Source organism: Hibiscus syriacus, unplaced genomic scaffold (genome assembly GCF_006381635.1).
Source record: "Hibiscus syriacus cultivar Baekdansim isolate YM2019G1 unplaced genomic scaffold, ASM638163v2 tig00110729_pilon, whole genome shotgun sequence".
Lineage (NCBI taxonomy): Eukaryota > Viridiplantae > Streptophyta > Magnoliopsida > Malvales > Malvaceae > Hibiscus > Hibiscus syriacus.
In genome coordinates this window covers 173106-245194 of record NW_024062843.1, presented here as the reverse complement: position 1 = coordinate 245194, position 72089 = coordinate 173106, and the positions used below count along the sequence as shown (strand labels likewise).

Here is a 72089-nt window from a genome sequence, read left to right as displayed (position 1 = left end):
GTTGAGGAATGAGGATACTGTTGGTTCTAGAATTCTAGTGACTAGGATGGGGCATTCTCCAATCTCCTTTAGGATTTTCCTCTCCACAACGGGCATGGTTCAAGATGTTATTTATCAGAGCAACTTGTTGCATGAATGGAATAACATTTGAAGGGGAAAAGAACGATGCTAATCAAAAGTTAATGAAGTATTTGAAAACGATAACGTAGACAAAAAAATCATTTGCTGAGGTACAAAAAATGAGTTTAAATATCACCCAATCAGCTGAGAATGAGAGAGATGCAAGAAGTGAAGGTAAGTTGTCCAGAAAGTGAGAATTGAGGGAGCTGTACTAATTCACCATTGTTCCAAATGTAGGGTAGCACAGCAGCAGGCAATTAAGAATTGATAGGAAACTTTTGCTGGAAACAACTTCTGAAGTTTATAACACAGGAAAGGCTTTTGTTTAGAGTGCAAAATGTAGAGGGAGGATCAAAGTTGAAGGTGAATTTCCTTATTCACATGGAAGATATGGAAACTTCAAAGTTCTGCTCTTTATATGGTGTTTATTAAGGTACGAGAAATACTCAATTATGTTCTTATCTCACGCAAATAGCAATGCAAGAACAGAGACTAATCAGAAACTGTTTCTATATACCCTTGCTCATTGATCAAATAATGTGCTCTCTATAATATATAGACATAACAGACTGACAACTATTTGGGTTTCATCGAGAATCATTTCTATTTTGATACCAAGTTCCATTTTTCCTTTCAAGAAGAATTCAAGTGATACACAACATTCCTTCACAATCAGAAGCCCAGGGAAGATGTTTCAGGTTGCCTTTGTAGGCAATATTATTTTTAGAAAGAAATTATTATTAACTTACTTTTGCAAGTATTTTTATGGTATTAGGAGATCTTTATGTAAAAGTATCTCTACACCATTATGAGTCTTTTTTTATTTAGAATCCTTACTTTAATTTCCTTAGTTTAAGTCTTTTATTCAAACAAGAAAACCTTTACAACCTCTATTTAAATAGGCTGATTGGCAGCAATAAAATTAAGTCAGAAGTTTGTTTTAATTACAGAGGTTTAAGACTCTTTTCTAACGAGTCTAAGGTTAGGAATTCCCTTAGATGAGTTCCACGCATTCATCATAGGTTACTCCCACAGTGTGAATCGTAACAAGGGAAAGGCCCTTAAGATCAAAGCATATTTACTATGAGTGAACCGGCGACTTGATCCCAGATTCGGGACCATAACAGAAAAATATTAAATATGAATTAGAATGGACCTGACTAATTTCCCACTGTTAATATTGCAACCTTTAATCAAGATCAACAACATCCAAAGCAACTATGGCAGTAAAAAAAGAATCTTATGTGAATTATATTCCTCTTACATATGTATTGAAGAAAGGTGTAAACAAACTATAAATTTAGTTAAGTTATGATAAAAGGATTAACTTTATTATTTCAATAGATTCACATCATGGACCAAGTACACATGGATATGCTCAATAAGGTAATAAATAGCAACTTTAAAAGGAAAAGCTACCTCCATTTTCTGAAGCATGTCCTTCAACTTTTCACGTCGCCTTCGTCTTGCATTGTCATCCCCATCTCCTACATCCTGTCCAGCTAACTTGTCACTCTCTGCCACCAATTCTCCATTACATCTTTCACAGTGAAAATATTCATCCTCCAAAGAAACTAATCGCAATGCATCCAAAGCATTGTATCTGAAAACATGGTAATACGACAGCTTCAATTTTTCATTGTTACTAATTTTATAGTAAAAACTATATATACTTTTCAAATGACACACGGAAAGAAAAACAAGAAGAAAAGGAGGAAAAAAGAGAGAAGAAATGGCAGAAACCTTTTCCCACAGCCAGGGCATACATACTCCTGAACGGTATTCTTGTCCTCAAGTTCATCCTTTATTTTTTTCTTCATACGATGAAGTCTATACCTAACAACATCATATATCTACAGAACGCATTGCTTCAGAGATTTTAACAAAATCAGAAGACAGAATCTGCTCAACGCATGATAAAATGGATAAAAAAAGGCACAAGAGGTCTTATCAAGGGAATCATAACGTATCAGTAAGCATATACTTTTTTCTGTTATTGGCATGTATTGGTACCAGCTTAGAATTGGAAAAGCAAAGAAGGAAATAAATAAACAAATCAAAAGTAGCAACCTGTGCATAATCTAGACAACAGTACGAGTGAGTGTGCAATTTAATCTTCTCCTCTCCCTCTTTACCACCCACTTGATTATCAACTGTCGCAGCAACTGCAGCACTATACATCTTTGCCCCTTTTGCTGTCTGTGACCAAATCGAACATCAGTATGCAAGGAAAAACTAAAGGGTCCAATAACAGTACAACCAGAAACTGTTCCAACTCTTAATGAATAAATAAAACATATACAACGTAAATAGAAACCAGACTTTTTGGCCACTTTAAGCGCCACTATGCCTCATTTCTAAGTGAAAATGGGGAACAATTGAAGGCAGCAACAAGGGAAAAGCTAGAGAACTTCAATCATTTGATATGCAAAGTCCATATTTGTAAATTAATACGGAATAAGACAGTGATGATGCAAAGCAGATACAGAATGAATACTTACCGAAAAAATCACATAGAGTGACAACTAAGAAACGTTATTCCAAAGGAAGAAAAAGGAAAAGGAACTATAGCAGACTCTGACCTCTCTCCTATGATCGCGGGTGACTAATTTTTCTTCCTCAAATAGCCGTAAAATCCGCCGAAGTTGCTTAGAATGTAGTTTCAACTCCTTTGCAAAATCTTCTTCCCTAACCCATTGTCTCCTAGAAATGAAAGCAAAAAAAATGAGAATTACAATAACAGAATAAGGAGCCTCAGAAATTGTAAGCCAGAAGCACAGCTAAAACAAACTGGCATGATTAATGCATGCAACCAGAAATTATTCTTGCCAATAAACATATTTGGCATCACAGTATAATTAAATATATCTTGCTAAAATTATTAATCCTAACCTCCTACGGAAAGACTTCTTATTGAACTGGGGAAAATAAAGCTTGCCAAAGTTGTCGTCTAGTCTAACACTTGAGTTTCACCATACTATACCTACTACAAAATACACTCCAACCCTAAACTTCAATGCTACCTTCCCACCTCTCCAACAAACAAAACCACTTCGCCTCCTTTCCTTCACAAACTATTGAAAGAAAACTATTTTCAGTTCTTCTCGAGAGATGAATAAAGAATCAGTACCGGTAAGAGCATCAAGCACTACAACAGCAATCCCTCTATTATCCCCTCGACCCATCTTATGTTGATTATCTCCTTTTGTTGTCACATCATCGTAAAATGCCCGAGCTGCAAGTTTCACCAACCTGTTTTCCCAATCCCAACATAATGTCATGTTTAGTAACACAAGTAATAACATAAGGAAAAAGTTTAATTATTACACGAGTTTTTACATGAACTTTAAAATAGTTTCTAGAAAATAAAGAGGAATTGAGTAAAAAAAACTAAATTAAAAAATTATACTTCATATATTATTTTATCTTTGTTCAAATTAAGCTATGTGATTGACTAAAAATTAACTAGTGAAGGTAGTTTATTTCTACCTCGTATTATAAAACATGAAGGAAAATGAACAATCCCACCAATAAGTAAATCAAGTTGGCAAATTTACAACCTTGGTTTTGTATATCCTCTTGCCCCTAATTTGAAGTGAAAGAAAAGGCACACCTGTTAAACGGTTCGATACTCATATTGATAAAGTGATGGGTGTTAAACAATTTCCTCGTAATCTCCCAAACTAATTCGCATCACATGATTTGTTTCCGAGAGATGAACTGCATCAAGGAATAAAACATGTTGATCTCCAGATCTAGAACGAAGGGGTTCGAAAGAAAAGATGGGTCTGGATGCAAATAAAGTAGGGCTCGAGAGAGAAGCTGATCGTGCAGGTTTTGAAGAAAACCTCAGATTGAGATTTTTTTATAGAGGTAGAGAGGGTAAAAGGAGTAAGTTTATGGTATCGAAGATTAAAAGCTGACTTGATAGCGGCAACAATTGAATGAAAAAAGACGATTCAAAGAGTTTAAAAGCTGGTTGAAGCAAGCAAGTAGGCAGAGCCAAGTTCGGATTGTGGGAGCAGACGGTTTGTGCACTGCGAGATGAAAGAGAAAACGTGTCTGCGCTGCTCACACATTTGGCTTTACAACTCAATAAATAAAGATTTTACTAAATATACTCATTTTGATAAATTATATTTTAGATTTTATGATTAAAATTTAGGATATATTACACTATTGCTCACTGAACTTTACTTTTCTCCTATTTCACTTACTATACTTTTAATTTTTTTCAATTTGTTCACTGAACTTTATACATTAAACTTTTTTAGTCACTCTACCGTTAAATTATTAACGGCGTTATGACATGGCAATATATATCAAAACGTCGTCGCTTTTTATTCCCACATAAAACCAAATATAGTTTAAAATGACGTCATTTTTTGTATTAATTTTAGGGTAAATTATACTAGTGACCACCCAACTATAGCCCATTTTCATTTTGACCAATATTTTTGAATTCTTGTCAATCATGCCATCCAACTATTTAAATGCATTTAATCAGTCCACTTGTCGTTAACATTTAACAGAAGTGCTGACGTGATAGTTAAAAAATTGGTATAATTACATATTTCGTCACTCTTACTTATATATTTTATCAATTTGGTTCTAATTTTAATAAATTAAACTAAAATTAATCTTCCAATTGGATGGTGCCATGTGTCACTATTCAATTTGATGATAATATTTATTTTATTTTTAATTTAATTTATTTATTTTAATTTAATATATTTATTTTTTACCGACTAGATGAAAAGAAAGTTAATGAACAAAGAGATGGCCATAAGAATCAAACCTGGTCCATTTGGTGAGAAGAAGAAAGACCAATCACTAGGCCAAGCTGCTTGTTTGGTTTAAAGAAGACGACATGATGAATATATCTTATATCTTAGACCAAAATTGATTGTTTGGTACGAACCCAAGCCAACATTGAAAATTAAATTTTTTTTCTTTCTAAATTCATATATTAAATTTAATTTGTATCTTGAAATTATATATATATATATATATCAAATTCATATATTTAAAATATATTTTAAATATATGAATTTAAGATAAAAATAAAATTTATTTTCAATGTTTCCAAACAATTAGTTTTGGCCTAAGGAATAAGATATATATATGTCATGTAGTCTTCTTAGAACCATATAAACAAGCTTGAGTTAGTGGTTGGTCTTTCTTCTTCTCACTGAAGGGACTCAGGTCCATTCCCATGGCCTCGTTTATTTGCTTTAATTAAATTGAGGGTAAAGTATAGTAATGGTCACTGAGCTTTTCTAAAGCTTTCATTTAGGTTCCCAACTTTTAAAACTTGTAATACAGTCCCCAACGTTTAGTCCGTTTGCAATATGTTCCAACAATATTTAGTCTATTTGCAATATGATCCCCGACCTTTTGATGTCGTTAGTATGTTTGCAATATGGTCACTGAACTTTTCAAGCACTTGCATTTAGGTCCCCTAACTCTTAAAACTTACAACACAGTTCTAAATTTCATTCTAAACCCCAAAGTCCTTTTCGATCTCGAATTTCCTTTTTCGCTTCTTTCTTCTCATTTCCAGCGTAACTTTTTAGTTGGGGATGCATGAGAAATTCTAATCTAACTTTGAATTATGTGGAGGTGTTAACTTGAATAAGGGTCCATTGAGAGAAAACCCGACCAAGGGATTATCGGGACCATCAACGATTCAAGGTGTAATGTTAGATACAGGTCATCTCAGGTGAAGCATAGATGTTCGATGAAATGCTTGTGAGAAAAAAATGGGATTAGAAATGCAGAGTTGACAAATACTACTAAGATGAAGTATCATTGTTGAAAGTCACCAACAAAGCTGGAATTATTTTGTATAAATGGCATATAATAATTTCTTCGTTTAATCCTTGTGCTTAAAGATTTTCCAACAGATGATCAAATATAACGAAATCTCAAATAGCAGATTCACCTATCAGTCTCTTTTGCAACTCGAAAGGCATCATGACAGGGTCAAGTAGCTGCTCCAAATATACTACACTGTCATGATGCCTTTCGAATTGTGTTGAAAACATTTTTGTATTTCGATATAACAAATTAGTTTAAATGAATTTTAAGATTTTACAAATGATTTTCTAAATATATTCGATTCAATTAATCGAATATCAAATTATTACTCCAAGTCTTTCAAGATCAATTTCAAACCTTACTAAATGTGTAAAATTGTGTTTTATACTTAATATATTTTTGAAACAATTTTCACAAAGTATTTTGAACCGAAATCAAGCCTAAAATCAATTTTTCAGAGTGATGCACCGATGCACCAATCCATGCATCGATGCACTATGAATTAAATTGAACATTGAATGCATTTCATGCATCGATGCACATACCATGCACTGATGCACTGAGGATTTTATGAAAACATCGATGCACTCTGGCTATTTTAAATCATCGAATGCACTTGATGCATCTATGCACTCTTAGTGCACCGATGCACTAAGGGTCCAACGGTAAAAATATTTGAATTTTACACTGATGCACCGATGCACCATGGGTATGCATCGATGCACTGACGCTCCCAACTGTTTTAATTAATTGTTTTCACACTTAAACGACTCTATTGACTCCATTAATCATCCCCAACGTTCAGAAGTGATTAAAGGTGCATTTAAGCAAGCTTAGAAGCCATTGATCAATAACAAGAAACATTAAGCAACTAGAATCAAGAGAGAATCAAAGAGAAAGCATCAAACCTCAAGTTTGAGCATTTCAAGCCTATTTTTCATTCAATATTCATTTTTCTTTCAAGAACACTTATTGTGCTCAATTGTATTTATTCTTGAGTGTTATTCCTTTCTTCTAGAATTGTGTAAACATATTTGCCTTGTGAGGTTTTTCTTGTGAGTTTGCAAATTTGTAATCTTCTCTTTGAGAAAAGAGTGTTCTCAAGAATTGGGGTATATTCTTGAAGGAGTTGTAAGGTTATCTCTTTGGCCTCAAAAGAAAGAACAAATTAGTGAATTTGTTGGAAAATCCTTAGTGTGGATAGCTAAGGTAGTGGACGTAGACTTTGGTTGATAAAGTCGGACCACTATAAATCGCTGTGCAATTACTTTCAATTTTCTGGAAAATTTTAATTGCCAATTCACCCCCCTCTTGGTCGATTCCGTCAATCGATTAACTCAACAATTGGTATCAGAGCCTCACTCATTTTAAGGTTTAATCACCTCTTGAGTCAATTCGGGAAGAGTTAAATTGATAAAGATGACGTCTACTTCCGATTCATTCTCCATTGAAGAATCCAGACCTATTGACGTGCCTCCACACTTCAATGGAACAAATTATGTCATTGGAAGAGGTGTATGATGATATTACTAAAAGCGTTTGATATGGAAGCTTGGATGATAATCAAGAAAGTATATTCCTCTCCTACTAAGAAGGCAAAGAAGTGGAGTATTCAAGAACGGAAGAAAGCTCAACAAAACTCAAAGTCTATACACATGTTGTGTTGTTCAATTGATCCTAATGTATATAAAGGAGTTTCTTCTTGTTCAAGTTCCAAGGAAATGTGGGATAAGCTTGAGGAGATCTATAGAGACAAGGAAGAAGAAGAACCAATAAAAGTGATGTCTCTATTAGCTCTCACAGAGCCAAAGGTATCTTCTAACTCAAATATATCAAATTCAAAATCTTTTAATGAGTTACAAGATGCTTATGATAAATTATTTTTGGAGTTTGAGACCATGAACTCCAAATACAATAAATTGATTTCTAAATTTATTACTAAAAATGATTTTCTTTTGAAAGCTAAAACAGACTTGGAAAATCAAAATAAAATGTTGAGAAATGAGTTAGAGCTTTCAAAAATAAAATCTGAAAACTTTGAAAAAGAAATTTTCAAATTAAACAAACTTCTTCTAGAAATGAAAATGGATTTTGAAAATCAAAATGAAATCTTGAAGAATGATTTAGAACTCTCAAAAATGAAATTTGAAAGTATTGAAAAAGAAAATTTCAATTTGAAAGATAAGCTTGAATATTTAACAAGAGAAAAAGAGATCATTCTAAATAATTCATCTAGTTCAATAATGACAATATGTTCACATTTTCATTATCATGGTCATAAGGAACATACTTGTCCTTTAAAGAAAAGAAAACGATTTAAAATTAGACAAGTATGGGTTCCAAAAGGAACAAGAGGCATTGAAACTAATTTTCAAGGATCCAAAGCAATTTGGATACCAAAATCTACTTAAATGTCTCTTGTAGGTGTGTGAGAGCAGTGGTGATAAAGATGATGATATTCAAGATGCTCTAGCCACGCATAGAAAGGGAATGGGTAACCTCTAAACTTAATGTTTTTTTATTATTTGGTTGCTCATTTAGTTTATGCATGCACGAGTTTTTAAAATGTTGAATTATGTTTTATCTCATGTATGTTCAAAAATATTGTATGATGAACATGGTAATTTTTTGTAATGTTTTATAAACTCTAGTTCATCATATTAATTTTTGGTCAAAAGTTTTTTTTAAATGTAATTGATATCTCTTTAACAATTGATATCGATTTTTCAAGAACTTTGGTTTTGCAAAATTTTGACCTGAAATTTTTCTTAATGTTTATGCATAGATTTTTTTTGTTTAAATATTATAAAGTTTTAATGCATAACATTTTCAAAAACTTTATGCATGTGCTCTTAATCTCTATAATCAACATTGCATAATGTTTTATATGTGAATGAGTTAAAAGCATAATCTTTTGAAAAATAAATTTGATAAAAGATACAATGTTTTATTTTAAATGATTGCAAAATTGATTGACATTGCATCTATTTTCGATTATGCTTGTTGGTCATAAAATAGGGATATATACATGATGCATTTAGATTTTATTGATATGACTATTTTGTGCCTAGTTGCTAGGGATGAGCATGATCACTTGTTATGGCATAGGAGACTAGAACATGCTAGTATGAGTGTTTTGCAACGGTTAGTTCAAGGAGAATTGGTTCGAGGGCTGCCTAAACTAAAATTTGATAATGATAAAATCTGTGATGCTTGTGCTAAATGAAAACAAAAGCGTTTCTTTTAAATCCATTAATGATGTGTCAACTAGTAGAGTATTACAATTGATCCATATAGATCTTTTTGGGCCAACTAGGACTACTAGCTTGGGTGGAAAATAATATGCATTTGTCTTGGTAGATGACTATTCTAGATATACTTGGGTTCTATTCTTAAGTACTAAAGATGAAGCATTAGAAAATTTCATCACATTTTCAAAAATAATCCAATGAAAAAGGTTACTCTATCACTAGTGTTAGAAGTGATCATGACACTGAATTTGAAAATCTTAGATTTAATGAGTTTTGTAATTCTAATGGTATTAGCCATAATTTTTCAGCACCTAGAATCCCTCAACAAAATGGATTTGTTGAGAGGAAAAATCGAACTTTAGAAGAAATGGCTAGAACCATGCTTTGTGAGAATAATTTGCCAAAATATTTTTGGGCGGAAGCCACAAATACCGCTTGTTATGTTGTAAATCGAGTAATGATTAGGCCAATTTTAAAGAAAACCCCATATGAAATTTTCAAAAATAAAAAGCCTAATATTAGCTATTTTCATCTTTTGGATGTAAATGTTTTGTTTTGAACAACGGTAAAGAAAACCTTGGAAAATTTGATGCTAAAAGTGATGAAGGAATTTTTCTGGGTTATTCCTTAAATTCTAAAGCTTATCGAGTATTTAATAAAAGAACTTTAGTTGTAGAAGAGTCTATACATGTTGTTTTCGATGATAATCCCCTTCCGAGGAAGGATTCTTGTGTGAATGATGATGTAGGTATTATAAATACAAATGAAGTTAGACATGACGTTGAAGAACCATCATCAAAGGAAGAAACAAAAGATGAGGTAACTCATGATCCTCTTGAGAATCCAACCATTGAAGAAAGGGAAGTATCTTATCCAAGAGAGTACAACTATGTCAAGGATGGTGAGATTATAGGTGATCCATCCAAAGGGGTAACAACTCGATCTTCTCTTAGAAATATTTGTAATTATGTTTCACTTATTTCATGCATAGAGCCTAAGAATATTAAAGAAGCATTAAATGATGAACATTGGATAATGGCTATGCAAGAAGAATTAAATCAATTAAAGTATGGACATTAGTTGAAATGCCTAATAATAAATCTACTGTAGGTACTAGATGGGTATTTAGGAATAAGCTTGATGAGAGTGGTAATATAGTAAGAAACAAGGATAGACTTGTTGCTCAAGGGTATACTCAAGAAGAGGGAATAGACTATGATGAAATATACGCTCCCGTAGCTAGGATGGAAGCAATTAGAATGTTATTAGCATTTGCATGTTTTCATGAATTTAAACTATATCAAATGGATGTTAAAAGTGCTTTTTTAAATGATTTTATAAAAGAAGAAGTGTATGTGGAACAACCTCCAAGTTTTGAAGATTCAAAATTTTCGGATCATGTTCTTAAATTGACAAAAGCACTTTATGGTTTAAAACAAGCTCCTAGAGCTTGCTATGAAAGACTGTCAAATTTTTTAATTGAAAAAGGTTTTTCAAAAGGGAAGGTTGACACTAAATTGTTTTTAAAGCATAAAGGTAAAGATTTATTAGTAGTTCAAATTTATGTTGATGATATAATATTTGGTTCTACTAATGATGTTCTTTGCCAAGAATTTTCTAAGCTAATGTAAAGCGAATTCAAAATGAGCATGATGGAGGAGCTCTCATTTTTCTTGGGTCTCCAAATCAAGCAAAAAAAGGATGACATCTTCATCAATCAAGCTAAGTACGTCAAAGATATGCTCAAGAAGTTTGGACTGGAAAATGGGAAACCTCATGACACTCCAATGAGCTCTTCAACAAAGCTTGACTTAGATGAAGGAGGTAAATGTGTAGATGTTAAATTATACAGGTCAATGATTGGATCTCTACTTTATCTAACTGTAAGTAGACCTGACATTATGTTTAGTGTTTGCTTATGTGCTAGATTTCAATCATGCCCTAAGGAATCACATTTACTAGCTGTTAAGAGAATCTTTAGATACCTTAAGGACACCCCTAGTTTAGGACTTTGGTATCCTAGAGACTCTAGCTTTAGCTTGCATACCTTTTCTGATATGGATTACGGAGGATGCAAATTAGATAGGAAAAGCACCTCCGGTACTTGCCAATTCCTTGGAAATATGCTGATTTCTTGGCTTTCAAAGAAACAAAATTGTGTTGCATTATCAACCAATGAAGCCGAATACATTTCAGCCGGTAGTTGTTGTGCACAAGTTTTATGGATGAAACAACAACTTTTTGATTATGGAATTGAAGTAGGTACCATTCCTATCAAGTGTGACAATACTAGTGCTATTTGTCTCACTAAAAATCCCATCCAACACTCTAGAATTAAGCACATTGAAATAAGACATCACTTCATTAGAGACTATGTCACTAAGGAAGATGTAGTTCTAGAATTTGTTGATACTTTGCACCAATTAGCAGATATTTTTACAAAGCCTTTAGACAAGGAAATATTTTGGACACTTAGGAGAGAATTAGTTTTAACCAACCTATCTTCACTTAGTGTTTAAAATAATTTTAGCACTTTTAAGAATAAATGAAAAATGCTTATAATAATAATTTTTGATTGCATTCTATGCTATTAGTTAGGGGGAGTTTATGATTCTTGAAGAAAATTAATTTTATGTTCAAATAAATATTAATTTGATTGATTGAACATGATTAATTTTTAATATATGAGTTGCCAATACCACTAGAGCTAATTAATTTAGCATTTTAAGTATTTAAAACGGATTTTTGACTTTTTATGCTTCATGCACCGATGCACTTAACAATGCATCGATGCACTTAACAATGCATCGATGCATCCCTTTGAATGTGCATCGATTCATCATGTTGATGCACCGATGCACGCCTTGAATTGCATCGATGCACATGGTCATACATCGATGCACAGGGTCATGCATCGATGCATCCGTCGGGTTTTGGGGTTTTAAAGGCTTATTTTTCTTATTTATCTCAAACCCTAAAAACTATTATCTCTAACCGTTCGTCACTCTCTATTTAAAAATCTCCATTTTTGCTCAAAATCAACGGTTTTTCGTCAGAATCTTCAAGTTTTTCAACTTTCAAACCTTCTTATATCATTAAATCATGCAAAACAACTCCTCATCTCTCTCAATCCAAATTTTCAAGGTAATAATTCAAAAACCTCTATTTTATTGATTTTTGATTTTAGAACTAGTTTTGATTAGTTCTAGGATGAACATTATTTCGGGCATTGATTGTTTGTTGGTTCTAAACTAAATTTTACTACCAATTTCGTCAAAAACAAACAATTGTTCAAGATTTTTTCTTTGAATTTCGAAATTAAAAAAAATTGATTTCGAAAATTAGTAATATTTTTTATTTAATTGTGTTGTTTTCATGAAAACTATATTATGATTATCAAATATTATTAAATAGTTTTCAAAACATGCCCATTAGGATATGGTTTAGAGAACCTTGAATTATTGAGGACTCATTTGAGTTTTTGGATTGATTATGCATACATGTGTTTCAAATTGCATGTGATATTCCTTATTCCGATTTCCTTTAAACAATGTCAAATCCTAAACGCCCTAGAACTTCATCGAGTCGTTCTCGTTCAAACCAACCTCCTAATCCTGTCCTCCTCCACCTTCATCTCTATTAGGATCTTATTTTAATATGCCTGAGCATCGTAGAGACGAATTGTACTCTAGGTACAGAAATTATTTCCAAACTTATAGAATTCGCGAAGAGCTTATTCCTTCGTATTAAACCATGGTTGACATTGACTTCGAATACCTTCCGACTCTTAAAGCTTAGAAGTTTGATAAATTGTTTCAGTTTAAACCTATCGTCTATCAACAATTGGTCCGCATTTTCTATTCCAATGCGGTGTGTATTCAAAATGAAACTCAATGTGGAACTATAACCATTAGATCCTATCTTTTAGGCCAATATATTAATATTGACCCCGAGACTATAGCTTTCCGATTTGGGTTAGATGATAGTGGTGTATATAATGAGAATGAAAATGTGGAATATCCCTATGTTCCAAACTCCATTGTTAGTACTCTACGATCTCATCACAATCATTTTCTCCATTTTGATGATCTCTTGGTGGTTTAGACCATCCGGAGGTAGGTACTCCACACTTCGTGCTAGGGATTTATGGTGGATGTATTGTCTTAAAAATAAAATCAAAATAAATCTGCCCCATATTATATTCAGTCAACTAGTGGACATCATAAACATTGTTCCTTCAAAACATGTTGAAACATTGATTTATGGATGTCTTCTTAGTAACCTCTTTATCAAACTTGGTCTAGACGTCTCTCTTGACAATCCTATCCCACTTCAAAATCAAATCAATCTCACATCCTTGAAGAAAGCGGATTGGAAACAAGACGAGGTAACCGGTCAATGGGTTTTTAGACCAGGCAAACAAACTCCGGGCGCTAGTTCCTCACGAACTGCTCCGAGCTCCTCTCGTGCTCCTCCTCCTCCGGATCTAGCTGATGACGATGATCCTGAATTTCAACAACTTATGCAAGATATCGATGATCACGTACCTGATGACGAGCCTGCACCGGAACCAGCTCCACAAGAAGATCAAATGCCTCTATATTTTCGTTCGTTTTTGGAGACATTTGATTTATGGTATGCGTCCATGGATTCACGCTTCACTTTCATTGAGTCCCAGCTCTCTACCTTGGGAGCTCGACAACAAGATATGAATGATCGTTTGGATGCACTCTTACTTGAGATGAGAGCTCGTTACCCTCCTCCTCCTCCCGATCCTTCTATGGATGAATAGACTTATTTTGCTTTCATTGTTTTTGGGTTGAACTTTAATTTAAATTGTTAAAACATTTTGGATTGTCTTTCTTTGATTGTTGGATGACTGTTTGATGGATATTTGAACTTTTATTTCATATATATATTTTGGTTTGTTTCAATATATGCATCTTTTAACTTTTAGTTGAAATATGACCAATTTACCATTTCACATTTTATTATGAATATTGATTATGAAACTAATGGCTAATCTCTCTTTTGATTGTGATCTTAGGAGCTTAAGCTATATATATATATATATATATAGATATTTAATCAATTGGCTATGTTTTTCAAAACCTTGTTTAAATCGATTTTAAGTCTTTTTGATTTAACAAAAAGGGGGAGAAGTGTTAAATGTTTGTTATGTTTTAAGGGAGAAGGTGTTATAGTAAGGGGGAGTAATTTTTCAAAATTGATTTCAAATTTTAGAAAATCTTAAAATAACACAAATGTTTTCTTATATCAAAAAGGGGGAGATTGTTGAAAACATTTTTGTATTTCGATATAACAAATTAGTTTAAATGAATTTTAAGATTTTAAAAATGATTTTCTAAATATATTCGATTCAATTAATCAAATATCAAATTATTACTCTAAGTCTTTTAAGATCAATTTTAAACCTTACTAAATGTGTAAAATTGTGTTTTATACTTAATATATTTTTGAAACAATTTTTACAAAGTATTTTGAACCGAAACCAAGCCTAAAATCAATTTTTCAGAGTGATGCACCGATGCACCAATCCATGCATCGATGCACTATGAATTAAATTGAACATCGAATGCATTTCATGCATCGATGCACATACCATGCACCGATGCACTGAGGATTTTATGAAAACATCGAATGCATTTGATGCATCGATGCACCAGCCATGCATCGATGCACTCTGGCTATTTTAAATCATCGAATGCACTTGATGCATCGATGCACTCTTAGTGCACCGATGCACTAAGGGTCCAACGATCAAAATATTTGAATTTTACACTGATGCACCGATGCACCATGGGTATGCATCGACGCACTGACGCTCCCAACTGTTTTAATTAATTATTTTCACACTTAAACGGTTCTATTGACTCCAGTAATCATCTCCAACGTTCAGAAGTGATTCAAGGTGTATTTAAGCAAGCTTAGAAGTCATTGATCAATAACAAGAAACATCAAGCAACTAGAATCAAGAGAGAATCAAAGAGAAAGCATCAAACCTCTAGTTTGAGCATTTCAAGCCTATTTTTCATTCAATATTCATTTTTCTTTCAAGAACACTTATTGTGCTCAATTGTATTTATTCTTGAGTGTTCTTCCTTTGTTCTAGAATTGTGCAAACATATTTGCCTTGTGAGGTTTTTCTTGTGAGTTTGCAAATTTGTAATCTTCTCTTTGAGAAAAGAGTGTTCTCAAGAATTGGGGTATATTCTTGAGGGAGTTGTAAGGTTATCTCTTTGGCCTAAAAAAAGAACAAATTAGTGAATTTGTTGGAAAATCCTTAGTGTGGATAACTACGGTAGTGGACGTAGACTTTGGTTGATAAAGTCGAACCACTCTAAATCGCTGTGCAATTACTTTCAATTTTCTGCAAAAGCTTCCACAAAATTTTAATTGCCAATTCACCCCCCTCTTGGCCGATTCCTTCAATCGATTAACTCAACAAATTGTGTGCATGCAGAATTGTCTTCTAAAGCTATAATTCAATGCAATTCAACTGTAAAATTTCCAAAACATGTAAGAAAATTTAATTCGTTCACGATATACCTGTCCCATAATCAATATGAACTTATTGAAAAGACTACGAGTTCACAGGACATCGAAAGCCATAGGTCGGATCAATATAATTCCCAGTAAACTAGTACTAACAGTCTCTCGAATTGAGCCTGGCGATCGATACTCACAACCAATTCCCTGATTTAAAGAAAAACCAAACAAGAAGATCAAAAAAATTAGCCTAGGACCCTATTTCACTTCCATTCTGATGGACTGAATATCCTTAATAAGGAGTACTAAAAGTTTTGATTAAGAAGAAATAAAGAAAATTAGATGGTTTTGGTTCAAAACTAACACTGAATATCCAAATCATTGACATGCAGTTCCTGAAACATAAAAATTTCAACAAAAAACACAAAATGCGAGCTGAAAATGGGAAAGAGGAAAAGCTTACTTCCGGATAGCCCTAAATAAATATCTTTTTGCAAGTGAGAGAAGAGGCTAAGAAATAAATGCAATCGGATTCTTCCTCCATTTTTTCTTTGTAAATAAAAAGCTGAAAGACATATCACTGCTTGGGTTTACAATTTTACATGGCGGAAAATTGAAGAACAAAAACCAAACGAGAGGTGAATGTGGGATTTCATTATATTTGATCATCTGTTGGAAAATCTTTAAGTACAAGGATTAAACGAAGAAATTATTATATGTCATTTATACAAAATAATTTCAGCTTTGTTGGTGACTTTCAACAATGATATTTACTTCATCTTAGTATTATTTGTTAGGGGTGTGCAAAATTACCCGACCCGGTTGACCCGACCCGCCGACCCGGATCTAAAAAAACCGGGTAATTCTCTAAAAAAAATTACCCGGCCGGGTCGGGTACCCGGCCCGACATTTCCCGGGTCGGGCCTGAGTCACAAAATCTAGTTTTTCCGGGTACCCGGTTACCCGTGTACCCGGTTAGTTTTTTTTATTTTTTTTATTTTTTATATATAATTATATAAAATATAATGAATTATTTATATTATGGATTATTATATTTTGTATTTTTGAACTTTTAAATTTTATGTTCGGATATTAGAGTATGTAATTCAAAGTTTCGAACATTTAAATTTGTATATATATATTTTTAAATTAATAATTTGAAAATAAAAAATTAAAAACCGGGTATCGGGTACCCGCAAAATTCGGGTACCCGATTACCGGGTACCCGTAACATCCGGGTCGGGACACGGGCCGAGAAATCGTCGACCCGGAAGTTCCGGGTACCCGAAAATCGGGTACCCGAAAATCCGGGTACCTGGATTTGCACACCCCTAGTATTTGTCAACTCTGCAGTTCTAACCCCATTTTTTTCTCACAAGCATTTCATCAAACATCTATGTTTCACTTGAGATGACATGTATCTAACATTACACCTTGAATCGTTGATGGTCCCGATAGTCCTTTGGTCGGGTCTTCTCTCAATGGACCCTTATTCAAGTCAACACCTCCACATAATTCAAAGTTAGATTAGAATTTCTCATGCATCCTCGACTGAAAAGTTACGATGGAAATGAGAAGAGAGAAGCGAAAAAGGAAATTTGAGATCGAAATGGAATTTAGGGTTTAAAATGAAATTTAAGATTGTGTTGCAAGTTTTAAAGTTGGGGGACCTAAATGCAAGAGCCTGAAAAGTTTAGTGACCATATTGCAAACGTACTAACGGCAGTGTAACGGCGTCAAACGGTCGGAGACCATATTGCAAATAGACTAAATGTTTGGGGGACCATTTTGCAAACGGACTAAATGTTGGGGAACTGTATTGTAAATTTTAAAAGTTGAGAGACCTAAATGAAAGCTTTAAAAAAATTCAGTAACCATTACTATACGTTACCCTTAAATTAATCACCATATCACCCTCTAATTAATAAAATTAATTAATTAATTAATTAAAATAAAATAAATATAATCATCAAATTGAATGATGGTGCATTACATCAGACTATTATATGGTTATTGATATAATTTATCTTTAATTTTAATGGCCACATAAGATTAAAATAAAAGATGAATTTAAAATAATAAATTACACCATTAAACTTTAAACCCAATCCCTAAATCTCAAATTATATAAAACCCTAAACCTAAATTATAAACCCACCCTACCCTCACCCATGATAACAACACTCTTCCACCGGCGACGGCCTGGCATCATCGAACAACCTGGCATCATCGATGGCCCCTTCATTTTTACCAACCTTCGTCCACCATCGACATCTTCCTTTCCAGAGATTAAAGCCACGCCTGTGCATGAAATAAAAACAAGCAATTATTCCAAAAAAATTGCAGCCATTAGTTTTTGTTCTTATTTCTTTTTTTATTTAAAAAATAATGATTTAGATTGGGTCTGCTTCAAAACGGGGACTAAGGGTTTGGTTTTAAAGATTAAATTTCTTTAACTATTTATTTTCTTTATATGATTTTGTTGGAGGAGGGTTTATGATGGTGAGCCCAGATGAACTCAACGTAAAGGGCTCGGTGGGTGGTTTAATTTGGGTCTGACGCAGAAACGATTCTTGGGTCTTCGTCGCATGGTAATGGTTGTCCCTCCTCTCCCGTTATCATCTTTACAGTAAATGGAGTTGATATTGGTAGCGCGACTGAGAAACAAAGCGGCGACGGAGACCTTTGAGGGTTTTAAGTGTCAGCGTTGACAAACGGCGGCCTAGTGCTGGTCATTTTGAACAGTTGGTGGGTTTGGGATTAGATTTGAGTTTAGATTTGGAATTAGGTTTTGATAATTTTAATTTAATTTAATTTTTTATTTTAAATTTTATCTGGCATAAAATATTACTAAAATTATCATGTGGTCTTTTTAATTTTAAATTAAATCACATCATTATTGAGAAAAACGGCGAAATGAATAAAAAAATTCAATATATAAAATTTAATAATAAAATTAAAAAAAAATTAAAAGTACAGTAAATAAAATAAAAATAAAAATAAAGTTCATTAAGTAATCGTATAATTTATTTTAAATTTATTAGAAATCCCTTTATTGTATTAAATTTTTTTTTTAATTTTTTTTATTATTAAAAGATCTATTTTGTTCTTTATGTATTTGAAAAGGTGGATATTTCAATTTAAAATATTTATTTTTTATGAGTTCAATAAAAGTTGTAACTTTTTTCATTATTTTAGTATATATTTAACTAATTAGAGGTTGAGGGAGTTATTATTCTCCTTAGAAGTCTCGGATTTATGCATCAACAAAAGTATGAGCATTTATTAACAATTGATTAAGAGTCTTTGAACAAACGTTATCTTATATATACCCTAGATTTATAAAAAAAATATTTAGATAGTTTAATTATTGAATGACTTAGTAGTAACTTTACCCTAGTCGCTCTCTCTCTCTTTCTTTATTAGGGTTTGTGTCGATTTTATATATTAGATCGACTTTTCTTATTTGACTTTGTTTAGCCGATGGCGGCACCGATTTTGATATTAATTTTCGAACATCAGTTTTCTTGTTTTTAGTTTTTTAACAAGAATATTATGCATATTTTTTTATCTGTATTTGTTGCACGTTTTCTTTTTTCTTTTTTGATTATTTGATCGTTATTTTTATTTTATATTTTCTCATGATTGGATTTGACGATGTTACAACTGATCAAGATTACGCTTATTTGTAATATTGTTGATCTTCTCTACTATAGACCCTTAGATTAAATTTTGATACACGATTTTGCATTCATAGATAGTTTCTCACTACACTCGGCTTTGGTTTGTTGTTCTCGATGGTCTTTCAATAGTTTAATCCCCTTTTGTGGATCATTGTTGGTGTAATCATATTTGTTCGTATCTATTTTTCGTTCGTGTCTTTTGATTGAGTTTTTAACATTTTCCATTTATAATCCCTATATGATCTAAAGTAGGTAGTTTTCATGTTATAAGAAAATGTCCAAAATATGTATTTAGTTTGCCATTATAGTTGTAAACTCTTAACATATAATTTAAAAATAATACACGTCTAAGTTTTCAATTTACTATTTATGAAATTAAATAAAGTTTGATGGAATATTAGACTTTATGTCCATGTTTCTCCATTCTTACCCTGAACACTGAGACACATCTGTCTTTTACTCAAGGAATTGGGCAGTTTGCTTCCAATCTGAATCAATTTTGTCTAATAAACTGTATCTATGTTAACGCTCATTCGAATACGTATCAAACAAGAATGAGTTATATAGTTCTCAGAAAAACAGTTGCAGTTGCAGTTGCAGTTGATAACCTTAAAATGCTGCATTTTTTTTTATCAGAACTGAAAAGAAGTTATGCAATTAGAGAATACAGACATGCCGGAGGAATATTGCATGCTTTATGCTCTTTAAAACAATAAACCATTATTCTATATATTTGAATCTCTCAAATAGTTTGGAATCTTCATGTGGACCGTTGATTCTTTCTTCTTTCTCTTGAAATGCTTCGATGCTGCTTTCAGAATCTTACTCCACCCCTGTATACAGCACATCATCATCAAATCCCACCAGCTTACTCTGTTTTTCAGTTCAATTTTGAACTTTTTGGAGTTAAAAACAAAACAAGCATATTCGGAGAAAAAAACACTAGATTTTACCTTGGTAATGATGGGGGCGCAGCCGTCTTTGACAGGTGTTGGGGAAAATTCAGAAGCTATGTTCTTCCTTGTCTTGTTCTTGCTTCTCAAAAGCTGGAGATTAATGTTGAAAGCAGCTGTGGCTACCTTCTTCTTCAGGTTGGGTCTGAATTTCTTGGCACTGCAGTTGCTTTTCTCCGACTCGAACCCGAAAGCGAGGTTTCGAGGTATAATGATGGGATCGTAGTCCAAAACAGCAGGGCTGTAAGGGCGAGGGATCAAAGGGGACCAGAGTGAGCTCTGAGTGTAATCGAAATCGAAGGCGGAGTTATCCTGGAACTTGCAAAGAAGCTCCCTTGACATCAACGGCTCCAAATACTCCACCACTTTGGCTGAAGCCATGATCAAACTCTCTTCTTGCTCATTCACGGTTGGGATTAGCATTTACGACTTGTGTTTTTGAAGCAATTTCTTGTTTATTTCCAGTTTCTTCAAGCATATGGAGAAGAAGCAACACTGCAAGACACGAAGAAAAAAAAAAGTTCAAAAAAGTGACCGTTGCAAGTACTTTTGTCCGAACGTCTCCCACCCAATATTTTAACCGTCTACAATTAATATGCCTTAATTATCCCTGTCTTTCTATTCTCTTTCCTGTTCTACCCTAGATATTTTCATTTCTAACTTTTCGAACCTATTAGCTTGTCATACATACATACATACAATCTCAACAATAGCAAAGATACTTGGGGCATGGTTCTAGAGTACCATTAGCATACCAATTTACCTTTAAAGAAAACAAACATCACACCTAACTGATATTTTATACATGATACATCGATCACACATCAAATATTAATCTAAAATCAAATAAAACATTTTTCTTTTAACGGACGATAATTTAAAAACTCAATTTATATTTAAATGTCATCATATATATCAAATAAACACAATCGAAAATAAAATAAAAAATATCAAAATAGCATAATTTTAACCAATTTTGCCTGAACCAAACAGAGAAAATAGAGTCAAATCAATGAATCAAGGATCAACCTTATCTTTTCCCTTACTACTTGAAGCTCTAAAAGCTTCTTTAACATGAATAAAAGAGTTTACATGTTCAAACGCGTGCGCTATAATTAATCAATAAATTCATAATCAAATTATAAAATTGAAGATATGGACGACAGCTTAGTGTTTCAATAACACCACCACTTAGCTTCCAAGAAAATCATTCACTAATTTATTGAACTTCCCTCACAAGGTTGAAGCTAGGTTTGTGGCTCAATGTGACACTCCAAAACTGGGTTAGTATTTTTAGGTGAGATAATTTAGAATTAATAATAAATTATACCTAACGTTTAGTTTTTGTTTCAGTAACCTTTTTTATGGGTAAATTGTATCATCGACCACTCAACTGTCTTATTACTCCTATTTTGGTCACCAAAGTTTAATTTTTTAATCTAGTTACTTAAATTTCAAATTATTCCTAATTTAATCACTCTAACTTTCAAAATTATTTTTTATTTTTAATTATATATTAATAAAATAATAAAAAAAATATAATGTCACAAAAATTATTAATAAAATAAATTAGAGTGATTAAAATATGAACAATTTGAAATTTGAGTTGTTAAATGATATTTTTTTATACTTTAGTACCAAAATAAGAGTGTGAAGATAGTTGAGTGATGAATGATGTAATTTACCCATAAAAATGTAGTGCGGTTAAGTATTTAACACGAGATACTAAAATGAAACATTAGGTATGATTTAAAAAATTTGAAATTTTAGGAACTAAAATGGACCAAAATTGATAGTTAGGTATTGAACGTGTAATTTACCCTAGAATTTATACTGCTTCAATCTTAATTTTGGAGCTTAATTGAGAAAATAGTCAAAATTTGGGGGTCTATTTTGGAAGATTAGGGTTAGTAATACGAATTCTAAAAGATCATGTGCCATTTTGAAAACCTTAAAGAGAATAGGGATTAATTCTATAAGTTTCTTATTATAAATTCAAAGGTTAACTCTTCCCCTTATGTCGTCGGTTCTAACGTTGAAACCCTAAATTTATAAATATTTATTATTATTTTTTAATTCCTAAATTAATGATATTTTACTATAATTTGGATCTTTCTTCTTTACAGAATTTTGGTGGTTAAATCTAAAAACAATAGGAAAAGAAAAACTTTTATATCTTAACTTTTGTGAAAAGAGATCAATCTTTATTAATAGTGAATCAGTCCAATATTATTGTGATCACCGGAGCTATGAAGCTCTCGAATACTCACTTAGACCCTCATCTTTATGGTTATTACACAAAAGTCTTTACTTCTTATGCATGCGAGTCAAAACACTTGCAACAAGTTTAATCATGGCTTATAAACAAGGTCCTCATCATGATTTTTCTAAGGTGGCGTTTGGTTCGCTGAAATGTTTCTGAGAGAATTAGAATCAACAACAACAACAACAAAACCCTATTCCCATATGCAATGGGGTAAGGGAGGTAGGGTAGTAGGTTGTCCCCCAACGCCAGGTTGAGAGCAGCTTCCGTGGAAGACATCCGACAGTAAAAAATTAAAAATAAAGATAAAATACAATGCATGTTTAAATAAATAAATAAAATATGTATGTGAACAATCTTCATATGCACGTCTGTAATGGGAAGTAATCCCTACAAATAAACCCCTGCGTAAAAATATCTGCATATAGACAGAAACGTAAGACCCGACCAAAATTATAAATTCTGAGGGAATTAGAATCTATGAAGGAATTGGAATCTGTCCGGAATTAGAATCTGTCAGGAATTGGAATCCAATTCCATATTCTGTTTGGTTGGCAGGAAATTGAATTGGAATCTAATTCCATATTCTGTTTGGTTCGCAGACTTGTCAGATGAATTTGATTTCAGTAATGTAAAATGACAAGATTGCCCTTCTTATTTTTTTGCTTAATTTTAGTTTGTTTTATAAATTACATGTAACAATATATTATAAAAATTTTAAAAACTTTAAATTTTAATTTTATTGATTGATTATTCATTTCAATAAATTATAAAAATCATGCTAATAAACATCATAAGTTAAAATTATCCCAATTAGGGATGACCATGGGTAGGTTGGGTCGGCTTTTTGGTCCACCCGACCCAACCCGAGAACAAGAGAACCTCCATCCGAGACCCGACCCGACCAAAATAAAGTTTCACCCGACCCGACCCAAATATATGAATTAGAAATCCGACCCTACCCGAAATAATAAAAAATTATTTTTATTCAATAAAAACAGTGATTTAATTGAAAATATATATAGAGAGGGGTATTATTGTAATTATTCCTAAATATATAAGGTAAAATTATATATTTTTTGGTTCGGGTCGGGTCGAGTATTTTTCACCCTAAACTCGTACCCGACCCAACCCGAATATCACACTTAAAAAAAATCGACCCGACCAAAATAAAGTTTCACCCGACCCGAATATATGAACTAGAAATCCGACCCTACCCGAAATAATAAAAAATTATTTTTATTCAATAAAAACAATGACTTAATTGAAAAAAAGTATATATAGAGGGAATTATTGTAATTATTCCTAAATATATAAGGTAAAATTATATATATTTTCGGGTCGGGTATTTTTCACCCTAAACCCGAACTCGACCCGACCCGAATATCACACTTAAAAAAACCGACCCGACCCGACCAAAATAAAGTTTCACCCGACCCGACCCGAATATATGAATTAGAAACCGGACCCGAAATAATAAAAAAATATTTTTATTCAATATATGAATAAGTTACGAAAAGATTGATGAGGGTAGTATGATCAAATTTCAATTCCCTCCAACAAGGGAATTGAATTCAATCATAGAATGGATAGAATTCACTTTCCCTCATTTGATGAAAGTTGAAGCCATGAGGGATTCCAATTCCCTTGGAAAACTTGAACTAAACATGAGAAAGTGGTGGAATTGGATTCCAATTCCCCCTAATTCCAAGGGATTCGTACCAACCAAACGCCACCTAAGGAATATGAGACTTGATTCTTTTAAAATATCTTATTTTTTTATAATAAATTATTAAAAATTTATAAAATATTATAAAAAATAAAAGTATTTATATTTATTGTAGACATTTTCTAATAAGATATGATATCTCAAATGAGTGTTTTTTACTTATTCGTTTTACCGATTTAAGTAGAAACTAATTATGTCGAATCGATTAAGATCACAAAAACAATAAATTTTTTTCCTTAAGTATTTAATGTTGCTTCATCCCCAAGTGAAATGTAAATTATTTATACAAGTATATGCTATCAGGAAAATGCGTAGATGTTCCTTTTCTTTGACTGACGATCTAATGTAGTGCAGTTTTTGTTTGTAAGTATCCGGCCGACGACGGAACATGGCTCACAGAGTGATCTAAATTAGACAAGGTCTGATCACCGTCCAACGGTGAAATTAAAGAAAGCGAAAGAAAAATATTGCCGATCACAGGATGGAGGACATGTCGTTGCCAATGTGAAGGTGAAGGTGAAGCCGATCGGAATCTCTGCAAACATTTATATTTTATTTTAGATATGCAAAGACAATGGGAAGAAGCACATGCAAAATGCAGCAAATCACGGATCCAACTGGGCACTACGAGTTAAAATCAAGCACGCGGTTTCTCGATTCCCTTAGCCTTCAAACTTAGAAAATCTTGTCACAACCGAGATATTTTGCATGAAAATTTCATTCAAATTTTGCAACTTGTAGTACTAAAGTCAACAAATGATTATAAAGATGTTACTATGCATGATTGATGTACACTCCCTCATCTGCATGTTATATCTATAAATACAGCATTTGAAGGAGGCAGTCAGCATAAAGCAAGGAGTTTAATGATGGAGAAGCATAGTTTGCCCAATCTGATTGTTCTGCTTCTAAACTTGGGAGCTTTGGTCACTTGTCTTGCATGTCCTGAATGTCCCCGTCCAACTCCGCCGCCAAATTGTCCTCCGAATCTTCCACCAAAACATCCCCCCATTGTGAAGCCACCATTTCACCCTAAACCACCAAAACATCACCCGACGTCGCCTCCCTATGTACCGAAACCTCCCGTCGTTGTCAATCCTCCACCACCTTACTATCCAAAGCCACCCGTTGTGAAGCCGCCAACGCCACTGAAGCCTCCCGTCTATCCGAGCCCTCCAATTGTGAAGCCACCATCTCCAAAGCCTCCCGTCTACCCGAGTCCGCCAATTGTGAAGCCACCAACTCCAAAGCCTCCCGTCTACCCGAGTCCGCCAATTGTGAAGCCACCAACTCCAAAGCCTCCCGTCTACCCGAGTCCGCCAATTGTGAAACCACCAACTCCAAAGCCTCCCGTATACCCGAGTCCTCCAATTGTGAAGCCACCAACTCCAAAGCCTCCCGTATACCCTAGTCCTCCCGTCGTGAAGCCGCCTCCAGTGGAGACCCCTTGTCCGCCGCCACCACCATCACCCATGCTATATCCACCACCTCCGGCGAAGCAAACATGCCCCATTGACAGTCTCAAGCTAGGTGCGTGTGTTGACGTGTTAGGTGGCCTAGTGCACATCGGTATAGGCAGCAGCGCAAAGGACACATGTTGCCCGTTGCTTCAAGGGCTGCTGGACTTGGATGCCGCTATTTGTCTTTGCACCACGATCAAGGCCAAGCTTTTGAACATCAATATTATAATACCGATTGGGCTTCAGGTCCTCATCGATTGTGGCAAGACTCCACCTCCAGGATTCCAGTGTCCAGCATAAGCATGGAGTAGCAATTTTTGGACGAAATAAAATCATGTTCATCTCATAACAAGATGTTGTAACTGTAGAAAATTTGGAGTTTCCACATGAAGATATGTCGATACATGACAAGATGTGGGATTTTTTTTGCTTTGTTTTGAATTTCAAGTTGATTTGTTCACCTGCACCACGTCGTAGACTTGTAATGCTGGGGATGTTTTTCTTAAAATATTACTTTGAAGATGCAATAAAATTTATATAAATGAAAAATCGATGATGTCTCATGTTTAAGATTAAATTGGGGTGAACTACACGAGTGGTTCTTTCATTATTTACTTATTTTATTTTAAACACTGATTTTGAAAAAATAATAATTTGATTACTTACATTATCGATAAATTTTATTTTGTCACTAGATCATTAACTCTCGTTAACTTGCTAACTTGACACGTTACAAAAGAGTTATCTATTTTCTTCTCCCAAAAAATACCTCTTCTCTAATCCTAATCCTCACCCTCATTGTCGTTGTTGTCGTCACCAGCCATCTTTAGTCGTGACCTTGTGCTTTACCAACAGGTGAAAAATGGGTACTCAAGAAATCCCATGGGATCATCGATGTGTGGCGTTATACCAACCTATATTTGTGCACCTTCTCCATCAATATATATTTTTTAAAAAATTATTATTAATAAAATTTTAAAAATATATTTTTAAAAATTTTTAATCAAATAATTTTTAAATATGTATTTTATAAAAAAATAATTATTTAAAATAATTATAATAAAAATAAATAAAAATTTAGTCATCAATAGTCTGGAGCAGAGCTATACATTTCAAATTGTGATGTCATAGTTTTAAATGATATCTAGATAAAGACATATAAATCAATGCATAATACAAAATCTCAATAAATTAATGTAAAATATAACTAAAGTAACACAAGACTATTGAAAAAACTATAAAAAAATAACTAAAATAAAAGAAACATCAAATAAAGTTTAACGACTCATACCTTTTTTTTACAATTGTCCATAATGTTTTCTCACGTTTTGAAATTGTTGAACTACTTTTTCATTGTCGATGTTATTAAAAATATCTTTCTCAACATATGTAACCAAACAATCATTCATCCATTGATCATCAATTTGATTCCGCAAGCGATTTTTCACAATCTTAATTGCAGAAAATATTCTTTTCACACTTACCTTAGCAACCGTCAAAATCAATGTAAACTTCACCAAATGATATACAAAGGATAATCAATATTATTTTTTGAATCAACCATCTTCATAGCAAGGTCTTGAATCCTTTTTGGGTTTGAGAACTCTTTGTTTGAACACATGCCCATGATGTATGTCTCCAATTGGTTATCAAGAGCATGAACTTCAATGGTAGAAAAATCAGAGGAATAAATTTCACCAAGACGATTCAACTTTTTTTTTGTTAAAAGATGCAAAATCATCATTCATGCATAAGCAAGATACATATAGTAATAAAACAATTTACATAGTGTTAACACAACTATTTGAACGAAAACAATGAACTTATTAACATATATTAGACAATAATAACAATTATCTCAAAATTTGAAATCAACCCAATATCTTTAATAATTCCTAACATTAAAAAACATAAACTCATTATCAATATCAAATAAAAAATTTTAAAAATATTGAAACATTGAAAACTCAAAGAAAACAATAAGTAAATTTAATTTACTTTACATTGATGCTAGAATGTGATTTGATTTGATTTGTCTTTCTTCTTGGGAATTGTCAAAAATTTAATATTGTTCTATCAATAGATGAAGATTGTAGGTTAGGGTTCATAGAGAAAAGAAAACTTTAAGAAAAAGATGGGTGAATATCGTTGATTAAAAACTTTGGAAGAGATTTTTAGTTTTTTTATTATTAAATATTTTATAAAATAAAAAGGTAGGGTTAAAATGAGATAGAGTTAAATTTTAAAAAGTAAAATATATGGAGAAAGTGACTATTGACTTTTTGTGTGTAGGAAAAGTAAATTTTATTATTTTTAAAAGGTCGTACCTATTTTTTAAAGGGTGTGAAAACGTTTATAAAAAGAGTGTCATTTTTTTATTTTTATATCATATATATTAAATCTATATTAAAAAATATTAAAAATTTTTGGAGTGTTAATAAAGACCCTTAAATATATTGTCGCACCGATAGTGGATAAATGGAAAATTTGATGGGACATAAAATGAATGTAATTTAAAAACTTTTGAATAAATATATAATATTTTAAGAGTAATTTAATAAAAATTTAAAATCACAATTTTTTATAATTAATTATTTTCAAATGAAAGTTGAATTGAAAAATTTTAAATATTGATAACAGACTCAAAAACAATAAACAATAATATATTTCTTTGATTCATTTGCAAATATGCCTCATCACCTTACTTATAACACTCTACATATAGGAATAGTTCTGGAATTATCTTCTAACAACTTACAGCTCATCATCAATAATAACAACCTACAACTAATCCATGCAACGTAGATGACTCATGCCATAGCATTCTTCTTATTCTTCTGTAAGTATTTCATAGCTGAAACATCCTACCGACTTCTCTGTGCTTTCTTCATTAGCATCTTGCACTTTGTCACGAAATAGAGTAAAAGCATAATTTCATAATGGTTTTGTCAAACCATCAGCAAGTTGATGAGATGCAGGAACGTAGTTTACGCTTAGTTCTTTATTTGCTACATTTTCCCGCAAAACACTATATATGAAATACAGGGTTGACACTCATCACCACCGCATTGGTGTTATCGCTCCATATAATAGGAACTTCTACTTGCTTCTCACCCATGTCTCGTAGCAATGTTTGAATCCAAACAACTTCGACTACAGTGTCAACAATACTCTGATATTCTGCTTCTGTGGTATAACGAGCTACAATTTTCTATTTCTTTGAACTCAATGAAACTAGATTACCACCGAGGAATACACACTGGCCTGATATCGATATGCGGTCTTCTGGATTACTTGCCCAATCAGCATCAATAAAGGCAACAAGATTACTTGTTGAACTATTAGCATAAAATACAAAACCATAGTGGATTGTACCCACCAGATAACGAAGTATTCTTTTGACAGCTATCCAATGTTCTTCGCATGGGTTATGCATGTACTGAGCTACACGATATACACTGAATGCAATGTCTAGTCGGGTGTGAGTGATGTACATTAAGGCACCAACAATTCTCTGAAATTATTGACCATCTATAAGATGTTCCCTTGCATATTCCATAAGCTTTGGTGACAAAATCATGGGAGTAGGAACAACATTAGCTCTTGTCACCAAAAATACTTAGTGAACCAAGATCCTTAAGTGAGAACTTTTTACCTAGCTGCTGAACAATTGTTTTGATAAATGTAGATGAATCCCTAGTGATGACAATGTCATCAACATAAACAAGCATGAATACATGACTTCCATCCATGTAACAGACAAACAACGAGGCATCAACAGTTGATTCTTGAAAGTGTAGATCAAGAAGAAATCAACGTAATATTCCATACCACATACGAGGAGCTTGCTTTAGACCATATAAGACCTTCTGCAGATGACATACTAATACTTATCTAATAGCAACTTGATGTTCAAAGGTGGTTGAGTCATAAACACCTCTTCACCAACATCACCATTTAAGAAGGCGTTGTTGATGTACACATGCCGCAGAGGCCATCCGTGAGCAGTGGCAACAAAAAAAACCACATTGATTGTAGAAGCTTTCACTACTGGACTGAAAGTGTTATCAAAATCACAACTAGGAGTTTGTGAAAACCCCTTAGCTACTAATCGAGCTTTGTGACAAGCTACTGTTCCATCCACATTTCGCTTAGTTTTAAATAACCATTTACAACCCATAACAGATTGACCAAAGGGTAGTGGTTCAAGCGTCCAAGTTTTGTTTCGAACCAACGCATTATACTTATCAAGTACATCTTGCTTCCATTCGGCCGACTGAAAAGCTTGATAAACTATAGTTGCTTCAGTGGCTGCATTAGTATGTTCAGTTGTAGACAAAAGAGCCTTTGATTTAAAAATACCCGCCTTGCTGCGTGTCACCATTGGGTGATAATTTTGAATATTCTGGGATCTACCATAAGAGCTATTAGGAGCCATAGAAGGATCAAGAGCCAAATTAGTACATTAGTTATTACCCTCATCTTCAATAGAATAGGATTCTTCGCCTGTTGGACAAGGTATTATGTCTTCAAGTATAGGAGCAGTATGACTTTGGGAAGATGTAGTAGGACTAATGTGAGATGGATCTTTAGTAGGTCTTCAATTCACTCGTGAGGTGGCACTCATGAATGGAGGAGCCACAAAGGAAGATGAAATAGGTGCTTTGCCAAGACGATCAGCACCTTGAACAATAAACAAAGATCTGCTTGAACTCGGAGGAGTCTGAGGTGCAAAGCTACATGTACCAATATTTGCATATAGAAACATACATTCATCAAAGTTTACATTTGAGAAATATACAACTGACCGCCTTTTTCCAAACACTGGTAGTCACGATACTGAATACTATAGCCCAAAAAAACACATGGTTCATACTTGAAAGCAAGTTTATTAGATTGAAACGGGCGAGTATATAGGAAACAATGACAACCAAAAACTCTTAAGTGATCATATGAGGGCTTCTTTCCAAACAATCGTTCAAATGGAGACATACCATTAATGACCTTAGTAGGAAATCGATTGATTAAGTGAACAACAGTAACAACAACATAGGACCAAAACTTTATTGAAAAAGAAGCACGTACTAATAAAGTGTCATTTCAATAACATGATGGTGTTTCCTTTCAACAACACCATTATGTTGTGAAGTGTGAGGACAAGTAAGACGATGTTGAATACCCTCCTGTAAAATAAGATGAGTGAATGGGCGATAATCCCCGCCCCAATCACTCTGAACAACAAGTATATTAGCACAAAACTGTGTATGAACAAGTTGTTTAAATAATTGAAAACATTGCAGTGCTTGACATTTATCTCGAAGTAAATACAACCACGTATATCGAGAGTAGGCATCAAAAAACAAAATGTAGTACTTGAATCCATTGGATGTAGTGGGTGCAAGGCCCCATATATCAGTAAAAACCAATTGAAATGGTCGATCATAAATTGTTATAGATTTAGTGAATGGTAGTGCATGCCCCTTTCCCATTTGACAAGCAACACACAAGGAAGGAGGATTTTTATTTAAACTAATGATATTCATATCGAATATAGGTTTTGCTCAATTCAAGTAAAACAACATGAGAAAGATGACCAAGACGATCATGCCATATACTATAATCAACACCAACTCCTTTTGAAACAAACACCTGTGGACTATAATCTTCAAGCAACGGATTACTAGATTGAAACTCGTATAAGCCATTAACCTCCTTCCCGCGCAACAAAATAGCCCCAAAATCTTCATCACGTACCACACAATCACGAGCATGGAATTCCAAGAAGACATGGTTATCTCTAGCAAGCTTTGAAACTGATACAAGATTTTTAGTTATGGACAGAACATGAAGCACATCAGATAAGGTCAAAGAACGAGACGAGGTGGGTAATGTAGAATAACCGATTTTTGAAATTTGAAGAAAATTACCATCCCCAATCATTAACTTACCATGACCAACATAATTTGTTCCATCAGAAACGACAGCCTCATCAGTAGTTACATGGTGAGTAGTACCTGAATCAACAAACCAGGTACCGGTATCACTACTAGTATCTCCACGACCCCGTCCAGCAGTTCCATGAGATTGCATAACAACTTGATTTGCACATCCGCATTCATGAGAGTCCTTGTAGCGACATATATTGGTCGATGGGGACTGATCGTTTGAATAATCTTTGTTTTCTGAGCAGAGACACCGATGAAGGTTTTATCAAACCTATACCAGCAACGATCAACCAGATGGCCGATTTTTCCACAGAGCTGACATTGAAGTTTGCTACGACCTCGACCACGTCTATCATTAAAATTCTGAGTTCGACCATAGTTTCTAGGAGTAGAGATATTATCCAGTTGATCATCATATGTGGACTTAAGGGAAACACAAGCAAGATTAACACTCATATGAACAATATCATAATGATCAAAAAAATTTTGTTGAGTTTCAGCATCGATCAAAACAGAAATGAACCTTCAAGTGTAAATGGCTCTCGACTTACACTGATAACTACAATAAATGGGTGATACTCTGGTGGAAGACTGTTAAGAAGAGTTACAATCTTCTCAAACTCTGAAACGAGACTTCCACAAGCAGCCAAAGCATAAGTGATTTCTTTAACCTGAGAAATATAAGTCGCATCCCAAGTTCTCCTTTCTTGATTGTCTTAAGCTTGTAGTGGAGGTTCATAAGCGTGACGGTAGATTTGTTTACAAAGAATCGATTCACCGTTTGCCAGACATCGACGACAGTCTTAGCTCCAACAAGTTGAGGAAGCAAGGAAGGACTAATGGTGGAAAGCAGACAAGAGGCCAGGGCACTATCTTGAGCTATAAACACCTCATATTGTTTATTCTCAACTACCGTCCCATTATCCCCAAGAACTGTAGCAGGAGGAGGCTAGAGAGCACCGGTGAGAAGTTTTTCAAGCCTATGACTCCGTATTACTAAGAGAATCTGCTGCTTCCAGAATAAAAAACTGAAATCATCAAGAGTAATGCTAATCTTTTTATTAGTAAACACCTTACCACCAAGAGAATCAGAGGAACCGTCGGTGCTAGAGTCAGCAGAAGGAGACCCGTCGCTGGCCATCAGAAAAAAAACTAAACAACCACATATTCCCAAGCACAAGCGTCTAATACCATGATAACAGACTCAAAAACAATAAAAAAGAATATATTTCTTTGATTCATTTGCAAATATGCCTCATCACCTTATTTATAAAACTCTACATATAGGAATAGTTCTGGAAATATCTTCTAACAACTTACAGCTTATCAGGACAACTCATCATCAATAATAACAACCTACAACTAATCCATGCAACGTAGATGACTCATGCCATAGCATTCTTCCTATTCTTCTGTAAGTATTTCATAGCTGCAACAAATATAATCTTAATCTTACTTAGAAGGAGGAGAAAGTGGACTCTAGAGTAAGAAAGAGAAGTGATTCTAGTGAGTCTAGAACCAATGAGTTAAAAGGGGATATGAAGAAACAAAAATGACAGTTTAGTCAATCAATCAAATGTATTTGCTATATTTTCAATGGAAGTATCTATTAGTACACAAATTTAATTGGCTAAATTTTTCAGATAATGCATCCGAAAAATTTCCTAAAATAGTACACCCCAAAAATTATTTCATGAAATGGAGTGAAAGCTATAAAAGATGACAGAAGACGTACGACACTTTGGGCGACATACTAAAGATGATTTGCACTCTAGGCGACATTAGGGAATTTCGAAACTATAAATGAAGTTTTAACAAGATATAGTAAATCTACTACTTTAGAGGTTTTGAAAACATCTATGGGGAATTTCGAAACCATAAGTGCAATTTTAACTGTAGCATTCATAAAAGAGCAGCAACTTAATGAAGGAGAGGATTTGAGACAAACCCATTTCCACATAAATCTATTAGAGTTTGAGAGCGAAGCATTGCCTCCCAGAACTAATAAACAGAGCCCAGACCTATTAAACTTTTTTATTTTGTGATTAATGTTTAACAGTTTACTGATTATAATTTTGAAAGATAGAAAATGAAATTAAAACTTTTGATTCAATGAGAAAGGAGGAATTGGAATATTAAAACATTAAAAATAAAATAAAATGGAATCTTACAAGTGTAGCGTGACGAAATGTACATAATAAATTTTGATTTGCCCACGTTTCACTGCTCATACCATAACCCATGCCACTTGATTTCTCTTTTTGGACCATTTCTTTGCTTCCTGCCCACTCTTTAACTTATATCCCACTAAACTTAAAACCAAGTTTTATCCCATTATATTTTCATATACAGAAGTTTCAATAAATTTAAAATATTTACCGTCAATCAGTTAGTATAGTGGAATGAGACACTAATTTATTTAAAAACATTAAGGGTTTGATTCTTGATGTTATCGTATAGAGCAAACTTAAGAAGTTTTATTTATTTATTTATTTATTTTTTGCTTGACAAAGCACTTTTATTAAATAAAAGGTGATACATCCGCCTTGATTAAAACTTCGTTAAAAATCTTCTTACACCTAAATGTGGTAATGAGTTTGCAAATGTAATTCAACATGAGTTACATTACAAGCTATGCCAAACGTAGTGGTCCTTATATGCTAACGACAAAATAATTTTTTTTTAAAAAAATTAAAATTGAAGAAAAGAAATTGATTTCAAAAGAGTGGGTCAGAAGGTCACATGCATTGATGAATAAACAGACATGCGAGAAAAGGAAGTGATACATAATGAATTGAAATATCGAGCCGAGGGGGGTTATCTTTGTATTATAACAATCGAGTCGGGACATTTGGATGCATGCTTTTGCCAAACCCAGTACGAATTAATCAACTTTTTTCCAACCCAATACCTTTCCTCCCCACTAAATTAAAACATTGACCCATCTTGCACTCATTCCCCTTTTTCATTTTTATTCTTCTAAACAAATAGTGCATATGTAGCTCAAAAGCATTGAATTAAAATTTAGATGGGATTACTAAATGAGGCTGCTAACCATTTCCCTTTGGTTTTTACTTCCTTTAGCTAACATTATTCTCAACCTCTCCTCATGCATTTATTCCATCTAATTACTAAATCTACCAATTAAGGTGATTACAAAGTAGTATATGTTCTAAATATAATTAACACTCAATCACCCTGTTGCAGTTAGCGGTACTCGAACACGTGACCTATAAAAACACTGATTCTTTTAACCACTAAGATAAATTGTGTAGACACCCGTTTTTACTTGGCTTAAAAACTATATTTAATTATTATTAGTATTACTATTACTATTATTATTATTTATTAATTACATATTTTTGTGGGCCTAAACCTAAAGCCCAACTACATCATTCAACCCAAATTACAAGCAAGCAGATTACAACCCAACAAGGCCCAGCCAAATCAGCCCAGCCAAAAGTTGACTCAACAGCACCAGAACCCATATACAAGACCCGATTGGAGACCCATGATCGACACGAATCGGCCTAATATACAACCCTAAACATTAGGGTTTCTTCTCTCCAGCTCAACTGTCGCTGCCGCTAGAAACCTTTCAGCTCCCATTGGCGCGTGGACTCCACCGTTCGTTCCCCCGTCGCGTGAATCGCCGTTGAGCACTCCCGAACCGTCGCTGAACGTTTCCCGCCCGATGTTATCATCAACAGTGACAATAAATAGGAAAATGGCAGAGAAATTAGAGAAAAATAATAATAAAATGACAATGTTATCCCGAGGAAATCAGGGTTGTCAATCAAGCCTAAACATAGGAAATCATTCCCTATAAAAAAAACTCTGTTGATTTCTACCATTAAAACATACATGCAAGGAAAAATAGGGGGATTTTTCAGAGAGTGATTCGGTGGGAAGAGAAAAAATAACCAAAGAGGGTTTTCAAAGAGAAAAAGAAAGGAGAAAAAAAGGAGAGATATTTACCTCGGTTCAAAGCATCGGAGATTCCAAAGGTCGCCAGTCTTTCAAAATATTCGAGATCTAGGGTGTTTTTAGGCTAAGTGGAGGTGGTTTTCAAGCTAAGGGCGAGTGGGGGAAGCTTTTGGGGGGTTTGAGTTCCTTCGGCCACCGTGAGCTATGGGCTCCACCGTGGCTGCCGCCAATGAGAGGCGATTCCCTCTCTTCGATGAGGGATGTTGAGAGAGTTTTTAACTCTCTCCCTCTTTGTTTTATGAAATAAAAAAAAAGAGAATGAGAATGAAAAGCCCGTGTTTTGGGCTTATATTCCTTGGCCAATCGACACCGTTTTGAGGTAAGGGCAACCTGTTTTTTCCATCTTTTATGGGATAATAGCACCCTAGGTCCCTCACTATTGTAATCTGTCTATTTCGGTCATGAAATGAAATAGATTATTATTATGTTCGATCCTTTCTATTTTGCATATGTTTTATTTTAGCCACTGTATTGTCATAATGTTATTTATTTTGGTTTATTTACATGTTCGGTCCTCACTCGAGATTATTGCTTCTGATTTGGCCATATTATTTTACGCATGTTTATTTTGGTCACTGTAAACTATGTATTTTTTATTTTGATTTTTAGCATGTAATTTTGGATATTTGTATTTTCTTCCTAAATATATGGTTTTATTACATTCATTGTTTGTAATGTGTTGTTTTTATAGTATGTGCTTTATTATTTATTTTATTTGTTTTTTAGGCATTAACTTTTCGATTTTATTATTTAATCCCTTTTGCTTATTATCTTATTTTCAGTGTTTGTAATATGTTGTTTTTACTGTGAATATTTTATTTCGCATGATTCCAATAGCATTTGTTTCCTATTGTATCTCCTTAATTATTAATATTATTTGAATATTTTCAAGAATTGCATTTGCAGAACAGGCATGGAAAGTATCACTTAATCGAAGTATTGCAATTCGATATGACGTTCAAACCAACTGAGAGCTTGAAATGAATCAAAACTATTTTTAGTGCTAAGTAATCGGTTTTAATTCAAATGATGCAATGCACATTCCAAGATATTAATTTATTTTATTTTATGCAAATGTCAATAATCATTTTTTATTCAATTTGTGTTTTTTATATATTCGAAGATAAAATCTTCTTTTACATGTAAGAAGTAGTCGAAATAGCTTTCCCGACGGAGGATTGCGAATTTTGAGATTTCTTATCAAGTCAAAGAATTTTCTTTAAGTTATTAAATTGAAGAAAATTAATCTTTAAGTTATTAATTTGAAGAAAATTAATCAACTTTAGTAAATGGATCATAATTTTAATTATCAATGTGAATTCATTATTTCCGCCATTACAACGTGTAAGTAATTAAATACCAATTTTGGGCGCTGTGGGGCTGCTAATCCTTATCCACGCGTAATCGACTCCCGAACTCGTTAAATCCGATTTCTGGTAAGTGCAAACCAATTTTTGTCTTACAAAACAATTTTTCATTAAAATTGTTTTAAAAGACGTTTTTAGGTATTCGACATATCTAACCCAAAGGTCGATGGCGACTCCTATCCAATTGCATCCAAATTAATTCAAAATCGTCAATTTTTTAAAATAAAGTCATAATTGTTTTAAAAATAATATTTAATTGTTTTAAAAAAAATGTTTTGACAAGTTGGTTTGTGCTTATTAATAAATCTTAGTAGTTACATTTTAGTAATACAAATATTAGTGTTTAAAACTTAATTTTTAGAACTTCATATTTTATAGTTTATTTTAATTTAAATTTTTAATCGGATTGGAATAAAATAATATCTAACCTTGTTAAGTGGTTAGCAGCAATATTTTATCTTCGTTTTATTTGGTAGTAGGACATGTTCTTTCCTCGGTGTCGCAATCTGTACCATAATAATTGTCCATCTCATTTCTAAAATATACAAACACCATTCCATATGTACGTACAAGTTTATTTTTTATTTGAACATATTAAATAGTTTTAGTGATTATAGAAATGTTATTCTTTTGATATGTTTTAAGTTCGAATAATTATATTTATAATATATGTTTTTTTAATAATTAAAAAGATATGAACGAATATATATTATAATCATTTCAAATTATTTAAAAAACATTTTTAGTTTTAGTGTATTACATCCCCATATGTGGTAACCTACTTCCTACTCTAATAACGATTTGAATAAATGAAGCACTTCAACCATCTTTAATGTAGGATAAGATGTCAACAGCATAACTCTACTGTCATCAATACCCTGAAAATCGAACAAATAGTTAAACCTGTAAAACCATTAGTTTAATCATAGGTACAATAATAGAGACTAAGAGAATATAACAAATATTGATGGATGTAAAGTAGTATATATTTTTGTGTCACTGAAAACGTGAAAATTTAAATTATTAAAGTAATCTTCCTCTATTTTGATTTTTGTTGTATAATATTTCTATTATTAATATTCATTGTAAGTAATTTAAGTTGTAATAATTTAACGCAAAACAAAACACTTTGGTTTCTTCATAGGAAGTTGGATTCAGATCCTTCAGACAAGTAGTTTTGGAACAAACATGTTGACCCCTTTCTGACTCCTCCTTCTCCTCTGTCATTTTCCTTCAATTATTTTTACACTGACTTGGTTTAATTTCTTTGTTTCTTATTTAGCCATTTGTTGAGTTAAATTATTATATATCTGCCTCTCTTGGATCTCATTCATTCAACTTATATACTATAGAAAAAAGACTTGTAATGCGCAATTAATAAACTCACGTAACTCCACCTCCATCTTTCTTCGCTACTTAAGAGCTTGTTTTTTAGGGTATTTTTTTGTTGTTCATTCAACAATGGCTCACCATTACATGCCACCTTTTCTTCTTCTTTCTTCTTCTGTTTTCTGTCAATTCGGCTGTTTCATCGTTTCAGCAACGACCCAAGATCAGCGGTGTTGATCTGGCGGCGCTGTCAGTCATTAAAGACAGCCTGACAGACATTCCAGGCTCAAGATTCTTCTCCACTTGGGACTTCTCCTCACCGGATCCTTGCTCCTCATTCACCGGCGTCACGTGCGGTTTCGACGGTCGAGTCACCGTTCTCTCTCTCGGCACTGGCCTTTCCGTCTCCCCAGGGCTCGCCGGTTCACTCTCCCCTGCTCTTTCCAATCTGACACAGTTAACCCAGCTCATCCTCTTCCCTGGCCTCGTCACCGGTCCTATCCCTCCTCAACTGGGTCAACTCACTGGTCTTCGAGTCATTTCCTTGACCAACAACCGCTTAACGGGACCCCTACCATCCTCCTTTTCCAGTCTCCCATTCTTACACACACTGGATCTTAGTTCAAACCGGCTCACCGGGTCCATTCCACCGGCTCTCACAAAGCTTCCATCCTTAAAAGTCCTGGTGCTGAGTTCGAACGAACTAACTGGCGAGTTACCAGCAACAATGTCGGCGCAGCTATTACACTTGGATTTGAGAAAGAACAAGATCAAGGGACCGTTGCCAGGGCTGCCGTCAACCCTCCGTTACTTGTCCGTATCGGAGAACTCGATGTGGGGTCCACTCAACGCCCTGGATTCACTATCCGAATTAGTGTACCTCGACGTTAGCATGAACCAGTTCAGTGGGCCCGTCCCCACTTCTCTCTTCTTTAATCCCTCTCTCACCTCACTGTTCCTCCAACGGAACAATTTATCGGGTGGGCTCCCATCGATCAAGGTGGACCCCTCGGTCCAATCCTACGGCGGCGAGGGATCCGTTGTGGACCTGAGCCATAACTCCATCACGGGGGAGATCACACCGTGGTTGGCTGGGGTGGAGACTCTCTACTTGAACAACAACCGTCTGATGGGATCGGTCCCGGAGGAGTACATTAAGAGCGTGTACGACGGCACCACCACAACATTGTACCTACAGCATAACTACTTATCTGGATTCCCATTAACTCAAGGCTTCACACTGCCTGATACGGTGTCGTTGTGCTTGTCCTACAATTGCATGGAGCCGGAGGTTGGGATATTAGCCTGCCCGGTCAGTGCCGGAAGGCAGCCATCAAGGCCGCAATCGCAGTGTTCAGTATTTAGCCATCGCGGCTCATCGGACTGATAATGGAATTGGTGTATATGGTTAAACAGTTGTAAGCAACATTAGTGTGTAACTTGTATTACTACTATACTATCTTATTCGTTTTTGTTTTTGTTTTTGGTTTTGGTTTCAGTCTATGTTTTGAAAACCGGACCGGACCGACCGGTTCAACCGAAAATCGTTGCTTAGTCCAGTTCAATTTAAACCGATTGAACTGCTATTAGTGAACCGGCCAGAACCGCTGAACCGTTCAAACCGGACCGACTAAAAACCGGAAAAAATCGGGATTTTTGTTTTTTTTTTACAAAAAAATTAAACCAAACAACGTCGTTTGTTAAACGAGCCAAGTCGAACTTGAGTATTGCTAAGCTCGACTCGAACTTGAAAACTTTAAAAGTAAGCTCAACTCAACTCAAACTCACAAGCTAAAAATTATCAAGTTCAACTCAAACTCGAAATATAATATTGAAACTTGAACTCAAAAAAAAAAATTAGAAGCTCGATTGAAGCCTAAAATTCGAGCTTAATTGAAGTGAAAGAATAGTTCACTCAATGCTCACCAAAAGGCTCCATGATTTTGAATGCCAAATTACCTCTATTATTTATAGAAGTTAGTTGTGATGCGCTTCTATGTTTCTTAGCAATGTGAGATTGTTTTGTTCTCATATTTTCTCTTTAAACTTTTGGGATGCTCTTCTATGTTTCTTAGCCATGTGAGATTGTTTTTAAAAAAAAATTAAACCAAACAATATCATTTTGTTATGATTTTTTAACCCCAAATTTATTTTTTAATTATAATTATATAATTATATTATTATTTAATTGTTTTACCTTAAATATTATGTTGTAGTTAATTTGAATCATTTTGTTTCAATTGATTTTATGGTTTTTAAATTATATATGTTATGACTTGCTTTGAATATGACTTGTGATATAAAAAATTACTTTTTATTAAATATTTTTGATATTTTTATTTATTTTTTAAATAATTATGACATCGTCCGGTTCTTCCGACCGGTCAGACCGGTTCGACCGATTGAACCAGTGAACCGATAACATGATCGGTTCGCTAACCGGTCCGATTCGCTAACCGGTCCAGTTCTGAAAACCATGGTTCAGTTACATGATAGTTTATATATAATTTGTTTTAAGAATGAGTGTTGAACAGTAAAAAAGAAAGAAAGGTTTTAGGTTTTATTAGTGGGCTTGCTTTTGTCAATGGAGAGTTTTCTATTTTTATGTTATTTTATTTGTTATTATTATTATTAATTATTTGTGAGTTATGGAAACTGTCGACAATCATTTTCGTCGAGACTATCATATTATTATTATTACTATTATTATTATTATAAAATAAATTGGGAGCCCATTTACAAAATCGGAGGCCCAGATTCATATCCAGACCCGACCCACCAATTAAGATACTTTTAGGGTTTTCTGCTTATCTTCTCTAGGAGCTCCAACCAGATGTTTCCACGCCTCCACCAACTTGACGGAAGACTCCAGAAGCCACAGGAGAGCCGCACACCTCGCCCTATGGTGAGTCACCATTGTAGATTCGGTGACTCACCAAAATGAACGGTTGTTTGAAGCTTCCTGAGGCCTATAAAAGCCTTGAAAACATGCAAGAAGTAAGAGGAAGAAGATACGAACGAAGAGATAGAGGGGAAAAGAAGTGAAAGAAGACTTACCGAGGAGCCCAAACGTCGTCAGAAACCGTCGTGAACCATAGGTATAAATTTAGATCTAGTAAATTCTAGACGTTTTTAGGAGAAACAGAGGTCAGATTCGATTTTAGGGTGTTTTGATCTATATTTTGAGCTATTTTGATTTTTTTTCGGTCGTGAATAGTGACCGGAATAGTAACCAGCGACGGTGAATAGTGACCGATGGTGGTCAGAATAGTGATCGATCGGTGGTCGAAGCTCCCTCCGGTGAGGGAATTTAGAGAGAAGGGAAGAAGAATAACTTGAAATGGCCATTTAAGGCCTATTTATACCCAAATCAAAACTACGTCGTTTTGGGGAGGAAGTGTTTGTGTAATTTCATTATGAGAAAACCCTTTCCGTGATCCCTTAAATTTGTAATAGTTTCAAATTGGTCATTAAAGTCATGTTTTTGTGCCTTTTAATTTGGACTTCGTATTTTGTTTTATTTATATTTTAGTCTCTGGTAGTATTTATATATATTTAGGGTAAATATTAGATTTAATCCCTTAGATTTTAATAATTTATAATTTAATTCGAATATTATTTAGGGATAAATTACACTGTTAATACCTATATTTTATTATATTTCGAATTAGGGCTATTAATTTATATATTTTTGTAAATTAATCTTATTTTTAATTTCTTTTATTTTGGTCACTATTTTATTTTATTTTATTTTATATTTTATTATTGCTCCTTTATTTTTCAATATTTTTAATTTAGTATTTTAATTTTTATCCTTATATTTTAAATAATTTTTATTTTAATTCCTTATAATTAATTATGATTAAATTACAATTAATACTTATATTAAATGTTTTGTTTATTGATTACAGATGTTAGGTGATAAAAATTATATTATATAAATATATTGATAATAAAATCAACATGGGAATAATATGTTATTAAAGCTATTCAACTACTCTTGACTTTTTAAATTATTAGTCACGCATAGTAATGTATTCAAAGATGATTTTGTTTAAAATATAATATATTTACTTTATTAGAATATATTTTATTATTAGTCACGCACATGTAGTAATGTATTCAACATGGGAATATATTGGTAATTATTAGTCATGTTTAATATATATATATATATATATATATATATATATATATATATTTAGTTTATTTAAATTAATTTTTAGGAAAAATTATCATATTCTTATTAATATTTATTTATTTTTTATATCAAATAAAAGGGTTGTCTTAAAGTAACTAGATGTTATTTTCTGAAATTTTTAAATAAATAAATACCATATTTATAAAACACTACAAAATATAAATATTTACTTCAGTTTTATAAAACTCATTTTCTTTAGAATTATCTGATTGGATCTGAAATAATAAGATCATAAATTAAATTTATATTTGAATTCTTAGACTTTCACTAATAGAGACAATTTTTTATCAATGTGTACCAATTTTGGGTGTTGTGGGGGTGCTAATCCTTTCCCCAAACGTAACCGACCACGAATCCTTTTTTATTACTAAAAAGAATGATTTTTGGTTATACTCAGACCAGTCTATCTTTTAATTGATGTTTTCTTAAAGAGTCTCTTAAAAGGTGATTTTGAGGTATTTGACCTACCTAACTCAAAAAGGTCGATGGCGACTCTAAAAAATTTCCTTAAAAAGCCATTTATTTCATTAACATATTTTTTGGCCAAGGAAATTCGTGCCCACCTGAAAGACAGTCGCGACAGCTTGACGACTCCGTTGGGGACCCTGGTTAAGCCTTAAATTGATTATATTGTCTCTATAAGTCAGAAATTGAGAATTCATATTTATTTAGTTTTCGATTCTTTTGATTTCTTTCAATTCATTTTTTTATTTTTTATTTTATTTTTTATATCCTTATATATTAACATTTATTTTTGATTAATTTTTAGATATTAGGATTCATTTTTAATGGTTGTTTGACAAGGTTTGAGAGTTTATCCTCACACACAACACGTGCATTGCATAAACATAAGCTCTATACTTGAGCTCTTTTCCCTTTTAAGTGGGAGTGAAAGCGACGTCTTTGTGAGAATTTATTCTCCGTGTCAGACCTAGCAAGTAGCTTTCGAGGTTCATATGTTCTATGTCTTCGTGAGAATTTATTCTCCGTGTCAGACATAGAGAAATGTGTCCCCTCGAATTGAACTCGGTCCTCTTAAGTCTGTAATAGATTAGGATTGAGGGTTTGGTAGCCCAAGTGGGCACCAACAATGACAATTCGAGTACCTTTATTCTTAGAGCCGAAACCTTGCATATAATAAACCATATAAATTCACCCAATCTAAGACAATATTGAAACTCTGTCCGTAGGTGTACACAAAGGAGAAATAAGCTTTAAATTTTGTCTTTTAATTTTTTTTGAATAAATGCATGCGAACTAGAAATCATGCGGTTAGGTTAATTTTTCCAAACAAAACATAGAACTAGAAATCATGAGGTTAGAATTTATATATAAATACCGTGATAAATAGAATATTTTATTTCCATTAATTGGTACTAATCATTTTACTATTTTTTCTTATATATTTTAGATACATTTTATTGTGCTCTAACTTGTTTGTATTAATTGCTTTTGTTTGCATTGCATGATCATGACATGATTAGAAGGTATTGATTCAAGAGTGGACATCCAATTGAAAAGTTTTCATATATGGACAAAAAGTTTTATGATCAAACAAAATATGACGCAACCAAGGAATGACATCTTGAAGAAGCTCTCAAAAAATGGTAATTTGGTTGATAAGAAGTTAGGAGTGAAATCTATCCCCTATATATAAAGTTTTGTTTGATGTACCGAGACTTTTATGTTCAATGAAATCTGTTTTAAGATGATCACTCTTGATTAACACCTTTTTGCATACATGCATTTGCATTTTATTTGTGTTATATTTGCATTATTTATTTAGCATTTTTTATCATTCATTTTCAAAACTTAAAATTAACAAAAAAAAGGGTTTTTTTTCTTTTTCGAAGAATAATGGACACCTAGAAGCATCCATATCATACTCGGAAAAAAGTAATGGATGATAAGATAGATCAACTCGAAAGGACTCAGCTGGAAATGCAATAAAACTTCAAGAATGTTCAGGAAGAAATGCATGAACAAATGATGAAAACCCAAAATGATATGATGAAGAAATTTGAAAGTATGTTACAAGGAAGAAATATGGATCGAGAAAATACTCCAGTTGTTGCTACTACTGAAGAACCTTTGCACCCACCAGGTTTTACACCACGAACAGATCGTCAAAAAGCTAAAGTTATTGAGGAACCTTTGTATCCTCCAGGTTTAACACCACCTCATGTTAAGGCCCAGCAAAGAATGGCTACTCAGTCAGGAAGAGTAAACATAAACTTACCCAGTGCCTTTATAAACCAACAACAAACTGAAGATGTTCCTGATCTTGATGAAGAGCGTAAAAAAGAACAAACCAAACAAGATGATGAAAAATGGAAAAGTTAGCAGAGGAAATTAGGACTATGAAGGAGGACCCTAACATGTATAGAATTGAGGCTAAAGAATTAAGTTTGGTGCAGATTAAGTGTTACCGCCTAAGTTCAAGATTCCCGATTTTGAAAAATTCGATGGTACGAAATGCCCATCTTCTCATATCACAATGTTTTGCAGAAAAATGACAGGTTATATAGGGGATGACAAACTGTTGATTCATTGTTTCCAAGAAAGCTTAACAGGTTCGACTATTCGATGGTACAACCAGTTAAGTAAAGCTCATATTAAATCTTGGAAAGATTTGGCAAAATCTTTCCTTGAACAATATAAGCATGTAAAAGATATAAGGCCCAATCGATTGGTGTTGCAGAGTATGGAAAAGAAATCCAATGAGAACTTCAGACAGTATGCCCAGAGATGGAGGGACATAGCTGTACAAGTACATCCACCCATTGAAAAAGATGAGACAATTGTGCTCTTTGTGAATACTTTAAGAGCTCATTTCTTTACTCACCTCATAGGGAATTCTTTCAAGAGCTTTGCTGACATAGTCACAACTGGTGAGATGATTGAAATGTCAGTTAAGAGTGGGGAACTTGATAGTGGTGAATCTAGCAAGAAACCACTAATGAAAAAGAAAGAGAGTGAGGTAAATAACGTGAGGAAATACGAATCTAATAACATCACGGTGTCTCGACCTCAGGATACAAGATCATCTATACAAAACCCTGCCAGGCAAGGGATAAGAGAGAGGCAAGAAAAAGAGAAGCCCCAGTTTGATCCAATTCCTATGACCTACAAGGAATTGTTTCATATCTTGTATGATAAACATATGGTGTCACCTTATCATATATCACTTGTACAATCGCTATACCCTAAATGGTACGATGCTAGCTTGCAATGTGAATATCATGCAGGAGCTCATGGACACTCTATTGAAAACTGCATGTCATTTAAGAAACTTGTTCAAAGTCTTAGAAACATGAATGTCATCAATTTTGGTGAAAATGAGAAGCCTAATGTGGCCCAAAATCCATTGCCAAACCACGCAGGTATGAGAATCAATGTTGTCAGTGAAGAAAAAAGAAAGAAAATTATAATGGAAGTCAGTGAGGCAGAATCACCCATGTGTTGGGTGTGGAGTCAAATGATCAATGTTGGTCTGTTGATGCCTAGTTTTCCAGTTAAAAAATTCAATAATGAAAATACATGTCATTACCACCAATGTGAAGGACACATTATACAATATTGTCCAGATTTTCGAGATTTGGTATAAAAGTTGATGGATGAAAAAGAAATGGAGTTCTTCAAGGAAGTACCAGAAAAAGAGGAAATGAATATTTGCGCCTCTGAGGAATCGCCTAGAGGGATCTACAATTCTGATTGTCCTCTAATTATTACACCAAGAATTCATGTATCAGAGAAAATAACTCCAAAAGTGGTTATAATACCTCCATCTCCATTTTTATAAAGATGACAAGCAAGTACCATGGAAATATGGCTGTAAGATAGATGATATAGTAAAAGAAAAGGATGAAGTAGATGAGGTTGGACATTTTACTCGAAGCGGAAGATGTTATTCCAAAGAGCCTGAGAAGCAAGCTACTGTTGACAAAGGGAAAAAGATTGACCTGCAGTTGAGAGAAGATGAAAATGTCATAAACGAGCCAGTAACTGAGAATGAAGTTGTAGAATTTCTGAAATTTCTCAAACATAGTGAATAAAATATTGTTGAACAGTTGCATAAGATGTCTGCTCGTATATCAGTCTTAGCACTTTTATTAAGCTCCGAGGCACATCGGAATGCCTTATTGAAAGTGTTAAGTCAGACTTTTGTACCAAAAGAATTGTCGGTAAATAAGCTGGATAGGTTGGTCGCAAACATACAGGCTGATAATTTCATTTCTTTTTCTGAAGATGAAATCCCCTCTAGGATGAATGGTATTCCTAAAGCTCTGCATATCACGATTAAGTGCAAATGACATATTCTATCTCGAGTGTTAGTTGATAATGGCTCAGCTTTAAATGTAATGCCATTAGTGACTTTGAAGAAACTACCAGTTGATAGCACACTCATGAGAAATAGTCAGAGCATTGTTCGAGCTTTTGATGAAACCAAAAGGGAAGTATTAGGAAAGTTGACATTCCTTTAACTATTGGCCCAACTACATATGAAGTGGAATTCCTTGTGATGGATATTATACCCACTTACAATTGCTTATTGGGGAGGCCTTGGATTCACCAGGCAGGGGTAGTTCCATCTACATTTCACCAAAAATTAAAATTTGTGATAGATGGAAGACTGATATGTCTTAATGCTGAAGAAGATATCATTGTTTCTGTCTCTACTACTGCTCCATATATTGAATTGGATAAAAAGCTATTGAATGCTCTTTTAGATCATTGGAGTTTGTTAATGCCATATTCGTGGCCGAAGGCCAAAGGATGCCCAAGTCTAGAATTTCAAATTGCACTAAGATGTAGCTTAAATTAACCTTGGGGAAATGAGTAAAAGATGGAAAAGGGTTAATCCCACATTCGGTTTGGGATATCAGTTGACTGTAAGGGACAAACAGAGAAGCATTAGGAAGAGCCAGGAAATGAGGAAGACAAAGTTAGTTGGAGAAGATCTCAGCTGGGAAACAATGACTTTTCCTCTGTTGAGTAATACTTTTGTATTTGGAGGACATATGTTCCGAGAAGATAGCAAAACAAAGGGCTAATAGTTGAGGATGTTTTGAAATAGTTGAGTATCAATGTCATATTAAATGATGAATCAGAAGAAAAGAGAGCTATGGGCATTTACCCTGCACCACCAGACTTTGAATTGAATAATTGGACTATAGAGGAATTACCTGTAGTTTTTAAGTCTTTTTCAGAGTAATACACTAGAACTTTCTCTGTTGCTTATACCCTGGAGCAATAGTTGATTTTGTGTAAAGGGTTAAACTATGTGTTTTTTCTTTTTCAATAAAAGATGCATTTCATTTAATTTCATATGGAAAATATTTTCTATGCATTCTTATGATTATATGTATATATACTCTTGTTCATTTTCCTTTCAGGAACTCATATATCAATAACATGGATGTTGATGACACTGACATGTAATTTGATTTTGAGCAGCCCATTTGTCAAGGGGAAGTTGAGGGTTGTGATAATGATGAGAGATGTGACTTACCTTTCGAGCTGTTAAAAATGGTGGAAAAAGAGGATAACCAAATTTCGCCTCATGAGGAACATACTGAGACCTTGAATTTGGGATCAGATGAGGACAATAAAAACGTGATTAATTTGCTTCGAGAATACAATGATGTATTTGCTTGGTCATATAAAGACATGTTAGGTTTGGATACAGAAATGGTAGTACACAAGTTACCAATAAAGCTAGAATATAAGCATGTTCAACAAAAGTTGAGAAGAATGAAGCCCGAAATGCTGCTAAAAATAAAGGAAGAAGTAAAAAGTAATTCGATGTTGGGTTTCTTAAAGTGGCCAAACCCTGAGTGGTGGCAAATATTGTCCCTGTACCAAAGAAAGATGGTAAAGTTCGTATGTGTATTGACTACCGAGATCTCAATAGAGCTAGTTCGAAGGATAATTTTCCTTTGCCACACATAGACATATTGGTGGATAACACTACTAAAAATTCTTTGTTCTCATTTATGGATGGTTTCTCCAGTTACAATCAAATTAAAATGTACCCTGATGATATGAAAAAAAACAATATTTGTCGATGATATGATTGTCAAAGCCAAGTCAGATGATGAAAATATCAAGAATTTGAGAAAGCTTTTCCAAATATTAAGGATATACCAGTTGAAGCTTACCCAAATAAGTACATTTGGGGTGATATCTGGAAAGCTCTTGGGGTTTATCGTGAGCAAGAAATGAATTGAAATAGATCCAGATAAAGTCAAAGCTATTCAAGATTTGCCACCCCCACAAACACAAAAAAGTTCAAGGATTCTTGGGAAGATGAAATATAGCTCGATTCATCTCACAGTTAACTGAGAAATGTGATCCTATTTTTCGTCTCCTTCGCAAATAATTCTGGGGCATGGAGTGAAGATTGTTAGGAAGCTTTGAAGCAGTTAAGATATATTGTCAATTACCCCAATCTTATACCACATATTCCAGGAAACCTTAATTCTCTATTTATCAATTTGGGAAAATTCAATGGGTGTGTATTAGGACACATGATCAAACTGAGAAAAAGATAGAGCAATTTATTATCTCAGTAAGAAGTTCATTGATTGTGAAACCAGATACTCGCCAATTGAAAAATTGTGTTATGCTTTGGTATGGGTTACTCGAAGGTTTAGGCAATATATGCTATATCACACCACATGGCTCATATCCAGATTTGATCCTTTGAAGTATATGATGAATACACATGCATTATCTGGAAGGTTAGCTCGTTGGCAGATCATGTTGTCAGAATTTGATATCCAATATAAGTCACAAACAGTAAAGAAAGTGCCATAACTGAATTTATTACAAGTAGCTTCTAAAGAATATGATAATTAGTTTTGATTTCCCATGAAGATTTAATGGCAATCTCAGTGGAAGAATCAACTACATCCACTAATGAATATTGGAAGTTGAATTTTGATGGTGCTTCGAATGCTTTAGGGCATGGAATTGGGGCAATTTTGGTTTCACCAAATGGAGAACATTATCCTTTTACTAGTCGACTCAATTTTGATTGCACAAACAATATGGCTGAATATGAGGCATGTGTTTTGGGCCTTAAAGCTGCCATGAACGAAGATAAAAATACTTAAGGTATATGGGGATTCAGCCCTAGTAATTTACCAAATTAGGGGGAATGGGACACAAAAGATCCCAAGCTTATATATCGTAAATTGATTGAGGAACTCATCAAAGAATTTGAAGAAATAACATTCAATTACCTCCCTAGAGAAGATAACCATATGACATATGCCTTGGCCACTTTGGCAGCCGCATTCAAGGTAGATGAGCATTCGAGCATAATGCCTATTGAAATGAAAGCTTATGAGTACCTAGCCTATTGTTTTAACATTGAAGAAGAAAGACGAGAACCCTGGTACTATGATATCTTACAATACATCACATATCAGAATTATCCTGAACAGGCAACCGATAATGATAAAGAACTATAAGAATGACATCAGGTATGTACTCGATGGTGAAATACTATACAAGAAAGCTTGGATCAATTCTTATTGAGATGTGTGGACACCAAAGAGCCAAATAATTCTCGAAGAGGTGCATGAAGGAGTATGTGGTACCCATGCCAATGGCATACAATGGCTAACAATTATGAGATTGGTACTATTGGTCAACTATGGAACTGATTGTATCAATTATCCCGAAAATTTCATAAATGTCAAATTTATGGAGACAGAATGCATACCCCTCTCCCATTGCACGTGATGACAACTCCATGGACATTTTCTATGTCATAGATGTTATTGGACAAATTTTCCCAAAGCTTCAATGGCCATCGCTTCATTTTGGTAGCTATAGACTATTTTACCAAATGGGTATAAGCGACTTCTTATGCAAATGTCACTCAGACCACAGCCTGTAATTCTTGAAAAGGAAATCATTTGTCGATATGGTCTACCAGAAAGGATTATTTCTGACAATGCTTTGAATTTAAACAACAAGATGATAAATCAGTTTGTGAGCAATTCAAAATAAAGCATCATAATTCCACTACCTATCTCCTAAAGATGAATGGAGCAGTTGAGGCAGCTAATAAGAATCAAGAGGCTTATCGAGAAGATGACTGAAACTTAAAGATTGGCATGAGAACTACCATTTGCTTTGTTGGCTTATAATGTCAGTACGAACATCGACTGGGGCAACTCCGTTTTTGTTAGCCTATGGAATGGAAGTTGTCCTACCTATTGAGGTAGAAATTCCTTCACTTCGAGTTTTATTAGAGATAAACTAAATGAAGCGGAATGGTACAAGACAGATATAACCAGTTAATTTGATTGAAGAAAGAAATTGAAAGCTATTTGTCATGGTCAGATGTACCAAAGCGGATGATACGAGCACATGAAAGAAGTTCGCCTCCGATAATTTTTACGAAGGAGATCTTGTACTTAGAAATATCTTACCTATTCAAAAGGATTCCCGAGGAAAATGGATGCCAAATTGGAACCTTATATTGTAAAGAAAGCCTTTTCTGGAGGACTCTAGTCTCACTGAGATGGACGGCCAATTACCCCACCCATGATTCTGATGCGGTTAAAAAAGTATTTTGCCTAATTGAAAAAAAAGAGGGTTCAAGATGAAAATTCAAAAATGATATCTTGAAACCAAAGGAGGTCTCAGTTGAAAACCCGTAGGGTGGCTTGAGTGTTATAATTCGAGATTCATGTTTGAAATCTTGGATTCTTTGTTAATGATGCAAAATCTGGAGATTTGATAGTCAAGATATTTTACATCCTTATGCATTATCACGATTCTCGAAATCCTTTTGACAGAAGTTTATCTTGAATCACTTTGCGGCATGCCAGTTCAAAAGTATTTATGCTATTGATATGTGAAGCCTACTACTTTTTCTTGTACATTTTTCAATAAAAGTTTGCCATGTAATTATTTAAAACTCTTTACATTTTTATAATAAAAGAGACTTTTCTTGTTAACTTTAATTTTTCCAAGCATTTTGCTTTGAAAATTTAAAATATGTAGTTTAACTTGAAGTACATAAAATCATGGTGTATTATTGTACAAAAGTTTTTTTTTAAATACATGTTTTTCTGAAATTGATAATGATTTCAACTTTCAAGCTTGTATAATGACATTGATATATGAAATAAATTTGAAGTACCTAGAAATTTTAATCGTATGAAGATGATCCAAAATATTTTTCATATATGGAATAGTTTTATCATTGGTACTAGCGGTTCAAGAAGAAAGAAAAAATTATCTGAGTAAGATGAGATCAATATATTCAGTTGAAGTAAATCGACCTTGTTTTCTGTACCCAAAATGAAATGAGTCAGAAGGCCAATGAGAGAGTCCTTATTCGAAAAAGAAAATGCACTAAAATTGCATCATGCATACATTTTAGGCATAATAGGATCATGATATTCATAATGCATCATTTGTTGATATTTTAGGAAACATCATCCTTAGATACCAGACGTCCTCATCACGAAGGAACCGTGTTATCTCAAATCTTTAAAGATGGCCAGACGTCCTCATCACGAAGGAACAATGTCATCCATCCAAAACTCCTCACATGAAGGAGAAACTCATCCTTAGATAGCCAGATGTCCTCATCACGAAGGATCGTGTTATCTCAAATATCTTAAAGATGGCCATACGTTCTCATCACCAAGGAACATGTCATCCACAATCAGAACTCCTCATCACGAAGGACAACATCATTAGATAGCCAGATGTCCTTATCACGAAGAAACCATGTTATCTCAAATATCTTTAAAGATGGCTAGACATCCTCATCACGAAGGAACAATTTCATCCACTGACCAGAACTCCTCATCACGTAGGGCTGAGTCACCTCAATAACTAGACGTCCTCATCACAAGAACCGTGTTATCTCAAATATCTTCAAGTGGCCAGACCGTCCTCATCACGAAGGAATAATTCATACACCATTGGATCTCCCATGAAGAATGGAACAGATTTCCCATCAAAACATGAATCAACTGGACGAAAATTCATTGTCTTTTATCTTTACTCTATTTTTGTCAACACAAAATAAGCAAAGAGGGCAGCTGTCGACAATCATTTTTGTTCGAGACTATCATATTATCATTATTATTACAAAATAAATTGGGAGCCCATTTTCAAAACTGGAGGCCCAGATTCACCCAGACCCGACCCAAGACCCAATTCAGATACTTCTAGGGTTTTCTGCTTATCTTCTCCAGGTGCTCCAACCAGATGTTTCCACGCCTCCACCAACTTGACGGAAACTCCAGAAGCCGCAGGGAGCCGCACACCTCGCCCTATGTGAGTCACCATTGTAGATCCGGTGACTCACCAAAGAACGGTTTTTGAAGCTTCCTGAGCCTATAAAAAACCTTGAAAACATGCAAGAAGAATGAGAAAGATACGAACGAAAAGATAGAGAGGAAAAGAATGAAAGAAGACTTATCGAGGAGCCCAAACGTCGTCGGAAACCGTCGTGAATCGAAGGTATAAATTTAGTTCTAGTAAATTCTAGACGTTTTTATGAGAAACGAAGGTCGGATTCGGCTTTAGGGTGTTTTGATCTATATTTTGAGCTATTTTTGATTTTTTTTGACTGTGAATAGTTGATCAGAATAGTAACCATGGTGGTGAATAGTGACTGTCGTGGCTGGAATAGTGATCGTCCGGTGGTCGGGCTCCCTCCGGTGAGGGAATTTAGAGAGAATGGAAGAAGAATAACTTGAAATGGCCATTTAAGGCCTATTTTTATACCCAAATCAAAACTACGTCGTTTGGGGAGGGAGTGTTTGTGTAATTTCATTATGAGAAACCCTTTCCGTGATCCCTTAAATTTGTAATAGTTTCAAATTGGTCACTAAAATCATGTTTTTGTGCCTTTTAATTTGGACTTCGCATTTTATTTTATTTATATTTTAGTCTCTGCTAGTATTTATATATATTTAAGGTAAATATTAGATTTAATCCCATAGATTTTAATAATTTATAATTTAATTCGAATATTGTTTTAGGGATAAATTACACTGTTAATACCTATATTTTATTATATTTTGAATTAGGGCTATTAATTTATATATTTTTGTAAATTAATCTTATTTTTAATTTCTTTTATTTTGGTCACTGTTTTATTTTATTTTATATTTTATTATTGTTCCTTTATTTTCATATTTTTAATTTAGTATTTTAATTTTTATCCCCTATATTTTTAATAATTTTTATTTTAATTCCTTATAATTAATTATGATCAAATTACTATTAATACTTATATTAAATGTTTTGTTTATTTATATTAAATGTTTTGTTTATTGATTGCAGATGTTAGGTGGTAAAAATTATTATATAAATATATTATAAAATCAACATGGGAATAGTATGTTATAAGCTTCAACTACTCTTGACTTTTTAAATTATTAGTCACGCATAGTAATGTATTCAAAGATGATTTTATTTAAAATATATATATTTACTTTATTAGAATATATTTTATTATTAGTCACGCACATGTAGTAATGTATTCAACATGGGAATATATTGGTAATTATTAGTCATGTTTAATATATATATATATTTATATATATATATATACTTTATTTAAATTAAATTTTTAAAAAAAATTATCATATTCTTATTAATATTTATTTATTTTTATATCAAATAAAAGAGTTGTCTTAAGTAACTAAATGTCATTTTCTGATATTTTTAATAATAAATATCATATTTATAAAACACTACAAATATAAATATTTACTTCAGTTTTATAAAATCATTTTTATTTAGAATTAACTGATTGGATCTGAAATAATAAGACCATAAATTAAATTTATATTTGAATTCTTAGACTTTCACTAATAGAGATAATTTTATAATCAATGGTACAAATTTTGGGCGTTGTGGGGTGCTACCTTCCCCAACGTAACCGATCACAAATCCCTTTTTATTACTAAAAGAATGAATTTTGGTTATACATAGACAAATTTATCTTTTAACTGATATTTTCTTAAAAATTCTCTTAATAGGTGATTTCGAATTTTAAAATCATTTATTTCATTCACATATTTTTTCGTTAAGGAAATTCGTGCCTACCCGAAAGATGATCCGACAGAAACATGGTGCAAGTTCAAAGGTGGCATTTGCGGACTGCGGTCCACAGCATTCACGAGTCTTCACATCACTTGCAGTTTACAAACAATACCAATTAAGTGGGTCACATAATTTCGTCCTCATTTGTTAATCGTAACATTGTTTAATATATATCTGCATTTATACATATGAAAAATTTCGAGTAAATTCAACACTATTTTAATTACAAAAGTGATTGAAAAGCTTTATTTTAGAATATAAAAAATGTTTTTTAATCTTTTTTACTTTTATATGATCTCTAAATAAAATAATAAAATATTAATAAAAAATTTAAAAAATTTACTTAAATCAAACACAAAACTAACAGATAAATTACAAAGATTTTATAACTCTATGACCATTAATTTTATTAATTATATATAATAGTTTAGTTGAACCTCATCGAATATAACAAAAATTACTATATACTTTCCTTGTTACTCCTGTTAATTTGGGTGAATATTTTAATAGACTTATTTGTTATGTATATAAAATGAAATAATTAGTTAAAGAAAAGGTTTTTAGTCTCGTAGATTGTCTCGGGAAGTTGGAGTTATTTAGTGTTGTCAGTTTGTGCTGGTCGTTCCCCAGATTGGCGAATGGCGATTAGCTTCTAATTCTGGGCCTTCACTTTTGTTAGTGTTTAGTCAGTTTCCCAGTACGTAGTTGGTTTGTGATCTGTTGGTTCTTCGTGATGTTTTCGGGAAGATGCCCCAAGTCTCATAGGAAGTCCAGTACATCTCTACTATTTAAGAAAAAAAATGTGAAATTTAATTAGTTATAATAAGGAAAAATGGAAAAATAAAATTTAGTTAGTTATAATAAAAAAATAATATTAAAATTTTAGAATTTAATTTTAAATTTATGAATATGTCACTGTTCATGATAGAAGAATTGGTCAACGAACATTTGGAATCTCCATTTAACAGACTCAAAGGCTACAACTAGATATAAATCCAGAGGTGCTAAGGATCTGATTGATTGTATCTATTAAAAATTTAAATTTTTTATTGATAATTTAATTTTATATATCTTAAAATTTAATAATTTCATATATTAAATTTTTAATATAAATTTATAAGTTAACACCTCTAATATAAAAATATTAGAATATCTGTCTCTAACTACAATGACTGATGTAAAAAAATTACTAGTGGTTGACAATGCATGCATTGTTCAGCGTTGGGTTGTATGCAAATTAAGTCCTGCTAATGAAGATGCAATAGTTGCCACTTTGCAGGCTGTTTAGAGGTCATCTCGGCGGCCTGAGTTTTCATCTTTGGATTTTAATTTATTGTTAATTAAATTTAGATACTCAGATTGTTACTTGAAAGTAGTGACATATTCAAAAATTTAAAAATAAAGATTCAAAAATTTTAATAATTTTTTTTAATATAATGGGTATACAAAATTTCTTATTTTTTCTTCTTTCTTTAATATATTGAATTATATTTAATATCTAATCTAAAATAATGTGTATATTTTTAGTCTCATGTAGGGCCATATGCGTCCGCCCCCGCTTGGATTACACAAATCCTTTGACTTAAATTTAACGTAACATAAATTAAAGATGAGAGTAATTCTTGCGTAGATGAATTTGGATGACACCCTTCTCTGGTTAGATGAGATGCGAAGAAAAACGAATTTAATGACATCATCCCAATTACATTGGCATTTGCCTATGCGACTAACCTTCTTTATTCCAATTTTTGTACTTCTTTCACTGAGCTAATTGTTACACACCGAGTCCTTTCCTTCTATTTTCAGTATGAAATACCATTTTATTTTCAATATTTTACCACTTGATATTATATGGACCGCCCTTCAAATTATGTGGTTTCATATTTTTACTGAATCAACCTTTCTTTTTCTAAAAATTATATCAACTAAAATCTCAAGTGTTCAGGCGTGTCTTGTAGGATTATAGAGCACTTTGGGGACTTCAAGTGATAGTAGTTTACAGTATGGGGAAATGTTCTTCTTCTTCTTCTTTTTTGGGAGTAGTGTGGGATAATCATAGGATGTTAACAATATTATTAAGCAACATTTGGCACTAAACAAATTGTGTATTACAACTCACATCTGCACTTCACTTGGAAGAAAACACACTGGGTTATAGAACAAGAAAAAAAGGGAAAATTTTGAAAGTAGAAAACAAACTCAACCTGTTAGCATCAAACCCATTCCTTGGGATTCATGCATGCAGCTAACAGTTTCCACTCTTCACTTCCCTCGTCTGGTTTCTGTATGTGAAGCAAATCAAACATGATTTATCAGTTTCAGTTGAAGGGTAACATAATTTTATTTCTCAAAGGGAAGAAAGCTTACATGATCCCATCGTGCCGTTAAAGGGAGAGAAACAAGAATACTCTCAATTCGACCTCCAGTCTTCAGTCCGAATGTTGTACCTCGATCATACACCTTTCAGTTAACAAAACGAACATAAGCTGAGATTCGTCGGCAATCTAGTTTAGTTTTAGGTAAGATGCCATACCAAGTTGAATTCTAGATAGCGCCCCTTCGCAATTGCTGCCATGCCTTGTGCCTTTCATTGAATGATGTATCCTTCCTTTTCTCTACAATGGGTACGTACGCAGGAACCACGGAATTTGCACATTCTGCATATTCCTTCATTAGAAACACTGAACACAAATGGAATCACTATTCATATGTACTAACACCCAATTACCAGTGGCAAATGAAAGAAGCATCTCTTGGTAATAGTCATTAAGATCATCAAAAAAATATTCCCCCGAGCCCTCGCCTCTCATTTCGATGCTGCACAGAGCAAAAGCAGACAAAATCTTTAACAACTTAATCCATAATTGAATGGAGAAAAAGCGTAGACGAATGAGGGGTCACCGAATTAAGTAACCTTGCAAAATTAACAATTTTTTCTTTTTCAGCTGTTACAGAAATAACCATTTTGCTCATTCTAACATACAAATGATCTCTTTTGTTATTTCAAAAGTATGAGGACTGAAATGTACAAAGACCCGTACAATACATTTTCCGAGAAAATGACGATATTTGCTGTAAAAAAGTTCACCACAGGACTGAATGTATCTTGGAAATCATGTCCTGATACTTGCGAAAAAACCTTTGTAACTAGACGAGCTTTGTGTCTTGAGATCGATCCATCGAAGTTATGTTTCACCCTAAAGATCCATTTACACCATATAGGTTACATGCTAGCAGGTAAATGAACAAGATCCCAAGTGCCAATTTTGACAAGAACTCTATATTCAGTTAAAACAACAGGTTTCCAATTAGTTGAAGTAAGAGTATGCTCAATTGTCGGTGGTATTGGTTCTTTAATTTGCACTAGAATAGCAAAGAGCTTGGGTTTAAAGATCCCGTTTAGCTCCGTGTGGCCATTTGATGTCCAACAACAGTCGAGCTCCTACGAGCAGCTAAGGTATCATGCAAGACAACTTCATCCGTAATCAAAGTAGGGGAACTTAAACCTGCAGTCGTTGCATCTAAACTAGTTGTAACCCAAGTAGTAGAAAGAAGTGTCATTTTGAAGATTCATTCCTGCAGACACTTATGAATTAAGTAACTGATTTGGCAAATCTGATTCAACAAATCTTAAGCACTATTCATCTGTAATTGACTGAAAAGAACCAGTAGTGGTTTCTCGAACTGAAGGAAAAATAGACGTTTGAACTCTCTCACTTAATTATTGGTCTGTTGGGGTTGAAACATTTAAGTTCACGTTACTATGAGCAGATGTACCTACACAGAACGACCAGCATTATTATTTAGCTTCTTAGAACCAGGTACAATCTTCAGAGACTCAAACTTGCCCTTCTCATGCCATTTATTTGCCACATGTTTTTCGGAACTCACTTGATCTGTAAACGAAAAAGTAGACTCGTCAAACACAATATGATGACTAATATACACCTTACCATCATTGGTGAGACACCAATAACCTTTGTGTTTAGGACTAAAACCTAAGAATGTGCAGGATTATAATTTAAACTCTAACTTATGCTTGTGGAACGGTCTTATGTGCGGGTAGCATCGACATCCAAAAACTTTCATGAATTCATAGTCTGGTTTATGACCAAACATTTTTTCATAGGGCGAAATACCACCTAGTACAGTCGCCAGCAGATGATTAATAAGTTAAATAACACTAACTATATCATATGACCAAAATCGAACAGGTAACTTAGCTTGAGCAAATAAGGTCAATGTTAGTTTAATGACATGACGATGCTTCCTTTCCACTGTGTCATTTTGTTCAGACGAATGCAGACACATGAGTCGAGGTTTAAATCTGGCTTCAAGAAGCTCCAAAGACAAGCTTCAATATTCTCATCCTGAGTCATTTTGTACCTCATTAATATCAGTTTCAAACTGATTCTCAACAATTTAACGAAACATACGAAAAACATAAGTTGTTTGAGTACTTATCGTTTATGAGATACAACCAACTATGCCTAATAAACGCATCAACAAATACTACATAGTACTTTGTGAACTTGAAAAAGGCAGCTTATGAATCTTTCTTATGCAACAGGCTCCACAAAGAAAATTTTTATTGTCACTTTTATCAAGAGGTATATTACAACTTTTAAGCACACACAATGTTTCATAGGCTGGATGTCCTAACCTCCTATGTCACAACTCACTCTTACTATTTTTACTTTTAACAAGATTTATTTCAACATTATTACAATCACAAAAAACTTGTATCAAATGTATATAGACCTCTATTTTCATATAGTATGATGTGTTGAAAAATCGGGTAAAGAAAACAGAAATAACACAAGAATTTTAACGAGGTTCAACAATGTGCTTACGTCCTCGGTGCCTTAGGCGACGCTAGAATTTTTATTCAATTCAATTCTCATAGGTTTAGGTTACATCTCCTTTTATAAAAAATAAACCCTGGTACATATTTACAAAAACAACCTTGTACCATACTGCGAGGTCTACGCCCCTGCACCCCCAACCCACATAATCATAACCCCCACTACGAGACTTTCTCTGTATATTTATGAGCCATACCTAACAAATCTCCATCTTGGCGAATATCCTTCCTCTTAGGAAACATTCAATGTGGGTTGGGTTACCTTACTTCTTTAACAACTCGAAACACTCAACAAGTCCAAGCAATGCATGAACTTGTCTGTCGTAACTGGCTTGGTGAACATATCAGCGGCATTCTCATTAGTATGTACCTTCTGAAACAAAATCTCTCCAGATGCAACCAACTCTCTAATCTTGTGAAACCTTACATCAATATGCTTAGTTCTAGCATGATATACTTGATTCTTAGCCAAGTGAATAGTACTTTGATTGTCACAAAGCAACTGAACTCCACCTTGCTGAACACCTAACTCCTTCACTAAACCAGTAAGCCATAAAGCTTCTTTTGCAGCTTCAGCCGCTGCCATGTATTTAGCTTCAGTTGTAGATAATGCCACAACAAATTGAACAATAGACTTCCAACAAATAGGCCCTCCACCAAGAGTAAAGACATACCCTGTCGTAGATCTTCTACTATCCAAGTCACCCGCATAGTTTGAATCCACATATCCTACAACCAAAGGATTATCCCTCTCACTAACAAAAACAATTCCATGTCCCATAGTACCCTTTAAGTACCTAAAGATGCACTTGACTGCTTTCCAATGTTGCTTATCGGGTTTAGACATGTACTTACAAACTTGACTAACAACATGAGCTAAATCAGGACGAGTACATAACATTGCATACATAAAGAAACCAACAACATTAGAATACGAAACTTTTGCCATATCTTCAGCTTCCTTATCTGTCTTAGGGCACTGTTCTGATGAGAGCTTAAAGTGATTCGCCAATGGAGTGCTCATTGGTTTTGCGCTGCTCATTGCAAACCTTTCTAGCATTTTCTCAACATAACCCCGTTGAGATGGCCACAGTTTCCTTGAGTCTCTGTCCCTGCAAATTTCCATTCAAAGAATTTTCTTTGCAGTGCCTAAATATTTCATATCAAATTCCTGACTCAATACAGTTTTCAAACCGATAACATCATCCATGTTCTTCGCAACAATTAATATATCATCAATATACAATAACAGAAAAATAAAATAACCATCGTCAAGGCTCTTAACATAGAAACAACAATCATACTCACATCACTTGTAGCCAATCTTGATCATATAGGAGTCAAACCGTTTGTACCATTATCTCGGAGACTGTTTCAACCCGTACAAAGATTTCTTCAATCTGCAAACTAAATGCTCATTTCCAGGTTGAGCGAAACCTTCAGGCTGCTGCATGTAGATCTGCTCCTCTAAATCACTATACAAAAATGTAGTTTTAACATCCATCTGCTCTAAATGCAAATCCCAACTAGCCACCATTGTAAATACTGCTCGGATTGAAGTATGCCTGACTACAGGAGAAAAAATTTCATCATAATCAACTCCTTTTTGTTGTGAAAAACCCTTTGCTACCAAACAATCCTTGAACTTCTCCCCTTTTTTTTTCTGTTACTGTTGGTTTCTTCTTATACACCAATTTGCAACCAATCGACTTCTTACCGTCAGAAAGACGAACTAACTCCCATGTACGATTGTGATTCAAAGACTTTATCTCCTCAACCATGGCAGTCATCCACTTGTCTTTTTTCTGACTAGTAACATCATCATGAAAAGTAACTGGATCATCACTACTAACAGTAAGTGCAAAAGAGACAAAGTCTTCAAAACCCAATCTGTTCGGAGGCTTTATATTCGTCCATCACACTCTGTCACTAGCGAGACTATAATCCTACAAATCATCCATAGCGGAACCAACAGAAGTTGGTTGAGAAGTTTTTGTTTTCTCAATGGAAACTGCTCGAAATCCATCACTGTCGTGTCTTTCTTTTGCTGTAACATGAGTTGTTTATAAAAACATCTCTACTGATCACAATTTTCTTCCCAAATGGATCCCATAACTTGAATCCTTTGATACCTTTCTTGTAACACAGAAAAATGTACTCCTTCGATTTTTCATCAAGTTTGGATCTCTCATCAGCAGGTACATGCACACAAGCAGGACAACAAAAAATCCTTAAGTGATCAAAAGTAACATCATGTCCAGTCCCTACCTCTTCTGCAACTTTCCCATCCAATGATGCCCTTGGCGATCTATTGATAAGATAGCACACCATGTTAACAGCCTCAGTCCATAAGTGTTTGGGAAGCCCTATATTCAACCATAAACATCTGGCTCTTTCATTCAATGACCTGATCATCCGTTCCGCAACACCATTATGTTGTGGTGTCTTGTGCACTGTAAAATGCCTCTTAATCCCATGCTCCTTACAAAAGTTTAGAAACTATGTATCTGTGTACTCCGTACCATTTTCAGATCGCAAACACTTGATTTTTCATCCTGTTTGGTTTTCTACCTCAGCTTGAACTTCTAAAAAACGTCAGACTTCTATTTTAAAAAATACACCCAATTTTTCCATGAAAAATCGTCAATAAAAGTAACATAATACCTAGATCCACCCAAAAACGATGTCGTGGAAGGCCCCCATACATCAGAATGCACATAATCAAGAATCCCTTCAGCTGTGTGCTTCTCAGTCTTGAAACGAACTTTATTCTGTTTTCCAAGAACACAATACTTGCAAAAATCGAGCTTACAACTTTTGATACCATGCAACATATTTCTTTTATGTAATTCAGCCATACCACATTCACTAAGATGATCAAGACCCATATGCCACACTTTGGTAGTATCATCACAGGACTCAACAGAATTAACTTCGCCTACAACGGTACTCCATAACAATTTGTAAATATTCCCTGCAGTCATCTTTCCTTTCATCACAGTCAAAGCTCCTTTAACAATCCAAATGGTTTCCCTATCCTCATTAGCCTTAGGGATAAAACCATTCTTATGCAAAGTGCCCAAAGAAATCAAATTCTTCTTCAAATCTAGGATATGTCGAACACCACACAATGTCTGAACAGAACAATCATACATCTTAATTATGACATCACCAATACCAACAATATTACAGTATCGATCATCACCCAAATAAATAGAACCAGAGTTAACCGACCTATATGTCAAAACCATTCCCTATTTGGCGTGATGTGATAAGAATATCCCGAATTAAGAATCCAGGCATCCGTCAGTTGAGTCGTTGAAATAGAGAGCATATCACTCTCACTACAATCAGAATTGTCATCCTCGACCACATTCACAGACTTGGATGAGTCATCACGCTTCTCATCAGTCTGCTTTTTCAACTTCGGACAGTCTCGCTTCATATGTCCCGCCTCCTTGCACTTGTAACAGTGAATTATCTTCTTATCCTTAGATTTGGATATGAAATTCCGCTTCCCAGACCATGCCTTCTATGGATTCCGTCCACGGTCTCGATTACCCTTGACATATAAGCTATTAGCTTGAGAGCTTTCCCCTGTATTCTGCTTCCGCTGGTTGTGAGCCTACAAGGCTGCAGTAATCTCCTCAACTTTTATAGTCTCTTTCCCATATGTAAGAGTAGTCAACATGTATTCGTAAGAGGGAGGCAATGAACACAACAGAATCATCGCTTTGTCTTCATCCTCAATTTTCACATCAAGCTGAGCCAAATCAGAAATGATTTGATTGAAGACATTCACGTGTTGCGCCAAATCATGATTATCCTCCATCTCCAGCCCATACAACCGATGCTTTAGATACATTTTAGTCGTTAAGGATTTGGACATAAACTGACTTTCCAACTTTTTCCAAATTTCTTTTGGAGACGACAGATGCATGACGTGATACATGACCTCATCCGCCAAACATAATCGTATGGTTCCTGTCGCTCGCTGCTGTAATTATTCATAATCTTCCTCCTCCATCGACACCTGCTTTGTAGGTCGCAAAGCCTTCAGGATCCCTTGCTGCACCAACATATCATTCACCCTTGTTTGCCATAATCCGAAGTTACCCTGACCATCGAATTTCATAACTTCGAATTTGGCTCCTGACATATGATACCAATTGTTGAAAAATCGGGTAAAGAAAATAGAAAGAACACAAGAATTTTAACGAGGTTCAACAATGTGCTTACGTCATCGGTGCCTTAGGCGGTGCTAGAATTTTTATTCAATTCAATGTCTCATAGGTTTAGGTCACAACTCCTTTTATAATAAATAAACTCTGATATATATTTACAAAAATAACCCTATACCATATCGCGGGGTATGCACCCCGCACCCCCAACCCATATAATCATAACCCCCACTACGAGACTTTCTCGGTATATTTATGAGCCATACCTAACATGATGTTATGAGCATACTATAATCACCAGATAGTAACGGCTACGCATATCTTCTGGGTAAAATCGCTTTCTGAAATAACCAAGAAAGGTGTTCTGTAAAATCCACATTATTAACAACTGCAGGGCAATGAATGTTTAGTTAATTTTGTTCCAACCTTAAATTTGATTATATGACACATAATATTTTGATGAAGTAAATATCTAACGTTGTCAAAATGAAAACTTTTTAAAAGAAAATGTTGTTGTGGCAACTGTTGAAGTCCTAAATGTTATAATTGAGGTCTTTTTGTATAAACATGAGGGATAAATTACAAATTGTGTTGAAAATTATTGATATAAAAGACTATGTTCAATGCACCAACAACATTCATGTCAATCTAAACATATATTTGAGATAAAAATCACTCAAATAAAACAATACATGCACATGGAAGTACAGAGGCGAATATCCAAAATGTCAAGTAGACATAAGTGTTGAAAATTATTTGATGTTTCGATATAACAAATTAAGTGTTAATAAATTTTAAGATTTTATATTTTAAATTATTTGAATATCAAATTATTACTCCAAGTTTTTCAAATGTCAATTTTAATCCTTACTTAAGTGTAAAATTGTGTTTCAATCTTAAAATGTTTTTGAATCAATTTTTACAAAGTATTTCGAGCCTTAATCGAGCCAAAAATAAGTTTTAAATAGGGAGGTACCGATACCCCTCATAGGGTGTACCGATACCCTTATGCTAATTTTGGTGTGAGAAAAACATAATGCCAAATGGGTATCGATACCTCTATGCCAATTTTGGCTCCGAGAAAAATAGAATGTCAAATGGGTACCGATACCCCTATGCTAATTTTTGGCTCCGAGAAAAACAGAATGCTCGATGGGTACCGATACCCCCTTAGAGGTACTGATACCTCTAGTCATTTAACGGTCGAAATATTTTAATTTTACACTGCAGATACCGATACCCATTGAAGGTGTACCGATACCCCACGCTCCTAGCAGCCATTTTCAAGAAGGTTTTCACACTACAACGACTCTAACATCACCTAAATAATTCCCAACGGCTAGAATTAATCCATGGTGTATATAAAGAAGTTCTTAAGCCATTGATCAACAAGAATTGAGAGAGAATCAAAGAGAAAGACTTAAACATCAAGTTTGAGCAATTGAAACCTATTTTTCATTCAATATTCATTTTGCTTTCAAGAACACCAGTTGTACTCAATTGTATTCATTCTTGAGTGTACTTTCTTTGTTCTAGAGTTGTGCAAACAAATTGCCTAGTGAGGTTTTTCTGTAAGTTTGCGAAATTTGTATTCTTCTATTTGGGAGAGAGTGTTCTCAAGAATTTGGGGTATAATTCTTGAGGGAGTTGTAAGGTTACTCGTTATCCTCAAAAGAAAGAAATAATTAGTGAATTTATTGGAAAATCCTTAGTGTTGATGGCTAAGGTAGTGGACATAGACATTGGTTGAGAAAGTCGAACCACTCTAAATCGTTGTGCAAATATTTTCTATTTTCTGCAAAAGCTTCCACCAAAATTTTAATTGCCAATACACCTCCCTCTTGGCTATTTTATCGATTGATTAACTTAACAATTGGTATCAGAGCCTCACTCATTTGAAGGTCTAACCTCCTCTTGAGTCGATTCGGGAAGCGTTATATCGATATTCAAGTCATCAATGGCCTCTACTTCAAACTTCGACTTTGGTCTTGATTCAATGCCGGTAAATAAACCTCATTTATTTAATAGAGCAAATTATGCTTATTGGAAGAATATAATGAGGTACTTCATTCAAGTAAGTGACATGTGAGCATGGAATATCATAGAAGACGGATACATCATACCTTCCACTCATTCAAGATTGTGGAGTGAATGAGAGACAAGAATGTTCCAGCTCAACTCAAAGGTTATCCATATTATTTTTTATACTCTTGGACCAGATAAATACATGAGAGTTTCATCTTGTACAACCGCAAAAAAATATATGGGATAAACTACAAGTCACTCATGAAGGCACAAACGAGGTAAAAGAATCTAAAATTAGTCTTCTAACTCATAACTATAAAAATTTCAAGATGAAACCGGATGAAAACATCAAAGCTATGATGGATAGATTTTTCGTTATTGTTAATGGTCTCAAATCATATGGAGAGATCATTTCAAATGATAAGTTTCTGAGGAAGTTAGTTTACTCTCTTCCAAAAGCTTGGAAATCAAAGAAGACGACAATTATCGAGGCTAAAAATTTAAAATCTTTAACTCTCGATGAGCTTATTGGTTCTCTCCTCACGCATGAAATGATACTTCAAGATGAGGTAGACCTCGAGAAAATGGATGAGCCAAAAAAGGAAACGGAGAAGAAGAAAAACGCTGGAGTTGATCTCAAATCCACAAAAGATGAGAGTGATTCGGATGAAGATGATGAGGAAATGACATTATTTTCCAAACGGTTCAGAAAATTAATAAAGCCCAACAGAGGAAGAAAATTCAAAAGAAATGAAGGCTTCAAAAATGAACCGAAGGAGAAAGACCCGATCATTTGCTACGAATGCAAAAAGCTCAGACATGTCAAATACGATTGCTCGTAATTAAAGAAAAATGGTCAATCCAAGAAGAAGCACAAGGCACACGTGGCTACTTGGAGTGATGACGAATCATTAAATGAAGAGGAACAAGAAGTAGTAAACCTGTGCTTGATGGCCACCGGGGAAGATTCTCAGGTAACCTCTAACTCATTTGATTTCGAAGTTTATTCTTTTGATGAGTTAGTAGAGAGTATACTGGGTTGGCTTTGGATTATGAGAAATTATTTTGAAACAAAAAATGATATTTCAAAACTGAAAAACGAAAATGATCTCATATCCAAGACCAACAATGATCTTGAAAGTAAAATTAAAGAATTGCAAATCAAAATCGAAGTTTTTGAAAAGAAAAATACTAATTTGCATAACTTACTTTCAAGAGTTCATAACGATCATCAAAAATAAATTGATGATCTTAAAGCTTCTTTCAATAAAGTTGGAACAAAGCGTTTTGAAAATGGAGAAAGTTCAAAATCCAACTTTGTTAGAAAAAGTTTTAAAAACTATAATCATAGATGTCCCCAAAGAACCTCTAATGGTAAAATCGTTAGAAGTATATGGGTTCCTAAAGAACTCATTGCTACTAAATATAAGGATATCATGCACAAATGGATACCCAAGGGGACTAGGATTTTAGAAACTAATGAATATGGACCTAAAACAAATTGGGTACCAAAAATAAAAAAAATTAAACTATGTTTGTAGGAAAAGAGCATGACTACAAGGCACAAAATACAAGTTCAAATTCATAGTTCCTTGATAGTGGATGCTAAAGACACATGACCGGAGACAAGAACCGGTTTATAAAGTTTAACGAAAAAAATGGAGGAGTGGTAACTTTTGGTGATAACTCAAAAGGTTACATTGAAGGTATAGGTACTATAGGTAATACCTCTTCCATACAAATAGAAAAAGTATTATATGTGAATGGGTTAAAGCATAATCTATTGAGTATTTGTCAATTATGTGATAAAGGATACATTGTCTTATTTGAAACAAATAGTTGTAAAATTGTTGACATTGCATCTAATCAGATTATGCTTGTTGGTCATAGAATATGAAACATTTACAAGGTGCATCTAGATTCAATAAATATGACTAATTTGTTCCTAGTTGCTAAGGATGAACATGATAGTTGGTTATGACATAGGAGACTAGGACACACTAGTATGAGTGTTTTACAAAGACTAATTCAAGGAGATTTAGTAAGAGGGTTGCCAAAGCTAAAATTTGATAAAGATAAAATCTGTGATGCTTGTGCTAAAGGAAAATATCAAAAAGCTTCCTTTAAGTCCATTAATGATGTATAAACTAGTAGAGTATTACAATTGATCCATATAGATCTTTTTGGGCCAATTAGGACTATTAGCTTGGGTGGAAACCAATATGCTTTGTATTGGTAGATGACTATTCTTGTTATACTTGGGTTCTATTTTTAAGTACTAAAGATGAAGTATTAGAAAAATTCATCACGTTTTCAAAAGTAATCCAAAACGAAAAAGGTTACTCCATAACTAGTGTAAGGAGTGACCATGGTACTGAATTTGAAAATCTTGGATTTAGTGATTTTTGTAATTCTAATGGTACTAACCATAATTTTTCAGCACCAAGAACCCTCAACAAAATGGAGTTGTTGAGAGGAAAAATCGAACTTTAGAAGAAATGGTTAGAACCATGCTTTGTGAAAATAATTTGCCAAAATATTTTTGGGCGGAAGCCACAAATACCGCTTGTTATGTTGTAAACGAGTAATGATTAGGCCAATTTTAAAGAAAACTCCATATGAACTTTTCAAAAATAAAAAGCATAACATTAGTTATTTTCATCCTTTTGGATGTAAATGTTTTGTTTTAAACAACGGTAAAGAAAATCTTGGCAAATTTGATGCTAAAAGTGATGAATGAATTTTTCTGGGTTATTATTAAATTCTAAAGCTTATCAAGTATTTAATAAAAGAACTTTAGTGGTAGAAAGAGTCTATACATGTTGTTTTCGATGATAATCTCCTTCCGAGGAATGATTCTTGTGTTGACGACGACGTAGGTATTGTAAAAGTAAATGAAGTTAGACATGACATTGGAGAACCATCATCAAAGAAAGAAATGAAAGATGAGGAAACTCACGATGTTCTCAAGAATCCAACCATTGAAGAAAGGGAAGTCTCTTACCCAAGAGAATACAACTATGTCAAGGATGGTGAGATAATAGGTGATCCATCCAAAGGGGTAACAACTCGATCTTCTCTTAGAAATATATGTAATTATATTGCATTTATTTCATGCATAGAGCCTAAGAATATTAAAGAAGCATTAAATGATGAACATTGGATTATGGCTATGCAAGAAGAGTTAAATCAATTTGAGAGAAGTAAAGTATGGACATTAGTTGAAAGGCCTAGTAATAAATCTACTGTAGGTACTAAATGGGTATTTAGGAATAAGCTTGATGAAAGTGGTAATATAGTAAGAAACAAGGCTAGACTTGTGCTCAAGGCTATACTCAAGAAGAGGGCATAGATTACGATGAAACATACGCTCCCGTAGCTAGGATGGAAGCAATAAGAATGTTATTTTCAATGAATTTAAATTATATCAAATGGATGTTAAAAGTAAATTTTTAAATGGTTTTATAAAAGCAGAAGTGTATGTGGAACAACCTCCTAGTTTTGAAGATTCAAAATTTCCAAATCATGTTTTTAAATTGAAAAAAGCACTTAATGGTTTAAAGCAAGCTCCTAGAGCTTGGTATAAAGATAGTCAAACGTTTTGATACAAAAAGGTTTTTCAAAAGGGAAGGTTGACACTACATTGTTTCTAAAGCGAAAAGGTAAAGATATTAGTAGTTCAAATTTATGTTGATGATATAATATTTGGTTCTACTAATGATGCTCTTTACCAAGAATTTTCTAAGCTAATGCAAAGTGAATTTGAGATGAGCATGATGGGGGAACTCTCATTTTTCTTAGGACTCCAAATCAAGCAAAGAAAAGATGGCATATTCATCATTCAAGCAAAATACATCAAAGATATGCTCAGAAAGTTTGGACTGTAAAATGAAAAACCCCAAGCCACTCCAATGAGCTCATCTACAAAGCTTGACAAAGATGAAGGAGGTAAACGTGTGGATGATAAAATGTATAGGACAATGATTGGCTCTTTGCTTTATCTAACCGCAAGTAGACCGGACATTATGTTTAGTGTTTGCTTATGCTTTAGATTTCAATCATGCCCTAAGGAATCACATTTACTAGCCATTAAGAGAATCTTTAGATACCTTAAGGATACTCCTAGTTTAAGACTTTGGTATCCTAGAGACTCTAGCTTTAGCTTGCATGCTTTCTCTGATGCGGATTCTAGAGGATGCAAAATATATAGGAAAAGTACCTCCCGTACTTGTCAATTCCTAGGAAATATGTTGATTTCTTGGTCTTCAAAGAAATTTTTTTTGTTGCATTATCTACCACTAAAGCAGAATACATTTCAGCCGGTAGTTGTTATGTACAAGTTTTATGGATGAAACAACAACTTTTAGATTATGGAATTGAAGTAGGTACCATACCTATCAAGTGTGACAATACTAGTGCTATTTGTCTCACTAAAAATCCCATCCAACACTCTAGAACTAAGCACATTGAAATTAGACATCATTTCATTAGAGATCATGTCGCTAAAGAAGATATAGTTCTAGAATTGTTTGATACTTTGAACTAATTAGCTGATATTTTTACAAAACCTTTAGATAAAGAAAGATTTTGGACACTTAGAGAGTTAGGTTTAACTGACCTATCTTCGCTTAGTGTTTAAAATAATTTTAGCACTTTTAATTAAGAATGAAAAATGCTTATAAAAATAAACTTTTGATTGCATTCTTTTCTATTAGTTAGGGGGAGTTTATGATCTTTAGAGAAAATTAATATTATGTTCAAATAAAATTTAAGGATATATTTGTTTGATTGAACATTATTAATCTTCGATATATGAGTTGCCAATACCACTAGAGCTAATTAATTTAGCATTTTGAGTGTTTAAATACATATTTTGGCATTTCAGTGCACCAGGTATTGATACCCCTTCAATGTGTATCGATACCCTCTTTGAATCCCTAAAATTTTAGATTTTTGCCAAAACTTGAACTCTAAAACACTTGATCGTTCCCTCTATTAAGCCCCAAATCTCCATTATTACTCATTTTCAACGATTCAAGTCGAAATTAGTTCAGTTTTCAACATATATTCATGCCACAATCATCAAACTAGTGAAAACAACATCAAAATCTACTTAATCTTAATATTTCAAGGTAATTTTTCTAAAATAACTATTTTATTGATTTTTGAACTTAGGAGAAGTTTTAATTAGTTCTAGGTCGAATTAGATATTGGGCATTGCTTAGATTTTGATTTAGAACAAGAATCTACAACTAATTTCATCAAAAACACAAGATTTTTCAATTTTTTTTGAAATTTTCGAAATAAAATTTATTGTTATGATTTTGTTTTCAAATTGTTGTTTTTGATTTAATTAGGATGCTTTCATGAAAACTATGCTTATTATGATTGTTCAAACATCATTTTTCAAATAATTTTCAAATTGCCCATTAGGATATTGGTTAGAGAATCTTGAAATATTGAGGACTCATTTGAGTTTTGGGATTGATATTGTTGCATACATATGTTTTAAAATTGCAGTATCTATCCTATTCTGATTTCTTGAACCATGTCTCATAAACGCCCTAGGTCATCATCTAGCCGTTCAAACCGACCACGAAACCATCTCCAAGTCCACCTCATATCCAACCACAAAATCCTAACCTTGATGACCCCAAAATGACTATTCAAAACTCGTGCTTTAACGAACTTGGTCGTCGAGAAAATCTCCATCGTAGGTTTGTTTATCTCTTCGAGTCTTATAAAATTCGGGAAAAACATATCCATTATCTTCAAGCAATGATAGATATAAACTTTAGACATCTTCCTACCCTACAAGCTTGGAAATTTGATAAATTTTTTCAACTCGAACCAGTAGTTTACCAACAACTTGTTCGAATTTTCTATTCCAATGCGATTTGTGTCCGAAATGAAGCTCGAACTGAAACAATAGGAATTCGATCCTATGTTCTAGATCAATTCCTTTATATTGACTCCGACACTATCGCTGATACCTTTGGACTAGATAACGTAGGTTTATATAATGAAAAAGAAGTAGTAGGTACTCCTTACAAAGCCAAGTCGAGTGCGAGTGTGTTAGATCACCACGGTGTTTTCTTCATCTGATCATCTCTTGGTGGTTTAGACCATCCGGAGGCAAATACTCCACTCTTAGAGCTTTAGACCTTTGGTGTATACATTGTATCCAGAAAAATAAAAAAATAAACCTACCTCAAATTATCTTTGATGAACTCGTTGAAACCGTAAACCTTGTTCCTAATAAGAAACTTTGTGAAACTCTAGTTTACGACTGTCTTCTGAGTAATATG

General features: G+C 33.7%; 4 protein-coding genes and 1 long non-coding RNA gene across 11 annotated transcripts in view; 2 read left to right on the top strand and 3 right to left on the bottom strand.

Annotated features, from left to right (window-relative positions):
- The window catches only part of LOC120139181 (transcription initiation factor IIE subunit alpha-like), an 8309-nt gene extending 4306 nt beyond the window's left edge, over positions 1-4003 (bottom strand). The window contains exons 1-6 of the mRNA XM_039154490.1: positions 3734-4003; positions 3254-3372; positions 2703-2827; positions 2191-2319; positions 1864-1973; positions 1540-1723 (exon numbers count right to left, since the gene is read on the bottom strand). Coding sequence (XP_039010421.1) covers positions 1540-1723; positions 1864-1973; positions 2191-2319; positions 2703-2827; positions 3254-3372; positions 3734-3756 — 690 coding nt within the window. The 5' untranslated portion in view covers positions 3757-4003. The remainder of the gene's footprint in view (positions 1-1539; positions 1724-1863; positions 1974-2190; positions 2320-2702; positions 2828-3253; positions 3373-3733) is intronic.
- A 16106-nt stretch (positions 4004-20109) lies between these two features.
- On the bottom strand, positions 20110-20862 carry LOC120139146. The gene is made up of 2 exons (XM_039154465.1): positions 20338-20862; positions 20110-20217 (listed from the first exon to the last, which is right to left on the bottom strand). Exons 1-2 carry the CDS (start codon positions 20758-20760, stop codon positions 20110-20112), a joined length of 531 nt encoding a protein of 176 aa, XP_039010396.1. The 5' UTR covers positions 20761-20862.
- Positions 20863-25169: 4307 nt separating this feature from the next.
- LOC120139182 (36.4 kDa proline-rich protein-like) lies at positions 25170-26223 on the top strand. Of its 7 annotated transcripts, none has more exons than XM_039154497.1 (3): positions 25170-25379; positions 25425-25573; positions 25661-26223. In XM_039154497.1, exons 1-3 carry the CDS (start codon positions 25196-25198, stop codon positions 26087-26089), a joined length of 762 nt encoding a protein of 253 aa, XP_039010428.1. In that variant the 5' UTR covers positions 25170-25195; the 3' UTR covers positions 26090-26223. The 7 variants fall into 7 exon arrangements, with proteins under 7 accessions (XP_039010428.1, XP_039010425.1, XP_039010426.1 ...); XM_039154494.1 differs by having other exon boundaries at positions 25425-25621; XM_039154495.1 differs by having other exon boundaries at positions 25171-25379; positions 25425-25462; positions 25529-26222.
- An 11832-nt stretch (positions 26224-38055) lies between these two features.
- Positions 38056-39893, top strand: LOC120139144 (LRR receptor-like serine/threonine-protein kinase ER2). Its single transcript, XM_039154464.1, has 2 exons — positions 38056-38061; positions 38524-39893. The coding sequence occupies exons 1-2, from the start codon at positions 38056-38058 to the stop codon at positions 39802-39804; spliced, it is 1287 nt and encodes a 428-aa protein (XP_039010395.1). The 3' UTR covers positions 39805-39893.
- Positions 39894-56882: 16989 nt separating this feature from the next.
- Positions 56883-57530, bottom strand: LOC120139170. Its single transcript, XR_005517599.1, has 4 exons — positions 57440-57530; positions 57245-57368; positions 57079-57171; positions 56883-56993 (listed from the first exon to the last, which is right to left on the bottom strand). It is a non-coding gene; the product is annotated as an uncharacterized LOC120139170 (long non-coding RNA).
- Positions 57531-72089: the final 14559 nt, after the last annotated feature.

Coding starts and splice junctions, on each gene's coding strand:
- LOC120139146 (XM_039154465.1), bottom strand. CDS start 20,760: ATGCTAATCCCAACCGTGAATGAGCAAGAAGAGAGTTTGATCATGGCT. Junction 20,218..20,337: donor GCGCCCCCATCATTACCAAG/GTAAAATCTAGT, acceptor TGCTGTATACAG/GGGTGGAGTAAGATTCTGAA.
- LOC120139182 (XM_039154491.1), top strand. CDS start 25,196: ATGATGGAGAAGCATAGTTTGCCCAATCTGATTGTTCTGCTTCTAAAC.